The following is a 72089-nucleotide window of genomic DNA, read 5'->3' on the forward strand; positions in this document are numbered from 1 at the left end:
TCATCAGTACCTGTCTATCATAACATTAGATGTCTTGGCCTCAATAGTTAAAGAAAACACTTTGAGAGATTTTCCAGTATGTAAAGAAAATGTATATTTTTTGGTAATGTGTATGCATATCATATGCATATGTTAATTCAGCTGCCTTATTTTACTTGTAATGTATTATTTTCGGTTTTTTTCTCCCTAAATCTCGATACCTATAAAAAAGTTTTGTAAATATTTTTCTCTAATGCCAAAATTATAATATTTTATAATATAAAAAGCAAAGTCATTTTTCAATAGTGACACATTCAATGCTCTAAGCAACTCCTTGCCACGGCTTATTAAAGTTATCATAGATTATCTTTTTTAAAAATCCTTTTCTATTTTTACAATGTTTATCTTTTATTTTCTCTTCTAATTTCTTATCCGCCTATACTTTGCTTTTCTCTATGTACATGATAAAACTCATGAACTACTAAAGTGAACCGAAACTTACAAGGGCTATACCTCTCAGCTCAGCAAGACAACTTTGCAGTGGTATTAATAGATGTTTAAAAGCATAAATCATATATCTGTGAGAAATAAGAAGACACTGTTTACGGAAGAAGAGTTTTTATAAGGCATGGTCCCACTAAGTACGCCTCTTACCCCCTAGCTATATCACTACGGAGATAGTATTTGTCATCTATGGAGACCAAAAACAGTTCCAGGACTGTATAGATGCCTCATCTCTCTCTGTGCCTCTATGTTATTTATCAAAAGCATGGGGACAAGAGACTTCAAAGGGAATTCCTTCCTCAGATCAGCTCAGTGGGAGGCCAAGGGAGACAAGAAACAAGCTCTTGATTGGTATTTATTGAGTGCCAAATGTTTCCTCAACACTGTACAATACACAGGGAAAGACATGGTCCATGCCCCATGGGGTTACCATCTAAATAGGACCGATGAGGTGAGACATAATTGGCTGAATTCTTACTCTGTGTTGATGACTTCTCTATGGGAACCCAAATCGTCCTCTGTGGAGATTGGTGCTATTCACCAAACCTTAACAAGCGCGTTATGTCCTCTGAGAGCCTGGCACCATCAGTCCCATCAGGAGGGAGAGCTCTGTGTTTGTCATAACTGCTTCTCGTATTCAGTCTCTCGCCAGATGCAGTCTTCAATGGCCTCGGCAGCAGTGGGAGGTCAATAGAAGGCTTTGTGGATGATCCAGGAGAAGCAGGAAGACCCTTGTCCTGGAGACAAAAGCTTAGCCTAATGCTTCTAGAATTGCTCTCCTGGCTGCCATTTTTAACATATCGCTTCAATGGTTACAGCTCCCCAGTGGCTCCCCTGTTTCTTCCTCCATTCAACGGAGACCTCTGAACACTGCCGCAGATTTGATCCTATCCTCTTGATGGCCAGATTATGCCCTGTGGCCAGCCTTGCAGTCTCTCCTTCTGCATATCCTAGCCAAGGGGCCTCACAAGCCAAGAAAAAACTATTTCTTCTTCTCCCCAAGACAACATTGATCTCCTTCTATATACATGTCCTGAGAAACTAAAAATTAATCCAGTCTATGTAATTCCATCTACTGTCTCACAACCTACTTTTATAGTTTGAGTCTTCATTTCTAAATCTTGAGCTATTTTTATCTATTTTGACTTCTCAATTTGTCTCATAAATATTATATCTATATCCACAGCTGATGAATGTGTAAATATAATAAAACCTGATATAATCCTCCCATGGTAAAATCAGGAAACTATTTTATTTTCTGAACACTGCTGTTCTGGACTATACTCCTATATAATCCAGAACAGGGTAATTTTTTTTTCATCTCTAACTACTTTAATTCTAAAATTTATGCATTATCCTCTGTGGCTTTTATTAATCTTTAAATTCAACTGAGGTAGGGGTAAGAACTGTGCGTTAGTGCAGGCCAGGGAGGGGAGGAAATCCCAGACTTTTCTAACCCCATTAATCCTAGAGCCTCCAAAGTTGCCTGAACTTGGGTCACTCAGTTGCCACAGCTACCAGAAATGTGGTCAATGAAGCTGTCTTGTGTCTAACAATAGGCTGTATCTTTGACTAACCAATATGTTAAGCAATGAACTGGGTAAAGTCGTAAGCAAAAGGCTTATCTAATCAGTAAAAAACATAAGATTGGAAGGACTCATTCAATCACTCAAAACATACATATTGAGACTCAAACATTTTATAAGCACAATGCCAGGTGCTAGGAATTCAATGATAAGCAAAAATCAGATAAAGTTGCTGCTGTCCTAGGCTACATACTCCAGAAGGAAAATTTAAATTAACCACATAATAAATCTAAAATTCCAAGTCTGTTAGATTCTGTGAATGAGAGGCGTATAGTATCAGGGAAGGGCTTTGACGTCAACTTCGAAGGATGTCATGGAAGATTTCCCTTTGGAAGTGAGGACTGAGCTGAGATCTGAGGGCAACATGGCCTTAACTAGGGAAGGAGTGGAGGGAGGAACCAGCCATGCAAGGAGAGCAGATGTCATGGGCAGAGACCACTATTCTAAGGAAGAAGGAAGTAGATGCTTTTTTATTCTCCATGTGCCAACCCTCAAACAGCATGTCCTGGACCATTCATTCCCCTGCTTCCACTTCATCTGAACTCCTTTTATGGCACTAGAATTTCTACCTTGTATTACAGTGCAATACAATTCTTCTGCTGCATTCCCAAAGGAAAAGATCACTATGTTGTTCTTTAAAGCCTCCACGGTACCTAGAAGAGTACTTGAATACTGCAATCCGGTGGAACAAAGGGAAGAAACCAAGAAGATGGCATTTGAAAGTATACGTAGTCAACTATACTTTAATAAGAAGACATTATTAATGTTAAAAAGTATAGTATATACAAATAGTTATTTCTTAAATAAGTGCTTCTTAAAAAATAAGACTAGGCAGATTTATCTTGAAAACACCTCATATAATAAAGTCACACTGAGTTCAAGTTGAGGAAATAACCAGGGACCAAAACAAACAAGGAAGTAAAATGAGAATGGTCCAGGAAGGATGTAACCACATATGCTCAAGAGGATTTGGCTGATATCAGAAATCTAAAGCCTTGTGGTTTAGTGTCCTATGAGAGGACTTTGGCCTGGGCAAAGTAGAATTAGAATGGAGATTCCCTTATAAAGTCTGGAACTTGTGTGTCCTACTGACAAGGGAAGATGACAAAAACACCTGTTTATATTGGTTTAGACACTGGAAGGAAAAAATATTGACACTGGAATAAAAAGTACTAACCATAGATCTGCCTTCAAATACAATTATACTACTGTTTGGCCTAGAAAACCCACATCAAAAAATTTCTTAATGTAGTCCAAGAGTAGTAGCACTTCAACTTTCTAGGTAGAAAAAAAATACATTGTCTATGAAAGCGTGTGTCCTTAACCTAGACCCATACATAAATTTGAGCTCACAACATAAAATTTAACAATTCATGAGAAAACAAGTTACCATGAGTAAAAAAGAAATCATGGCAATAGACACCTGGGATTCCAAATAGTATAATTATCAAATCCAGAATATAAAGTACCCATGCTTCAAATTTTTAAAGAAATAACAGATGGAATTCAAAATATGAATAAGAAACAAGAGATTATAAAAATATAACTAAGCATATTTTAAAAAATAACTTTTCTAAAATTTAAAAATGTCAGCACTATAGCTAAAATCTCAATATACAGATTAAATAAAAGCTTTAATACAGCTGAAGAAATACTGACACAAAAGATACATCTAAAACTATAGAACTACAGAACACAACAGTGAAAGGCAGATAGGAAATAATGTGAAGAGACAAAGAAATATGGAGGAAAGAATGTTTAAAAATCTAACATGCATCCAATTGGAATTCCAGAAGAAGGAAATAGAAAGGATAAAAGAGAACTAATATTGAAAGGGAGCATAACTGAGAAATTTTAAGAATTGATAATAATATAAAAAATCAGAAAGGGATGCACAAACAATACCCAATAGGTGAAATAAACAGAAATCTCCGAGACACTTATTAATAAATTTGCACAATACCACTAACAAGGAAGTGATTTTTAAAGCAAACAGAAAGAAAAAATGATTGTCTATATAGAAAAAGAAATTAAATAGAAGAATTCTCAATGACAATAATGGAAATGCTGGGAGAGAATAGCTGTAAATGTAAAATTGTGTACCACCTAAATTATTGATTTCACAGCCAGAAAACAAAAACCGTGTAAATGCCAACTAGGTACAGTTTGATTGGGAGTGCTGTTCCAAAATTCTCTATAATACCTATTTTTTTTCACGTCATTCCATCAGTTTAAGAGAAATTGTTGTCAAAATTTCCAACTATGATTATAGATTTTCTCTCTTCTCCCTTTATTGCTTTTTTTACTGGTTAAAAATATTTAGTTTTTTTTTTAATTTTTATTGGAGTACAGTTGATTTACAATGTTGTGTTAGTTTCATGTGTACAGCAAAGTGAATCAGTTATACATTTACATATATCCACTCTTCTTTTAGATTCTTTTCCCATATAGGCCATTGCAGAGTATTGAGTAGAGCTCCCTGTGCTATACAGCAGGTTCTTGTTAGTTATCTATTTTATATATAGTAGTGTATATATGTCAATCACAATCTTCCAATTTATCCCTCCCCCTAACTTATACCCTGGTAACCATAAGTTTGTTTTCTACATCCATGACTCCATTTCTGCTCTGTAAATAAGTTCATTTGTACCCTTTTTTTTGATTCCACATATAAGTGATATCATATGATATTTGTCCTTCTGTGTCTGACTTACTTCACTCAGTATTACAATCTCTAGGTCCATCCATGTTGCTGCAAATGGCAGTATTTTGTTCTTTTTTATGGCTGAGTTATATTCCATTGTATATATGTACCACATCTTCTGTGTGTTTTTTTATAACATCTTTATTAGAGTATAATTGCTTTACAATGGTGTGTCAGTTTCTGCTTTATATCAAAGTAGATCAGTTATACATATACATATGTCCCCATATCTCTTCCCTCTTGCATCTCCCTCCCTCCCACCCTCCCTATCCCACCCCTCTAGGTGGTCACAAAGCACCGACCTGATCTCCCTGTGCTATGTGGCTGCTTCCCACTCACTATCTATTTTACATTTGGTAGTGTATATATGTCCATGCCACTCTCTCACTTTGTCCCAGCTTACCCTTCCCCCTCCCTGTATACTCAAGTCCATTCTCTAGTAGGTCTGCATCTTTATTCCCATCTTGTCCCTAGGTTCTTCTGACCACTTTCTTTTTTTTTTTTTTAGATTCCATATATATGTGTTAGCATATGGTATTTGTTTTTCTCTTTCTGACTTACTTCACTCTGTATGACAGTCTCTAGGTCCATCCACCTCACTACAAATAACTCAGTTTCGTTCCTTTTTATGGCTGAGTAATATTCCATTGTATATATGTACCACATCTTCTTTATCCATTCCTCCATCAATGGGCATTTAGGTTGATTCCATGACCTGGCTATTGTAAATAGTGCTGCAATGAACATTGTGGCGCATGTGTCTTTTTGAATTATGGTTTTCTCAGGGTATATGCCCAGGAGTGGGATTGCTGGGTCATGTTTGTATGGATTTTATACATATTAGTGTATATATGTCAATCCCAATCTCCCAGTTCATACCACCACTACCCCTCCCCTGCTTTCTCCCCTTGGTGTCTATATGTTTGTTCTCTACATCTGTGTCTCTATTTCTGCCTTGCAAACTGGTTCATCTGTGCCATTTTTCTAGATTCCACATATACGTGTTCATATACGATATTTGTTTTTCTTTTTCTCACTTACTTCACTCTGTATGACAGTCTCTAGGTCCATCCACATCTCTACAAATGACCCAATTTTGTTCCTTTTTATGGTTGAGTAATATTCCATTGTATATAAGTATTACATCTTCTTTATCCATTCATCTGTCCATGGGCATTTAGGTTGCTTCCATGACCTGGCTATTGTAAACAGTGCTGCAATGAACATTAGGGTGCATGTGTCATTTTGAATTATGGTTTTCTCTGGGTATGTGCCCAGTAATGGTATTGCTGGGTCATATGGTAATTCTATTTTTAGTTTTTTAAAGAACCTCCATACTGTTCTCCATAGTGGCTGTATCAATCTACATTTCCACCAACAGTACAAGAGGGTTCCCTTTTCTCCAAACCCTCTCCAGCATTTGTTGTTTGTAGATTTTCTGATGATGCCCATTCTAACTGGTGCGAGGTGATACCTCATTGTAGTTTTGATTTGCATTTCTCTAATAATTAGTGATGTTGAGCAAATTTTCATGTGCTTCTTGGCCATCTGTATGTCTTCTTTAGAGAAATGTCTATTTAGGTCTTCTGCCCATTTTTGGATTGGGCTGTTTGTTTTTTTTAATATTGAGCTGCATGAGCTGTTTATATATTTTGGAGATTAATCCCTTGTCCATTGATTCATTTGCAAATATTTTCTCCCATTCTGAGGGTTGTCTTTTTGTCTTGTTTATAGTTTCCTTTGCTGTGAAAAAGGTTTTAAGTGTCCTTAGTTCCCACTTGTTTATTTTAATTTTATTTCCACCCATTTTTTGATTGGGTTGTTTTTTTTTGATATTGAGCTTCATGATCTGTTTGTATATTTTGGAGATTAATCCCTTGTCAGTTGCTTCATTTGTAAATATGTTCTCCCATTCTGAGAGTTATCTTTTTGTTTTATGGTTTCCTTTGCTGTGCAAAAGCTTTTAAGTTTATTTAGGTCCCATTTGTTTATTTTTATTTTCATTACTCTAGGAAGTAAATAAAAAAAGATTATCTTTTCTCCCTTTAGTTCTGTCACTTTTGGCTTCATATACTTTGAAGCTCTGTTATTAGGTGCTCACACCTATAAGTATATACACATTCAGGATTAGAACTTTCATAAAATTTCTTTTTTTTTTACATTTTGCCTTTAATTTTTAGCTATACTTTGTATTAGTTTTAGTAGTGGCTCTAGGGACTCTACATGCAACTATAAATTATCACAATCTACTTAGAACTAATATTATGCTACTTTGTATTAAACACTATAATATTACAACACTGTAATTCCATTAGCCACTCTTTCATTTGTACTTCTGTTGTTATATTTTCTACTTTTACAACCTGTTATAAACCCAGTACAATGTTATAATTTTTCTTTAAACAGTCAATTTCCTTTTAAAGATGTTGAGAGACAAAAATATATACGCTTTTTCATTTTTACCTAAATATTTATGAGTCCAGGTGCTCTTCATTCCTACCTGTAGATTCAAGTTTTTATCTGATACCATTTCCCTTCAGACCAAATCATTTCCACACAGAATAGGTTTGCTGGTGATTAATTCTTATCAGTTTTCATTTATATGAAAAGGCCTTTATATTGTGTTAATTTTTGAAGTATTTTGATTAGAAAGTGAAATTTGGATTGACTTTTTTTTCCTATTATTCAAGGCTTTAAAACATGATTCCATTAAAAAAAAAAAAAAAACATGATTCCACTGACTCCTGGCTTCCATTATTTCTGATGAGAAACCAGTTGTTACTGTGAATGTTCCTGTCTATGTCAACCACTAATTAATAATCCAAATAAAACTAGAATACAAATAAAGTAAGAGTATGTGAGGTTGGTGACTGGAAATATGTGTTCTTGTTGTATTTGAAGAGAGTAAAAGCTAAATCTTTATCTTTAATTGACTCATAATCTATTAACAAATTTTAAAATGCCTAAAATATAAGCATCAAGAAATAAAGAAGCATATTGTTCAGAGTAATGGAAATAAATAACGAAAAATGGAATAATTACCTGTGGCTAGTGGAAAATGGAACAGTGATAGAAAATAACTTTATTTAATAAGAAACCTTATAAAACCACTTAACTCTTTAAAATAAATGCATGCAAATCCTTGACAAATACCATAATTATATTTTTAATGATTCATGGCATTTTACTCAATTCCTGTCCCCCAAAATACGACTCCTATTAACCATGGATATATTTTCTGTTCCTATAATTTTGCCTTTTCTAGAATGTTATATAAATGGAATCATATGATATGTAGCCTTTGGCTCCTGGCTTCTTTCACTTATATAATGCTTTTGAGATTCATTCTTGTTATTGCATATATCAGTAGTTTTTTCCCCTTCTTATTACCGAGACATATTCCATTGTATAAATGTACCACAATTTTTATCTGCATTCACCAGTTGATAAACATTTGGGTTGTTTCCAGTTTGGGATGATTATGAATAAAACTGCTATAAATATTTGCACACAGATTTCCGTGTAGGCGTTAGTATAATTTCTCTTGGGTAGATGTCTAGGAATGCAATTGCTGGGGAATGTAGTAAACATATATTTTACTTGATAAGAAACTGAAAAATTATTTTCCAAAGTGGCTGTACCATTCTATATTCTCACCAGCAGAGTGTGAGAGTTCCAGTTGCTCTTAATCCTCGACTTCATTTGGTATTGTCAGATTTTGTTTCTGTTTTTAGCTATTCTAAGAGGTGTGTCTTCTTTTATTTCTCTCAACAAAGTTTGGGAGTTTTCAGCATACCAATCTTTCACATATTTGTAGGTATATCCCTAAGTGTTACATGTTTTCAGGTATTCTTGCATATGCTGTTGTTTTTACTTCAATCTAGTTGCTCAAAGCTAGTATATAGAAACACAACTTAGTGTTGTACACCGACCTTGTATTCCATGGCATGACTAAACTCACTGATTTGTTCTTCAACCTTGTTTTATGGATTCTCTGAGATATTCTTTGTAGACAATCATGTCGTCTGTATACAAAATGTTTTATTTCTTTATTTCCAATCTGTATGTCTTTTATTTCCTTGTCTTCCCTTATACTGTACAGAATTTAGAAGTAGTGTTATTAATTTAACCTAAATGTGCAGATCCGAGCCACCTCATCTGAGACCTTCTAGGCACTGCTCATGCTTATCATTTCTCCCACTGACACTATTTTACATATAAATACATCTGTGTAATCAAACTCCTAGGCTTCATCTTTCCTTCCAGTAGATATGACTGCAAGGTTAGATCTTTGGACACAATGTGTTTGCCAGAGCTGGGTTGAGGTTACAGAGGTTGCTCAGCCTGGATTCACTGTTCCCTTCTATGGATTAGTGGGATCAAGAGTACCATAGTAATGATTCAAAGGTGCTTTTAACCCTTCATCATGAACTGTCTAGAACTGGGCTCTTTATTGCACACACACATACTCCTCTAGTCATGTTTCTCATCTCAGAAAATAGCATCACCCAGTTGCCCAAGCCAAAAACCTGAAAGATACCCATACTTTTTCTTTTCCTCTCATTTACGTATTCACACTCCAAGTAAATCCTGCTGATGCCACCACTCCATCACTAGGGATACCATCTGTTGTATAAATGAGCCAGAGATGTCCCCCGTGTATTAGCCTAAAATGTCTCATGTTGTTTCCTGCTTCACAACAAGCTGGTATCATTATCTCAAAGCCTGCCAGTGCCAAACTCAAATTCTCACACATCCAAATTGTTTTAAATATAGCTCCCAAACCCCCATATTTTTAGCCATTAAGATCCTACATACTTTTAGGTTGCTTCCATGTCCTGGCTATTGTAAACAGTGCTGCAATGAACATTGAGGTGCATGTATCTTTTTGAACTATGGTTTTCTCTGGGTATATGCCCAGGAGTGGGATTGCTGGGCCATATGTTAGTTCTATTTTTAGTTTTTTGGAAGCAACCTAAATGTCCATCAACAGAGGAATGGATAAAGAAGATGTGGTACATATATACAATGGAATATTACTCAGCCATAAAAAGGAAAGAAATAATGCCATTTGCAGAGACGTGGATAGACCTAGACACTGTCATACAGAGTGAAGTAAGTCAGAAAAACAAATATATAATATCGCTTATATATGGAATCTAGAAAAATGATACAGATGAACTTATTTGCAAAGCAGAAATCAACACACTGACGTAGAGAACAAACGTATGGATACCAAGGCAGGGGAAGAGGGGGGGGGATTAATTGGGAGATTGGGATTGACATATACACACTACTATGTATAAAATAAATAACTAATGAGAACCTACTATACAGCACAGGTGTTCTGTGGTGCTACTCGGTGTTCTGTGGTGACCTAAATGGGAAAGAAATCTAAAAAAGAGGAGATATATGTATATGTATAACTCATTCACTTTTCTGTATAGTAGAAACTAACACAACATTGTAAAGTAACTATATGCTAATAAAAATTAATTGAAAAATAAAATAAATAAAAAAATTATACCCCAATAAAATAAATAAATAAGAGATCCTACATACTTTAAACCCCATTAAGCTGCCCCCAACGTATGCTAACCATAAATAAAACAAGCCCTGTAGCTATAAAATACCCCAAATGGCTGCTGCCCTTTGGAGCTCTCTATCGCAGGAACTCCCCACCTTGCCACTGAGTAAGATCACCTAGACATGTAAGCCCCAAGCTCCCCTCTGCTATTTGCCCACTGGGTGGTGGCCCCATACTGCTGCCTCTAGAAGGTTTCTTGCTGAGAGGGACCCTGTCCAAGTACTGCCCATATAAAGCTTGTGTATTTCTGCCTCTTGTGGTCTTGTTTCTTCCTTAATCAACCCCTAAGTCCCTGAACTTACCATATCTCCTATTCAAGTCATCAAGACAAGACCCATCTTCTGAATTATAAAGGTCTCCCTCCTACCCCTCTTGCCCCATCCCAGCCAATCCATTCTCTACACAATAGCCAGATTGACCTTTCTTAAATGTAAGTTAAAGGATGTCACTTCCCTGCTTAAAAACTACCAATAGCTTCCCACCTCATCTAGAATAAAATAAAAATATCCTAATGTGGTTTTAACTACCCTATGGGATCCACCACTCTGAATCTACCTTGTGCCATTCTTTGTCTTGTTTACCATCCTTCATGCCGTATTTTCCTTCTTCCTCTTATACCAACACACCAAGTTTACACTTGATTTTAGGACCTCTACAGCTACCTCGCCTGCAAAGCTCTTGCCCAGATACAGCATTTGCATGTATGCTTCCTTCTTATTAGTCAGGTTTTAGATTAATGTCACTTCTTCAGACCCATTTTATTATACTTAAAAAATTCTTATTACTTATTTTATAAGTATAATAAGTAAAAATAGTATTTTATAACTTTAATTTTATTATTCTAATTTTTATTCTTTTTCTAGTTATTTACTTATTTTGTCTCTCCACAGTAGATTGTATTCCCATCAGAGCAGAGATCTTATCTATTTCACTCAGGATTATCATCCCAGTGCCTAACATAAAGTGCTAGTTTAGTAAATAATTACTAGACAAATGAATGAGTGAAAAGATCACCCTAAACACAGATGAATAGTACCTTGAACATATAATCATGACACTCAGATTATGAAAAGTGATTAAATCCAATATCCTACTCAACTCCTTTGATCTCATCTTGTTAAGTGACTTATAGTTTCTAGGACTCTGAGCGTAGGTACTTGCTCTTCCTTTTGTTGGTACATTCTTCCCTCTCTTCCCAATTAGCTGGCTAATTCTTCCTCACTTGAGATCTCCACCCCCAAATTGGATTGGGGATCCTCCTCAAAATGCCCATATTCACTTGTATCATAGCAGTTATGACATACTATTGTCATTTCCTAACTTTATCTCCTCCATTAGACTCTACACTTCTTGAAGGCAAAGAACAAGTATGTTTGTTTGCCTTTCTTGAGTATCTGTTATGTGCCTGCCTCTTGTTATGATTGCAATAATTTTTGTAGTTGTTAAACAGATAAATTTTATTCTTGATCTTCTTAAAGCAGTTTTAATCATTCCTAGAATCATGTATTAAATTTCATGAATCCTATTTTAAAAGAAACGTTAATAAAATAGGGGATGAGGGCTCTGGAAGCATGTCATATCAGAAAGTCTTGAAAGAATTAGGGACATTCAATTGGAAGAGAAACAACCCAGAGGAACATCATGTTTCTTTTCTAACATCTTAACTTTCCGTCTGAAAGAGACTGACAGTTGTGGTGGTATGGAGAAAAAACAGGTTATCACAGGCTTTAGTTAAGTCCACATGAAGCTAATCACTGACAGCTTCATTGACCGCGAGATTTTAACAATTATAATTGTCCGAGCCTGTCTTACAAACTAGTTTCACTTTGTTTCTTAAGGAAGCTTTGTTGAAAGAATGAATAAAGAAACGCAAGAATTCTGCAAGTAGTATAATTTAAGTAGAAAGATAATTAGCTGATTACGAATAAATATGACTAAAGATCACTAATAAGAATTTTTCTGAAAAGAAACTATTTCCTATTAATTGAAAGTTAAATTATTGACTAAACCGGAAATAGAAATAAGTTAAACACCAGTGTGAAGCAGTGAGCCAAATGCAGATTGTAGGGTACTCTACAGGAAAAAAGACTCAGTTTCCTCAACAAACCATGACGTGAAAAGGCAAACTGAATGGGGTGTAGGGGAGCATCTTCTGTTATGGAATAAAAGAAACTTAAGACACAAAACAACCAAAGGCAATAAGTAAATCTTGTTTGGATCGTGATTTTTTTAAGAGCTTCTTTGAGACAATTGAGAAAATTTGAATATGAATTATTTGTTCTTAACTATGAAGGAATTAAGGTTAATTTCATTAGGTGTGATCATTGCATTATGGTTATGTAAAAATGATGCCCTTATTAGTTAGAGGTGCATACTGGAGTAATAAATGGAATACTGCCTGCCTTATCAGTAAACAAAGGTCGTGACAGTCAATCACGACGGTGCTTGCAGCCACCACCAGGGAGCTGGTGAGCCCTGAGGGAACTCAGGATGTGAAAACACAGGATACTGGCCCCAGATAGTTGAAGTGCATATTAAAGAAATGATTTCAGACTCTTGTATCCTCCCATACATAGAAAAGTGCTAAATTCCTTAACCTGAGATATCTGGCTTTCCTTAATTAACAATAATCTTTTGATGTTGCAATGACCTGCCCTTTGTTGTAAAACTTCTATGTAACCTGGCTCCCCACTTGCCACCTCAAAGCAGTTCTCTCAGGATTACTTAAGATGCTGCCTCCCAGGCTGGAAGTCCTAAAAATTCCCACTGAATGGAACACAACTCTCAACTTTTATGTTGTGAATAATTTTTTAATCGACAGGAGTATTTATGAGTGAAATGACAGTGTCCTCTATTTGCCTTAAAAAAAAAAGTTTTGCACCAAAAACAGGGAGAGGTGGGCGGATAGATGATATTAGCTTGGTAACATCTTGACGGATGTTGAATCTGAGTAACGGACACAAGGGTATTTGTTCTATCATTCTTTCTAATTTCGTGTTTGTTTTAATTTCCATAATAAACATTTTAAATCTCATATAATATTAAAGAAAATAAAAGTAACTTATATCACACTTATAAAATATGTTCCTAGGCTTAGCTCTGAATGTGGGATGTGAGATGTTTGTATGTGAGTGTGTATGTGTATGCATACGTGAGCACAATGTGTGTATATGTGTGTGTGCGTGCATTTATGTATGTGTGTGCATGTGTATAAGTATTCAGCATGACATCATTATGATGACCATTTCATTTCATACTTACTTTTCATTTTTCACTTGAAATCATTTTTCTCAGAAAATAATAAACATATCTACCTTTAACCAAAGAGAACATAAATTTGTTCCATTTCTGTCATCCATTTTGTCATCTAATTATTTTTAATTCTCAGAAATTAAATACAACCCTAGGAGAAAAAGTAAATTTCCAGTGTAATCTAAAAGACTGAAGAGATTTTGATTCTCTGGATAATGAGGGTTCTGTTTAATGTAGAGTTATATATACCAAAGAGGTTTGGTAGCTATCTGTAGGAGTAACTTTGAAGAATTCCATGTAGAACGGCTTCCAAGTGGACTTAAAAGGCTGATTTTCATTCTGAAAATCTGGGGTAGGGCCAGAGACACTGCATTCCCTATAAATTCCCAAGTGAGTTTATACCAATCTGTGACAATCTACTGCCTATCCATGACATTGACTGGCAAGGCCTTGCTGATTCATAATAAATTTCTACAGGATAAAATATTCTCAATTGAGATTCACTGGAAATAATTTTTTCATCAACTCAAAGGTTTTATCTCTCTGCTTGAACTTGAATAGATGAGGACTGCTTGATTCAGAAGGGTTCTTCCCCCTTAAATTACGTGCTCACAATCCCCCAGTTTACATCTACCCCCAGCAATCTCATGATAGGACTAGCCACCTTCATGGTGATTTCAGTTTTGTAATTTCAGTTTTACAAAGCCCTGAGATTGCTGTATTTTGAAGTAATTCCTAGTTTAGTATACCAACTGAGTAAACATAAATAAATAAGCCCCAACATACAAGTGACCTAGCAAATTTAAAATAGATGACAGGTTTAACTTGAAGACTTTAACTCATACATGCTAATAGTTCTTTTATGATCCATTTCAAGAACATCAGATGTCTTAGGATCACGCAGCAATAAGTCATCAGAGATGATTAGTAAGACTTTTACATGAAATTTTTCCTTCATTAATGAAAGAACAAGTGAAGGCTGTGTCAAACTTTGTACAAAGCGCAGATTCTACTATATAGCCCACCAGATGCTTTTTGGTTCCTGTGTGTGTGTGTGTGTGTGTGTGTGTGTGTGCATATATAGTATGTTTTATGTGTGCATAATACATATGTTTCATATGTGTGTGTGCACATATGTGTGTATATATATTTCATAAAAAATAATTCAGATCCTTTTCCCCAAATCCAGTTTCCTGCACTTTCATCTTTTGTTCTCTGAATACGTGTGAATGGGATGAGTTACCGTAAACAATCGCAGCTATTTTTGGTGCATGACACAGGAGAGCCAAGTGTGTTACTGCATTTAGTTGATTTTAGTAGCCACTCTGCCTTCACCCCCAAGCTGCCCCCAAAAGTCACCCTGCGGGGATTGCAGAGCCATCTGTTTCATATTCGCTCTGCTCGTGGTGTTGTGTTCTATTTCAGCTTTCTGTGCTCTGGATCCAATTGATGACATTCGAGGTAGCTGCGACCCATAGTGATGAGGATCACAGAAGATGATGGGCTCGTTAAGCACATCTCATTTTAGACAAACTGCAAGTGGCATTTTGTTTATATGGTTCATTTCGCCAACAAATTAGATTTCAAATTGATTGCTTTCTAAAATGGCTTTGTTCATCAGTTCTGAAACCAGGCAATTACAATCAGAATCCTAGTAATTAATGGTGTCCTATATTAAAAATGTTTTTTAAACAGAAAGGCATTCATGAATTTCAACAGAATGTAAAATCTGTCCATGACTTTTAATCCCACTCAAGCACTATACAGTGTAGAAATGAAATATCTGTCTTTACACAGGTTTACTATGAAAAAGTAACATGACAGCCCAGAAAAGGGGCATGTAAACCACCAGACCTCTTTATCATGAAGCAACTGAAGGTCCAGCAGAATATAAATAAAAAGTTTAACATCCTGCACCAATGGAGACCAATGGTATTGGATTGTGATTGAATATTATTTGAGCCACTTTACTCAAAAAGCAATTTCTAATATGTGGCTTTAAAAAAAAAATTCATGCACAAGGTGTGTAAGTTGATGGAGTTAGTGCTCATCTTCAATTTCATTTTTAAAAGTAAGATTATTTTTTATGTTGTGTCTCTAAAATCAAATTAGAAATTGAAGAAGGGTGGTAGGAAGCCTCCATGGCTTTTCTTAAACTTTCACTGGCCAAAGTTTATAGGAATTAGCTATAGCTTTTTACTGCCAGCAGTAGCACCATACTTCTGAATCTTTGTAGAATCATTACTGGTTTCCAATTCTACCTACACCACTAACATCCTGATGAATTTGGGATAATTTTCACAATCTTTCTTTTGCAAAATAAAACATAAATTCAGATAACCACATCCATCAAATGTATAGCTAAATTAATTATGATCACCAGCCAGGAAACCACCCCGGGCAAGAAATAGCATTTTACTCCCTATTTGAAAAATCCCTTTCATGGGCTCCATCTCTATCATATCCTCTGCCTCTTCTTCTTCTCCCCTAAATATTATCCTGACATTTATAGACATCACTTCCCTATACAAAAAAAAAAAAAAAAAAAGTTAAATTGCCCAAATGGGTATCACTAGTCTTGGATTCAGCCATGTCTCCAGGAATTGGAAAAGTTATTTCACATCTCCAAATTCTAACCTAGAAATCTGTAAAACAGCTCATATCATTTAGCTCCCAGATGTGTTCATATGTATGTGGACTTAGCACAGAGACAGTCACCATGCTCCTGTTTATCCCATCCCCTTACCTAGAAAGGCAAGATGGCTTGCAGAGAAGACAGTGAGGAGGTCAAAGTTCAGACCCCCAAAGAAAAGGAAAATCTCATGAGTCTTGAATAAAAGAGGAACACAATGAATTCAATCTTAATTGATACATTTTGAAGGAAAAATCATGAAGATCCTCATCACTCTAGCTAGTTGTGTAAATGTCATCTCAGAAATGAAAGACTTTCCTTCTTGAGCATATTCTCTAGACCCTCCAGGCTCCTGACATGTATGGTTTTTATCTCAGCTCTGGCTCTAATGGACACAGTGACATTTGGCACACTACTTTAAAAAATTGGGATTTCTATTCTGGAAAGAATAGAACACCTTTGAACTTAAACCTCTCTATATACTGTAATGACAGAGAAATAAATTTTAAAGAGTAATTTTCTCAAGGTCAAATAATAGAAACTCAGTTCTCCTGATTCCAGTCTCAATTTTTTTGACCAACCCAAGTCGTTTCTCTCTAGTAACATCGCACTTACTCCGTTATTTCCCTGACCCAAAGTCTTTCCATAGTGGTCTCTCATGCCCACTGAATAACACCCAGTCGTCTCAGGCATTCTTATCCAATGTTAGTCCTCTGCCATTTCTTGGCAAGTGAGATCATGCTTTCCTCCATAGGCTTGTTTTTCAGAAGGGAAATATGTTTTAGCAGCCTCCTCTCTATTTTAATGAAAGGAGTTCTTGAGGCAGATTATTTCATTACCAAGCAGAATGGTAAGTATGAGACTACAAATAGGCAGCTCACAGGTGCTCTGGGTTGAGGTGGGATGCTAGAGTCCACCAGGAGGATGGAGGAACCAGCATTAAAAGAGAAGCTGTGGAGGTTAGCCTTGTGAAAGAGTGGAGAGATAAGATGGCTAGCATCAGAAAAGAGATTTGGGGAAGATTATAGAGTGGCCCAAAGAGACATTCATGATATTTGGTCATATGAAATGTCATGAACCCTTCCTTTCCTCTCTCCATGGTATCTTCAGAAAACATCTACTTCTTGATTATATATTATGGGGGATCGAGTGTTTCTGAGATATATCAAAGAATCGAGTGTTGCTGCAAGATTGGCATAAACACAGAAGCTACTCACAGGGATCCCTACAATTATTAACTATGCTTGGACCTTTTCACTTCCTTTATTCATGTTCTTCACTACTTAAAAATATTCTTTCTGTCTCTGTATGTGTATATATGTAAATGTTATATATCATTAATAAATGTCTCCTGTGCAACCCGCACTGTCCAGACTTTACATATATTATGTCATTTAATTTTACAATGCCTTAAGGTACTTTTATTATCCCCATTTTACAGGTGAGTCCCAGTGAGATCACATGGCTTGCCCAAGATGCATACTTAGTAAGAAATGGGGTAGGGACATGAACTCAGGCAGCCTGGCTCCAGAGCCCATGCTCTTAACCACCACACTCTCCTAGCTCTTTGATACCACTTCTTTAGTACATATCAATCAGCTCTCCTTCAATATGAATATATTTTAACTTCTCAACTTAATGGCAAGCTCCCTGCGAATAAGTAGAGTTTGTCTTTTTCTTTGTTTATCCTCTACAGATTTTTTTGAATTGACTATTTTGGTGAGGTGAGTCATTTGATTGGATTAGTAACTCCCAAATATTTAAAATTAGAATAACCCTTTTAACAAATGACGTCTGACCCCAGATGCTAATGTGTGGAACACATAAAAGCAGAGCTTCTCTGATCGAAGTTAAATAATTTGTCCCAGGTCAAAGAACTAGTATACGTATTAAGACATTTTGACCTAAGACCCTCTACTCTATACCCTAATTCTTACCTACTATGCAGCCTTATATTATAAACCCTTCTCAAGCCAATACCCTTAAAACAACAGAGCACAATACTGCATTACCCGATTAGGTAGGACGGCATGTAAGAAGATGAATTTTTATGAATTTAATATTATTCATTCAAAAGTATTTGAAGCAGAGAAATCCAGATAATAACCCTCTGGAAATGATGGGAAGTGTGGATTACATGCTTTGGTCAGAGAACTGGACTACAGGTTCTTTCTATTCCAGCATTAAAATTTATAATTCTATTATTTTAACACAATCTAGGTACATAAAGGACATCTAACAAATGCCATCGGATCATGACAATTATAGACAAAAACACACACACACACACACACACACACACACACACAACCATAGCAGCATATACACAGAACAATGCTAAGAACATTACGCATGTCTTAGTAATCTCATTCATTTAAATTCCCATCTTCCTGAATGGATATAGCAATCCTTCCTATAATTTAAATTCAAATTGACAATATTTGAATTTCTTGTTAGAAACCATAATTTTCTGAAACATGATTCTTCATTTGCCTGAATAGCATAAACTCAAATATTTCTTTCATCAAGAGCAAACATTTATACTTTCTTTCCCAATTAATGCCTCCATTTGTATTCTAAAGACAACTATATTACATGAGAAGACTAAGTGCTCACAACTTTGAATTGGTTTAATGCCCATCATAGATCCCTTTATTGGTCTTTTAAGATTTTAGAAAGGGAATGTAAATTAAATTGTGTGAGGAAGAGATAAATGCCTCTTTTCATTCATAATAAATTGATCTAAAAAGCTTACTGATCATCCAAATGCTACATCTGGACTTGTTATCACATGGAAATTCATTATAGAAAATATACTATGCAGATTGAGTTGGCTAATGCAGCGTGTAAACTATAATTTCTGCTATGATTTAAAATTATACTTTCTCATCTAGTGAAGATTGCTTTGACAGGCATTCATCAGCTGCCTCCCCTTCTTGCATTTGACCTAAAGTATTTGGGATAAATATCTGTATGAAATACCTGTCATGTAAAAGCCATGTTCATGAGGTTATATTATTTGCCTAATTCCTGAAAAACAACACTGCCTTGATCTACGTGACACTATATTATCCAGCTACCAAGTGAAACATTAGTCAGAAACTTGGGGTTTTGATGAATATCAAATGGTGACCTAACTCATAATCCTCCAAGGCAGTGTCATTCCTTGAAAATAAATGTGAGCCACAAATACAGGGCACACATGAAATTTAAAATTCTGTAGAGACATTAAAAACAGTTTTGATACCAAGCAGGACCCTGTGGGGCTCCTGGGCACAAAAGCCTTTCTCTGTCCCCCATTTCTAGATTACGGGAAATAGGCTTCATTCAGCTTCTGTGACTTTCTCTGAGTTCCAAGAGCAGATTCAAACAGTTGTTAATTAGGGAAGGGAGTAGATGTGGAGACAAGGGAGGAACAGTCAAAAGAAACAATAGTGCAGCCTTGGGGCAGAGTACTGCTTCCCCCCCAGGAGATATACGTCACAGTATCTTTGAGCTGTTTTGCAGATACTGAAAACCCCACCAGGTGGGAGAAGCTAAAAGGAATGCTGTCCTCAAGTGGTAGATCCCCAGAAGGGTTGATGATACTGACTCCCACTTACCTCACCACCAACCAATTAGAAGGTTGTCCATGAGCTGATCACGCCCTCTCTGAACCATTACTATAAAACTCCTCACTACCCTCTCCAAGTTGGCACACGGTTTTGAGGCCATTAGCCTGCTGTGGCCCCCTTTGCCTGGCAAAGCAATAAAGCTATTCTTTTCTACTTCACCCAAAACTCTCACTGAGAATTAATTTGGTGTTGGGATAGAGGCCAGATTTGGCTTCAGCTTTCACTGTTAAACTGTTGAGAATAATTTTAATAAAACATTTTATTTAACTGTATATATGCAAAATATCTTTATTTCAACATATAATTGTCGTAAAAATATTAATGACACCTTTTATAAGTCTTTGAAATCTGGTGTACATTTATACTAAGTACATCTCAATTTCAACCAGCCACATTTCAAGTGCTCAATAGCTACATGTGGGTTGTGGCTTCACCATGAATATGGTGATCCTGGCTTCACCATGAATATAAGCAAAGGGAGATAGTGGTACTGTTCCCAACAACACAACTCTAAAAGCTAAGTTTTCCACATTTTATCTTAATAACCAGTCCCTACTTTTCAGTCCTTTTTTCTATTGTAAATAATGATAATAGTCACCTATGTTTCAGCATCATTTAACCCTAGTGACGAACAATTCCAGCAGGATATTAAAATCTCCAAACATAATAATGAATGGATATAAAAGCACTTTGGACTATTACTATCTAAATTCTCATACATCAGGGGAACACAGCAAGAAAGTTTTCTCAGCCTCCCTTACCTTCATGGATGTAGACAGCCTATCCATTAGACTAGTCCTTGTTGATCTTATCTTTGGTACCAAGGATATTTTTTTGTTTGTTTTCTTTATTCATTTTTGTTTTTGATTGTTTTTTTGTTTTGTTTGTTTTCTTTACCCTGCTAACTGTGCTAAAGATTCCTAGTGGAGCCCAGCTCTTTACCACAGAATGCCAGCTGCAGATAAGAAAGATGAGAATCCTTACCTAGTTCTGCCCTCTACCTTCATTCCCTGAATCCTGGTGCCCTTAGACTAAACTGGAAAGAAAAATCTATTCAATCAGAGGACTCGCCGTGGTTCATAGTGATGTATATAGCCTGCTGATGTTCTCCACGCAACCTGCACAGTGTTATTTAATTTGAAATAGTTGACAACACTGAAAAATCAGATTTCAAAAGAATCTGATTCACAATTTTTGTGTGTGAAAAATTCTATCTGATGATTCCACATCTCACTTCTTGCATGAGATCCTGACATTCTAAACCTCCATCCCATTTGACCAATTGAGTACTCTTGTATTGTGTATGCTCCTTGCTGGGTGTGTCTGTGTTATTGGATTGGGACAGCTGAGCACAGCCAGGGACAGGGTCAAGCCTTTCCACCTTATTTATCCAGCTCATGACTCAATGTCAACTTGCCCCTGTCTCTGTTGGAGCCCTGACAGCAATGACACTGATGACTTGTCCTGTGGTAATTATTTCTCCTTGGTCGCTGAAGTGCATGTGGAACAAAGCTATGATTAATCTCTGTTATAGAACTTATTTGAGAATCAATGGCCATGATGTTATTGAATTACGTGTGAAATGAAGCCCTAACTCAACAAAGAAACATATCTCTTGATCAGTATTATGAACAAAATCTTATTGGATTGGACAGTGAATATTCAGCTTGCACCTGGACATTCAATAACGTTGGTCTTTGTAAATTTCCTTGAAAAACTGTGCTTCCTAAACCTCATATTTGGTTTCTAAAACCCCTACTTGTCCTTCCACTTAACTTGTAGAAGAATCTTGATTATTATATTAATGTTCCTGCTTTTGCCAAGCTGTCTACATTAGTTTCCTAGCCCTGCCATAACAAATTACCACAAAGTGGGTAGCTTAAATCTATGACAATTTACAGTTCTGGAGGCCAGAAATCTGAAATCAAGGTGTCAGCAGGGGCACACTCTCTCCAGAAGATCTAGGAGAAACTTCATTCATACCTCTCCCAGCTCATGTATTAAGAGTTTTGCATTTAGGCATTGGAGTGAAAAGACTTGGGTCCAAATCCTGACTTCATCATGTACTAGCTGTGCAGACTTAGGAAGGAAGCCTCAGTTTTTAATTGTGAAGTAAGCTGAATAATGGTATTCACCTCATAGGGTTGTCATTGGTTTAAATGAGATGATGCTTATAAGCCATTTGGAACAGAGACTATATGTAGTAAAAGTTCAAAAAATTTTTCATAATCTTCATCATTGAAGACATAATTTTTAGAGTTATCTTTATAAACCTGAATTGTGAGTTCTTTGGAAACGTGCCTGTAATCTGATCTCTACTACCATGCCATGATGCACAGACAAATGCTAAATTCATTTAATTTACATTTAATTTACATCAAAACATTTACTGAAACCCATATAAGTAGAATTAAATCACAGCTATTCTTTACTCTTTATGCAACTATTAATACTAGTAGTATAACTGTTCTCTGTGGTGTTACCATACGGATATCTAAAAACACCAAGGTCAGAAGGACTAATACACTATCAAACTTGTACATTAGTCTCCCTGGCATACATTGTACTTTCCTTGGTGAAACAATTTTAATTCCTTCTCTTTGGTGAATGTATGTCAGTTTGTATGATTCCATCTACCTATAAATTCCTCTTACACTTAATGTCTTGCCAGGTATTCAAAATTGACCGTATTAAGCTATTTTCAATCCATGGTTTGTGACTTATTAGGGCATGATAAAATCAGTTCAGTTTGAGGCAAAGAGAAGCTTTTTTTTAAATGAAATACAGTAGAATAGAATAGAATGAAATAGAAGACAAGACAATATATGAGTGGGTCAGTCAGAATAAGTGAAAATAAATACTGTTTTTTGAAGTTTTTGTTTCCGTTTTATATGTACATATGCATGAATATACCTATGTGTTCTGGTAGGTAATGTAAAATACATTTCTCACCAGGAGTTTTAGGCATTTGCTAATTAACATACATCCATTGCTGACACTGCATATGGATATTCTGTGTAATCTACTGTAGTAGATCACATTCTTGGCCTCAATTCTTTTTATTTCTTTCCTTTTTCAATTTGTGTTATTTTGAAGACTTACAAACCTACAGAAAAAAATAATATGATGAACACCATATATTCTTTATGTGGATTCATAAATTTTTAAGATTTTAATGCTTTGGGATTTTCTCTCTCTAATTACACACTCCTTATTATTACAATTCTTATTCTTAATCTTATTATTCTTATGGGCCATTGAGAATAAGTTATAGGTATCATGACTTTTCACCACTAAATATTCAGTATATATCCTCTAAAACGAAGACATTCTCTTACCTAACCACAGTACAATTACCAAATTCAAAAAATCTAATATATAAAAAATACTATTATCTGACATAGAGCCCATAATCAAGTTTTGCCAACCACCCCAATAATGTCCTTTTTAGTGACATTTTTGGTTCAGGATCCAATCCAGGATTATGCATTATATTTAGTTGTCTTGCCTTTTTGTTTTCCTTTAATACTAGAGCAGTCCCTCAGGGCTCAGTGTATCACATCACTTTCTGCTGCCAAACAAATTTTCATCTAATAGTTTTGATGATTCTGGCTTGAATCAGTTACTGCTATTATGGAACATAAGTTTTATATACATTTAAAGAGTAGCATGTATGTACACATGTACACATACACATCATATGATTTATATGTTTTATATCTAATCCTTGTGATAATTGTGAAAAGCAATTTTCATTATATAATAAGAAAGCTGGATCTCTCTGAATTTAAGACACTAGTCCAGGGTCATTTAGCTTGGTATGTTGTAGAACTGAAATCTGAACCCAGAACACTTTATATCACTCTGTCTCTGTTAGGCATTGACTTAAACTCTATTTTGTCTAATATTAGTATGGTCACCCCTGCTCTTTTGACTTAAACTCTATTTTGTCTAATATTAGTATTGTCACCCCTGCTCTTTTAGTTACTATTTGCATGAAATATCCTTTTCCATCCTTTCACTTTCAATCTATTTGTTTCTTTGGATCTAAAGTGAGTCTCTTGTAGACAGTGTAGAGTTAGATCATGTTTTTTTTAAACTCATTCTGCCAACCTCTGACTTGATTGGAGAGTTTAATTCATTTACATTTAAAGTAATGACGGATAAGGAGGAACCTACTTCTGTCGTGTTGCTTCTTGTTTCCTATATGACACATAAGCTTTTTAGTCCCTCATTTCCTGCATTACTGTCTTCTTTTGTGTTTAGTTGACTTTTTGTAAACTTCAATAACTTACAAAAACTGCTTCTTTAACAGCTGTATCCCCTCCATTTTTCAGTTGTTAATGTCACAAAATTACATCTTTATACATCATTACTGAGGTAACTGGACTCCCTCAGCTTTTGTTTATCCAGGAAATGCTTAATTTCTCCCTCACATTTGAAGGACAGTTTTGGTGGATATAGATTGACAGGTGGACTCTTGGTTGACAGTTTATTTTCTTTTAGCATTTTAAATATATCAGCTCTGTGATTTCGCACTGAAAACTGGACATTTGAATCTAATAATGTAGTGATTCTGGAAATCAGATTCTCCCCCTTCCCCAAGGGTTGCTATTTTGATTTTGCTCGGTTTTGATTGTTGTAGGCTGTCCCTGTACTGAGGATCCTCCTGAGGTGTAAACTTTAGGTCTCCTCAGGTCTTTTCTGAGCCTGTGCCTTCCCTTGAGCATGTGTGGTCACTTTCTAATTTCCCTCCTATACACAATTACTTTTGAATGTCCTACTCTCAATGTCTGGCTCTCAAGAGGGAAAAAAGAAAAAAATAAAGATGCGGGGTGGAGGAGCGCCATCCCTTTGAAGTCACTTCAGTCAGAGACAGAGGGGCTTGTAACATGGGGAGAGATGCAACAGCAATGGCCACTGCCTCTTTGTTTGCACTTCTGTGATCAGGAACAGCAATCTGAAATAAGAGCACATGTCCTGTATATTTGAAGGACAGGGTTCTTTCTACCCACCCTGTGTGCAAGGTGCTCCAGGAACACATGCACAGCTGCCTGCCACATAGCTGGGGTTGGGGGATGGGTAGCTACTACAGTACTAAGAGCTGAATTAACTGAAATTAATTATAATTTATTGTTCAAACCTTCCTAGAAGTTGCAAGCCTCAACAGGCTCCAGAATTCCAAAATAGTTACATTCGACAGATTCTGTCAGTGAAATTATTGTCTAGGTGGAGACACAGATTCCTGGTGCTTCCTATTCTGCAGGCCTCCCAGAATCCTCCCCTACCTCAATTCTTCACCCTTCCTGTATTCATGTCCTTTGCTATGTGACTTTATAATACCTTCCACTAAAGAGATGAAGTATATTTCCCCACCATGATTTTGGCTTTAGTCATTTGACTTTATTTGATAACTCTAATAAGTCAGAAGTTGTATTGTGCCAGTTCTGAGGCTTGGCCTTAACAAAAGTTGTGAGTTTCTAACCCATTCTCTTGAGCCTCTGCTATCACCATAAGAAGAACATTTCCGAGCTGGTTCTAAAAGAGAAAGATGAGAAAGAGGTGTTGCAAAGCTCAGCTCTATAGCTGCACCCTGCATGATCAGCTAACCTCCTGATGGGTTAATGAACACAACCAAGATCAGCAGAGCGTCTTGGCCAAGCCTAGCCTAAAACAGTCAATCTCCACTCAACCCACAGACATGTGAGCTAAATAAAAGTTTATTATTTTATACCACTAAGGTTTTGCAGTTAGTTATAATACGGTATTATTATAGCATAAAAATAAACATACAAATAGCCTCCAAGGAACGTTAGAAAGTCCTTGCTTTCTAACTTTATATGTATATATTTATTTACAACAACTTATAATATCCTTCTTTTTTTTGTTTCTCTACTGCTATTATTTTCCTCATGAATTCTTCTGGCAGATATAAACATTTGTTCCACTGTGTTTCCATTACACTGATCACATAACTATACTTTCAAGAACAATGCTTTGCAATTTTATGTTTGCTTGTCCATCTCTCTCTCTACTGTTATTGCTTCTCTAGATTCCCACACTAGATTATGAGTCACTCCAGGTGGAGAAATAATGTGATATAGTTTTTAATGGTACAGGTTTTGGACTCAGACAGACCTTGGTTATATGCCTTCTTTAGCTATGGGAAACAGGGTATGTGCTTTCATACCCTGTTTCAGCCTTTTATCTACAAAGCACATAATATAATCACCTTTTAACTTACATGGTTTTTGTGAATGCTAAATGAGTTAAGATGGGTAAAGTGTCCAGAACATGACTGGCATTTAATAGATGCCAGCTATTACTAATTCCTCTTACTGGTCTTTACAACCATAGAATTTTAGCATATTGACTGTATAAGGTTAAAAAAATGTTCAATATATTGAACCACAAAACTGAGAAAGTTGGAAAACAGAGAAGAAACCACCATGTCATCAGGATTCAGATAAAATTTTTTTTAAGAAAAGATAAATTTATGAGAACATAATCCCAAGGAATTTTAAGGTAAAATGGTATCAGAATGGAGTTTTAAGTTTCAATTTTAAATATAATATTAAGTTTTTATTTTTTCTTTGAAAAATAGTGTGATTCTTCCTTTTGTTATGTTTCTTTTTCCTTTTTTTCTAACATGTAAGAAAGATAAAGATACAAGGAAAAGCAAAAATCAGTTGACATAGATTTAATTTTCTACTCTGAATATTATCTAAGCTTTTTAAAAGGAGTAAAATTAAATGAGGAGGAAAAACTCTGTCAATAAAACATTCATTTTCCCTCTTTCTACATAGTGATTTATGCCTAAACTTTAGTAGAAACATGATAACACTAAGACACACTCCAATAGAAAAAGCTTAAGCTCTGAAGTCAAACAAACTGGATGTTGAATCTCAGCTTTGCCAGTTAGTTATTTTGTAAAACAGAAGAAGCTACTCTAACTCTCGAACCTTGGTTTCTTCACCTCTAAATTATGTACACTGATACTTCACAGCTGCTGTGAGCATTAAATGAGGTAAAGCATTTAAGGTGTCCCTATAGCAGATTGAATGATTCACTCCAATGTCCACTCCCTCCCCTATCTACACCTTTGCCACATCCTCATCATGGGTACTTTGATTGGATATAATTAGCTTTGGTCAACTGATATGTGGGTAGATATGATGAATATGCTAGTTCTGAGCCTAGGTTCTCAGAGGCCTTGTGTAGTTGTTTGTTCTCTTGTGTTACTGTCATTATCATGAGGACATGCCTCAGCCAGCTTGCAGGCAAAGGAGGATGAGAGATATATGAAGCAGAGTTGCTCCTGCCACTTCGCTAATTTGCAGCTTGAAGCAGGGCTGCCCAGTAGAGCCCAGCCTAGATCAGCGGAACCACCATAAGTGACCAGCAGATCCAGGAGAATAAATGGCTGTTTTAAGTCACTTGTTATTGGGATAATTTCTTATACAGCTCTACTGTTACAAGAGCTAATCAATGCAGTGCTGAACACTGTGGATGACACATAATAGTTTTTGATAAATATTAGTTCTTTAGTAACATAACAATATGTCATTTGGCATTTCAATTTATTTATGTTAAACTGAAGAGAAAGCCTCTTTTTATTGTACATGATTTGTTTTGAAGGCCAATTACTACTACAAACTTGTGAAATAAAATACTAAATAGAAAATTAAAGATGAATCGCTTGAAATTCTTAGCCTTATCTGTTTAGTGTCAGTATCCTTCTAATAACCCCTAATCATTGTGCTGCTCACTAACCCCTTAGGCTAAAACAATAGTATAAAAATGGTTTGAAGCTAGTATGGGATAAAAATTAATTCATACCAATACTCACTAAGCTGGTGACCACAAGACCCATTAAACTGGTGGTGTATAGTTTCAGGGATTTGGATGCAAGCCCCCAAGATGTTTTATATACACCTTGTCAAACATATCAGTCAACGAAATATATTCTACCTATTTCCCACCCAACTAGAATTTGAACCACAAATGGCAGGTGCTAGGTTCATATTTCACTAATATAATCCCCCACACAGCTCGGTATTTTTAAGAAGAATCCTTATAACTTAAGTGCCTCATACCTGAAGGCTTGAAGTGCATTTGTGTTTGCATCTGGGCTTTCTCCATTCTACCAAGACACACAATGAAAACGCATGCTAAGTCTCAGTTTCCATCTGAGACCCAGCAGAAGATCAATTTCTCATGAACCCTCACTGGAAGCACTCTTCAGTTTGACGTCTAAAAAGGCCTCAGACAAATATTCCCACTTCCAATCTAGACTACAAGTCACTACTTTTGCCTCTGACGATTTCCTTTAGCCATGCAAGTATGTACGCTTTTCCAAATAAGATCTTGTGGGGAAAAAAAGCTGTAGAAAGTGCTCAGGAGTGTTCCATTTATGTATTTGCCTGATTTTCGACCAGAAAACCTAAACAAAAGGGCAGAACTGTGATTTTTCAATGTTCCATGACAACTTTTGCAATAAGACAGTTCTCTACCTAATTCTATCCAACTCTTCCTCTGAAAATTTAGTTCTACGTACATGCATTACTATGTAGTGCATCTATTAAGTTGTAAGGTTCAACTTCTGGATTGATATGTAATATTTAAGGAGTGTTCACTTTCTTTCTAAAATTTAGAAGGATAGCTGAGGTAAAGATCTGTGAGTCATCCATTCAAAACTTTCTCTTTTTACTTACACACTATGATATAATAGTAATTGCATTTATTCATTTGACAAATATTGTGCAAACAGCTATCGTGTGCCATGCATCATGTCAGATGCTAAGGAGTTGACAGTTTCACAGAGGAGTTGGGCATTAATCAAAAATCAGAGAAAAATCAAACATATGATGAGTACTATGTAATAAAAGTGCACGGTATTTCAGGAGTATATAACAGGAGGCCTGACCTAATTTGGGAGTACGGGGAAGGCTTCCATGTGGAAGTGATGTTGGAACTAATACATGAAAAATAAGTAGAAGTTATCTAACTAAAGAGATTGGGCAAAGGGGCCTTTCCAGGTAGAGTGATCAGCATATGGAAAGCAGGGAGATTATTCTAGTAGCTGAATGAAGACGACTAGTGTAGGGGGAACAGAGAGTGTTAGAAAGTAGAATGGCATGAAATTAGGCAGGAGGTGGGGCAGAGAACTGACTGGCAGTTGGGCTGGGAATCTTCATGCTCAATGTGTCCCTCCAGACCTACTCTATACCCTTCTCCACCATACCCTATACCCTAGAAGACAGAACTTTGAAAACTCCATCAACGGGCCCCTTTACCCTCCAGCTCCCAGGTGCATCCAGCCAATGGGGGACACCATCAAGAAACTGGATGGTGAGATGAAGAAAGTGAAAAGAAGTGTGTTCCTCTACTATAGGCATACCCACCGACCGGCAGTCAAAATGTATGCTTCAGGCTTCCCTGGTGGTGCAGTGGTTGGGGGTCTGCCTGCCGGTGCAGGGGATGCGGGTTCGTGCCCCGGTCCGGGAGGATCCCACATGCCGCGGAGTGGCTGGGCCCGTGAGCCACGGCCGCTGGGCTTGCGTGTCCGGAGCCTGTGCTCCGCGGCGGGAGAGGCCACAGCAGTGAGAGGCCCACGTACAGGAAAAAAAAAAAAAAAAAAAAGTATGTTTCTATTCAGATTCACATATTAAAATGATCACTTTGGCTATAAAATCCCCAAATTGGATTGGAAAGGGCAAGAATGGATAGAAACCTAACATTAGCTTGGACAGGAAAATAATGGTGCAAATACAGAGAATTTGATGGATTCAAGATGGGGAAAAAGACCTCCAAAGTGGACTCTTAACATTTTGTCTATGCAACTTGCTGGAAGGCAGTACCATTTATTGAGGAGAGCACCTAAAAAAAAAAGAGGAAACAGGTTTGCAGATGACAATCAAGCATTTGTCTTTGGACGTGTTGAATGTGAGGTTACTTTGAGACATCTAACTGGATATGTGAAAAAGACAGCTGGATACACAGATCCAAAACTCTAACAAAAGGTCAGAAGTTGGGGATTTATGTTTGGGAGTTTTTGACATGTGGTGATGATTAAAACTGTAGTTGTATGTGAGGCTTCCCACAGGGTGAGAATAAGGTAGTGGCCCAGCTCTAAGAAACTTTACCATATACTGGCCAGTTAAAGGAAAACAAACTCAGAAGGATAAAAAAAAAAAAGGAGCAGCAGAGATTCTGTGGGTATGTATGACACCAAGGAAATGTACATCATAGAAGACAAAGAAACAGAGTATATAAAACAGTAAGAATCATATGGTTGACTGAAAATATGTGAAAAAATATTCTTTTTCTGTGTCATTATAGTCCATTGCTTTTATAGGGAATAAACATTATATCTTAAAGGAAGCTGTTTTCTATGCCAGAGAACAATTTTATTGCACTTAGGTTTTCCCTTTGATTTTGACCCCTTCTTGTGTCTGCCCTTTTCTGCAATAGAAGATAGTTTTCATAGTTCTCACCTGTAATAAAGTTCAGTGTTCTACCCTGCTGCTTCTAGTTATTACTGCTTACCCCAATCAGAACTGATACATTGGATCCAATGCTAGGAAATTGGATTCCAGTTAACCAAGGTTTTATTCTAGCAAACTTCTGCTTGCACAGAAAGAAAAAGAAACACACAGAGGTTAACTTTCCCAAGGACACATACTTGGAAAATATCAGAGTCAGATTCAAACTAATACTTTCACTAATACTTTTCAAACTAATGCTAATTCCCTGTTGTATGACACATGAAGGCATCACCATAACCACTCAATGTACTCTTTCCCTAACCTCGATATTGCAAGCAAGATGTAATAAAAACAAAAACTCATTAATCAGGAGAGAGAACACACAAATTGTAAAGCTCAAAAACTGGAAATTCTAAAATCATGAATTCAATAGTGCCAGCAACTTCAGCCTCATCCTTTGAAAAATATGCCTTTGTCTCAGCCAGCTAGGACTGCTATGTAACAAAAATACCACAGACTGGGTGCCTTAAACCACAGATATTTATTTCTCACAGTTTGGGAAGCTGGGAAGTCCAAGATAGCAGATCCAGTGCCTGGTGAGATCCTGCTTCCTGACTTGTAGATGGCTGTCTTCTCCTTGTACCCACACACAGTAGAGAGTAGAGAGCTACAGCAAGCTCATCCTTCTCTTCTTATAAGGGCACAATTCCATTCATGAGGGAGGCCCTGTCCTCATGACCTAAACCTCTTAAAGGCCACACCTCCTAATCCCATCACCTGAGGGTTAGGATTGCAACATACGAACTTTGGGAGACACATTCCGTCCATGATAGCCTTTTTAAAAAAATTTTTCCAAGAAGAATTTATTTTTCTTTGATTTAAAGAAAAATTACAATCTCAGTGCAACTATATTCACTAGTTTGTTGTATTTTTTATATTCCACATATAAGTGATATCATACAGTATTTGTCTTCCTCTAACTTATTTCACTTAGCATAACACCCTCTAAGTCCATCCATGTTGCTGCAAATGGCAGAATTTCATTCTTTTTATGGCTAATATTCATCGTGTGTGTGTGTGTGTGTGTGTGTGTGTGTGTGTGTGTGTGTCTATATACACACACCACATCTTCTTTATCCATTCATCTGTTGATGGATACTAAGGTTGCTTCCATATCTTGGCAATGCTGCTATGGACATTGAGGTGCACGTATCTTTTTGTTTGTTTGGGTTTTTCACTTTTTAATTTACTTCAGCATTTTAGGGGAAAGGAGAGACACAATCCCAAAGGGGGTGTTCAAAGCCTGCCTTGCTTACTGAGGCAGAGAAATATTTTAAATATATATATTTAAAAAGGCTATCATATATATATGATAGCCTTTAACACCCTTGGAGATAGTTCTCAAATTTTTTCCAAACTCATGAAAACCACCTCTCATTATCAACAGTGCAGACTATTTCAGAGAGCTGTAACATGACCACATGGTCAGCTTGCCTGCAGTTTAAGGTACCAAAAGAAATCTCATTCTGCTCTTAATTCTCTTGTTTTGTGGATAAACTGTTCACCTGCCAAAACTAAGCAAGAAACAAACCTGTGGCCTTGGTACCCAACATATTTGAATAAGCTTGTTTTAGTGTCTGTGTTTCACTTGCTTCTTTACAGTTCATGTGAGTTTTTTTTTATAGCAGCTGGTTTTGCTCTAAGGACAAGTGGGTGCTACATCAGAATATTCCTCTGACAGTGTAGAAAGTTTGGGCCACTTCAACATTAGGCCAGTGGATTTGGTGTCACAATTTAATTGAGCCAAGCAATGTTATCATGAGTGTCGTGTGAGGGCTATAGTTCTCTACAGCTTTGGAGAACTTAATTATTAAATCCACCCCACTGGCTGAAAGAAAATATTGTACTTAAGGAGGAATGCATGGTGCTCGTTTCACTGCAAACAAACATTATCAGATTGGTGGTAAATGGAGGTCTATCTCAGTTTTTAGACTGTCATTATCTAAATTAAACTGAAATGGAAAATTTTTATCTAGCAAAATATAGCAAGTTAACCATAGAGGGGCTGTCTAGTTGGAAATTAGATGAAGCCAGCAACAAGACAAAATTTAACACAAATTAGAAGTCAAATTAATACATGTGATTGGTGGAGCTGCTGGGGTATTAGTGCTAAAGATAGGTATCCTTGAACCTTATGACAATCTATTGGCTGTCATTATTTTACTAGTCCAATGCTACTGCCAAGTCAAGCTAACACAGATAATTGTCTCTAGTTTTGCTTTGGAAAATGGTCAAATACAAGGGTTTCTCCATGCCTTCTAGAATTTAGTGCCCATCTGCTCTCAATCAGTAGGAAGACTGAGAAACAGAACGTGCCATAAACCCTAAGACAAACCCACCTGAGAGGCTGAGACCTTGGCCACTTGTCATGAGATTGCTTTTCCTTCACCTACGGACATATGGTCTTGACAAACTGTCATGAGGACAGCATGATAGAGAAGACCTACAATATCAATAATCCCAGGAGCTAGTTCACAGATATTATAATTAATAAAAGATATGCTACAGCCATTATGCTTTATATGACATCGTGAGAATTTTTGAGTGCTTTCTTTTTTGGAACATTTCTGTATGAGAACAGAAGCCATCTTTCAGTGCTCCAAATGTGAAAAGAGAAATTTTAATTAGATGTCTAACCTGTCAAACATCCTATAAAAAAAGGAAGGGGCAGTTCATGTCAGGTGAAACAAACAGGGACCAGTCATATCCATGTAGCTCAAGATCACCTTCCCAAGTTTGGGTTTGTGGAGGGAAGGAATTTGCAGTCCTGCTCAGGCCATTTATCTTAATTCCCTAGAGCTACCATAACAAAGTACCATAACCTAGGTGCCTTAAAACAACATAAATTTATTGGCTGACAAATCTGGAGGATATAAGCTCAAAATCAAGGTGCCAGGAAGGTTAATTCCTTCTGAGGGCTCTGAGTGACACTGTTTCATACCTCTTTCCTGGCTTCTGGTGAGGGCTAGCAATCCTTGGACCTTCCTTGGCTTATGGACACATCATTTCAATCTCTGCCTCTGTCTTTACATGGATTTCTCCCTGTGTTTCTCTCCTCCTTCTATAAGTACAATAGTCCTTTTGGATTAGGGCCCACCCTACCCTAGTATGACCTCATCTTAATTAATTAAAACTGCTACAGCCCTATTTCCAAATAAAGTCACATTCTGAGGTTCTGGGGGTTAAGACTTTAACATATCTTTTGGGGGGGTTACAACTCAACCCACAATATCATTTAAGCAATTCTCAAAGAGGATCTCACCAGAAAATGACTGAGGCACTAGTGGGGATAAAAATCTCATCTTTACTCTCTATTTGCTTAAATAGAAGACAAATGAAATTTGTTTAAAAAAATTTTTTTATCTAACATCTAACTTAAAGAATTGAAACTTTTATTCACTGCATTTTATAAGGAAATACTAAGTAATTTATGGCCTGACAAGGAAGGAGTCTCCCCTGATCTTTGGTGAAAATATTCCCTGAAAAAAATAATTCATCCCATGAAAATGTCTTGTGTCACTCATCTTCCCTGGTGGATCAGGGTGCTACTATACAGAAGTATATCAATAAATGTGTATTAAATATCCTAACCCAATAAGGGTTCCCTTTATTAGGTGCTATGGAATTGCCAAAGGTGATTTCTGCAGCTGTATGTGGCATTCTTGGGAACTCAGAGAGAGCCAATTTAAAGTAATATATAGTGCCTGACCTGTATTTAATCATCCAGATTATTGTGTCTGACTGAGTCTCGCTGAGAGATTAACAAACACTAGTTTTAGTCAAGCCACAGAAATACTAGAAAGTGTATCCTCTCATAAAACAAGCTTGGCTCAGTAAAACAAGCCTAGAAGTGGATTACCATATCTGTACCTAATACTGAATTACCAGGATACCCTGATGGGCTATTTCACCTTATAGTGTCTGGTGCCTAAAGAACCTTGGCAAGCAACGGAGGCCTAACACCTTCTGGAGAGCTATTCCCTATAGGCAGAGGGATTTCTGCTTTGCCAAACTCAGTACCACATGCCCAGGCCTCCCTAATTGCAGTCTTGATTCTCTGTAAGTCAAAGTTTATGACTCCCCTGACAGTCTTCAAGGCCCTGTCTCCCCTCCGCAAAAACCAAAGGTCAAAGTGAGGTCCATTAGCAGCTCTGGTTGCATTCCGGCACCAAGAACAGCAGGGTTTTCCTGATTAGAAACATGGGGCAGCCTGAATAACATGCTCAGAGATGCAGCCAAATGTGCTGGAAAGAGAAGAGGTACAGCAAACAAGGCCCCCTGCTAATATCTGCAGCCTGATCTCTCATCACTTTGTGCTTCTCCATCTATGCTCCAGTAAGATTGAATTTCATCCAGGTCGCCAGAGATGACATGTTCACTCCTTCTGTTTCTCGTTTGCATTCCTTCTCACCTCTGGGTCCTGGCACGCACTCTCTGCTGCTTTTAATGCCTTTATGAATCTTACTGTACTTAGAAAATATCAATATGTCCTTCAGAACTTGGGTAACTGTAGTTTCCCTCAAAAGTGGTCACTGGTCCCCAAATCCGTGCCAGGCCCTGCTTCTCTATGCTCCCAGTGGCTTCCCGTACATGGATCGCCCACAGCACTCAGCACACTGTATGTTGCAATTGCTTGTAATATTTTACTGTATCCCCTGATGAGATCCTTGAAAACAGGGACCATGTCTTATTTAGCTTTTTAGCCTCAGGATAGTGACTGTCATACAATAAATAGCTAATGAACGCTGATTGAATGAATTACAGAATGAATACAAGTTTGGTGTCCAGAAACCCACTGATGTAGTTCTAGCTTTGCTACCAACAAGCTCTGATTTTTCAGGAAATTGTGATAATTGTCACATTCATGACCTTGACACCCTCAGTCATGATGGAAAAATCTTTGCTTTTCATATTTCCACTTTTATGAACTTCTACTTCTTTTTTTCTTCATAATTGTAAGGTAGGGATGACTCCACCTACATGGTGGCTGGTATGAAAGGTTATCATAATGTATATGAAGTTTTACAAAGTGCAAAATTCTATACAAATTCAAATTATTATTGATCCTTGGTAGAAAATGAAGAGTGGCTGAGAGTCTGCAAATGTAACTTTATTGTGGAAAGTGTATTGTATCAGTATAACATGGCACATTCACTACATGTCCTCCCCTTCCTTTGCTTTCTACCAAGTAAGTGGAGCATCGTGTAGGGTAACACACTCAGGGACTGACCGTTTGGTCTGGGCACCAACAAGTCTCTTGGTCACTTGCAGTGTTTTTGATAGAGTCAATATTCTGTCAGTTTCTATAATTGGGATTTTCCTGACTGAAATTTGCATAAGGTTTATTTACTTATAGCTCAAGTTCAAGGGGGAAAAAAAAAACTATTACATGACTGTACTAAACAGTTAAATTGAACATTACAACACACACATGTAGGTTTCACTTTTCAGCACTTGCCTTACAATGGTAGTCTAATGCTTGGACTACTCAGTTTTTTGAGATGGAATGTGAACTTAGATAAATTTGGTTGAAATCTGAGTAGTTTGTTTAGTCCTGTTGTCTTATGCCAGAATCCCAGCCTGTATCATGTAACTATTTGAATTTGTGACTCCCGATTTAAATTATCTGAGTCTAAATTTCTTCATTGTAAAATGCTGTGGGTGAGGGCTTAGATAATTCCTAAGTGACCTTTTAGTCCTAGAATTATTTAGAGACACATACAAAGCATGACCATTTTGACATGTTCTGGGAAAAGAAAAATTATACAATTGTAATACAATATCCCAGTCTCTAGGACAACTAGAAAATATAAAGAGAATAAAGGTAAACTTTTACATCCTATTTCCAGTTCATCAATTTTGTGATATGCCCATTTTGTAAAGTGGGAAGGAAGTCACTGAAAGAAAAAAATTTGAAATGAAAATGACAAGGTAATAAACAGCCCCACTGCAACTGCATAACCAAAACTTGAAATACAAGTTGTGCCGTTACTACAAATCAATAAATAGTGATGTCAAACGGAACACTGGCATCAGCTCCAAAAGGGAGGAATATATAAAAAACCAGACACAGATCTACGTGGGGATGGACGTGAGCACTGTGTTGGGAGCCAATATTAGGGAAACCATTTCCTTCTCTGCATCTCGTCTCTCTTTGTAACGTGAGGAATTTGGTTACATGATCTTAAATTCTGGCTCTAACAATCTGTAAGAGACTACAGCCGGCATTAGTTTCCTTTACCCTGTGTCTTATTAATCATGCTTCATGGAATTCGTCTAGATGCAATCCATGCTTGATTTTCATTCATAAGGAGCTCCATGGTCTATGTAGACTCTAATTGGAAAATTAGTATTGTTTCAAAAACACCAGCTAAGTCTCAAAATCAGATGCCCTCAGTATGACATGCATATCTAATTTCTTCCACGGCTGCATAAAGTAAGCAAGAAAGGCATTCTCAACCACTCCTGACAGCTTTTATCACAGGCTATTCAACAAATGTTTTCTGTCTACTCGTCTGAGAAAGCTGATTAGACAAAACAGCTGGTGGAGACACAAAGAAGAACATTCATTACTCACCAAGGGAATATAAAAGATATTTAAAATGAGTGAATAGCAGACACAAAAATGACCCTTGGAAGAATTGCATACACATTTTTGAATTGTGAAATTGTCAGGAGTGTGGTATACTACAACATTAGAGGCTGAGTTTCCATTACTTTTCAAGGATAGGTGTGATTTTTTTGTTTTAAATTAAATGGACACAATACAGGCTCCTACTGAACACAAAATTCTTTTCAGTGTAATCCTTAGGTCACTGCTCCAGAGATGATTTCTCAGAAAACCTAGGTGACTTGGAATGTCTAGAGGATTTACTAGCCTCAATTCAGAAAATGTATCTTGAAGCCCTGGATCCTTTACTACTTCTTATGATCAAATTGTTCCTTTCAAATGCAGTGAAGGGATATTGGTGAATGATACAGAGAACGGAGATTCAGCTGTCTGCCTCCTTCCCTCCAACAAACAAGGGAAGGAAGATTTGTGCTCATCACAAAATCTCAAATCCCCACGCTTTCATCTCCTAGAGTATTCCTTCACTATAGTCAAACATACACACGCCATATGTTCTCCATTAGAAAATAATAAAAGTAAAACTTAACTTTGCTTTGTTTTCTAAGGGTAGACTTTGATTATTTTCTCTAAATAATTTACCATAACAATTTCTTCTAAAAGAAGAAAGTATAGGAGAAAGTGCATTGGCCTGGGCTAAGAGGAGACAGTTATGTTGTTCTATGTTGTTCTCTGACTAGCAGACCATGTTTACTTGGAACCATCTTCCCTCAGGGCCTCAGTTTCTTCATCTATAAATGATGCGATTTCATCTTTGGAATGGATTAAGGTATAAATGAATACAGTACACTAATCAAAAGGTTGAGGTCAATCCACATAATCTCTGCACTCCCCTCTTACCCCACTTTCCTTCTCTTGACACTCTAATCCTATCCAGGAAAACAAAACAAAACAAAAAACAACAACAACAAAAGGATTGCATATCCCTGTATAAAAGCATTCCATATACATCATCTCATTCGCTCCTCATGGTGAATAGAAGGGAATTAAATTAAACTAATAACTATGGCCGACCCACTATGTACCGGCTCCTCTACTATTTTTATATTAATTATCATCTTTTACCTTCAAAACAAACTGTACAGAATGGGAGAGTATCTTCCCCTTTCTCAGTGGAGGTTGCTGATGATGCTGATTATTTGCTATAGCTCACACAAACTGTTAGAGTCACTGGCTGTGTAATGTTGGACAGGCCTGGGCCTCATGCTCTCCCCCAGTTCCAGAGGGTAAAGTCATTCCCACCTGAATCGGGTCCAAGAAAAATAGTAGAAAGATGGTTCTTCAGATAGAAGAAATGTACCATTTTACCTAGAGATACGTAAACATACTAGATACACAGACAAAATTGCATGCTCACTCTAGTTATTATGAATACATAGCCTCCTTCTCTTCCACATCCTCTATTCTACTGCCAAGTAAATTTTCTAAAGAATCATTCACTAAAATGAATTTTCAGTGAATTAGAGTACAGAGTCGAATGGCCCTTTCTAATCTGGCCCTATCGATCTTTCCTGCCTCATACCCTCTCCCTCCCTCTAGGGCCCGCTGAGCCAGTATCACCAAAGGCATGTGCCACTTCATGCCTCCACACCTCTTTCTTCTATAATTCTTTCCCTCTTTCTCTGTGTGGTAAAGACATACTCTTCCTTTATGCCTCTGTCCATGTGTCATTTTCTTGGCATCTTCCTCCCTGGAGTATTTAGCTCACCCCCTCTTTGCTCCCACATCATCTTTCCAAACACAGTGAGTCTGACCAGTGTTTGCAGGGTCCTAACCCTTTCCCTCATACCCGGGTATACTGTGACTGTCTTAAAAGAATGTTTTTTCTCATTCATTTTGGAAGACTGAGAGCTAACACAGAGTCTATAGTAAAGTGAGTGCCCAGTAAATAGTTTCAGAGTTTATGATGAACTGAGTGAATGAATGAATGAATAAATGTGTGTATTTGATCTGAATTGATTCCTAACTTGGGCTAATCCTCCTCCTCGGATTTCTTGGTTGAAAGGAAATACTTTGAGACCAATTCAAAATGGATATTAATATCAAATATTTTAGGAACAGTCAAAGGCCTTATGAACTTGGGGGCATTTTCCAACCATGTGCTTTTCATCTCCTGGTTCTGCTGATAGAGTATGGAAATAATTGAATGGCCACTCTTTTCTAGGATGTCAACATACATTTATCAAGGTTTCTGGGCAGTTAGTTTCTCCTTTGAAATTTTAAAAGATGTGACTCTTGGCAATACTGTATAAACATTAGGTTTATTTTCCTGATTTTTGCTTAAGAACGATCATTTGATTCATCTGCCAAGATAACTTCATTATATCCTTGAGGCAATTCAATACACGAGCTATTTGTGTCTCCATTTTTCAAATTCACCAAGCAAAAACTCCGAGTCTTAAAAGAAGCCAGCACAAACCTTTAGGAGGTGGGGTTAGTGCAGAGGGAGAGCATTAACTATTGTGGGTACAAGATGCGATATGTGCATTGATTGCATTACTTTCTCTCAGTTTTTATTCATCTTCCCATCAGTGAGATTTGGATTAATCTATATTTTACACCAACTGAATTTTTAAGACATTAATTATAGTTCTTTAATCACATTGTTCCTTGTATGATAGTTAGTGGTATACACAGGTCATCTCTGACCATAACAAATGTTCTGTCCCAGCCAAGTTCCACTTCAGTTGCAAGGCATAGAATCTTAAGCCTGGGTTGGCAAGAGAAAGAGTCCTGGAAGCTGGCGTATAGGGACTAAGAGAAAGCCCATATCACAATGTCTCCAGGAAGAATGAACACTTAGCCAAATCAGGACTGTATTTCTTAGGAGGCTGAGTTGCGGAGACATGTGACCACAGCCCTGTCTGAACAGAATGAGCTTCATCGGTGGGTGTATCTTTGCAGTTCCCGAGAGATTCATCTCAGTTGAAGCAGACTTGCACTCATTAGCCAGGAGTTGAAGAAAGTGGCTCCAGTCATGGGGGGGGGGGGGGGGGGAACTGGCTAGAGATATGAGGCCAATAAAAGGTCCCCAATAAAAGAACTCTAACACTGGGGAGAAGTTTGCGTAATAAAGACAGTAACTGAAACCTATTAAGGAAACCCAAACTAGCTCAGCAAAAGTACAAATACGTTCTCAGAAGATTCACGAAGACTTTCCCCAGGCTGCCACAGGGAGGTAATGCCAGGAAGTGTTTAGAACTGGTCAAATGGATCTGACTTTGAAGCTGGTTCTTTTACTCACCGTGAGTATGACTTTGGAAAAATCACTTAACCTCTTTTATGCCTCAGGTTCGTGTCAGTAAGGATGCTTTCAGCAGCAACTAACAAATCAAACAAAAACTATTCCCCAAATTGACATTAAAGAGAGTAAATGCATTAGCTCATCAAACCTGAAGTCCTCCCTAGTTGTGTCATGGTGGCAAAATGCTTATAGCAGTTTCTGACTTCATATGTGTTCACTATTAATTTGAGAAGAAATGAGAGATTTGCTTCCAGGATCTCTCTCTTCAGAGTGAAGGATTTACTTTCTTAGGAGCCTCTAGCAAGCTTTCAGCCTGAATTGGGTCATTTGCCTATTCCTAAAACAGTGCCTCTGTCCAGGCAGTGCCATGGGTTCAACACCTTAGGCCTGAGCTCCTGAACAAATCATTGGCAAGGGATGCAGTTAGCATTAAATCAATGGGGACCTCTCCTAGACCTGGGGATGCCATCAATTTTCCAGGAGGTATTTCCTCTGTGTTGGGAAAGGGTGGATATCTGAACCAAATCAAAGTACTGATAGACAGGAAAACATAGGAAACAGAATTCAGGTAGGCCACTACAATAGCATCTACAGGGTCCCTCATCTGTGAAAGGGGGGCAGTGATATTGATGCCCACCTTGGAACTTGTTGGGAGGATTAAATGCGTTAATTCATAGGATGTACATAGCTCAAAAATGTGGTGGTGTTTTTTCCTACTATTATTGTTTCCCTCACTCTTTATCTTCCCTGCTAAACCCACTTCCTCCATTTTGTTGCTCCTCCCCCTGCTTTCTTCCTGGCACGTGAGTGTCAGTCCACACCCTTTTAATCAGCTCATCTGTTTGGTTCTTGCCACTGGGTTTGCACGCTTGCAGTTACTCAAGAAAGAAGTACTCCAGCATCATCCTTTAAAGATGAAAGTTCTAATCTCATCAAAGTCAATGAACACATTGATGTGTCATGATGCTAAGAAAAATGGGAGATAAACAACTGAACAAGACTAAACTACTGACTCTGCAAAGTTCACAATACCAACATTCAGTAGTGTGGCTAGCACATATTGGTGTCCAGTACACTTTGTGGAATTAAATTGATATCTAATGGGAATACCACATATGTACAAATAATCAATGTAAATCAAGTTGTGGTAAGTACAACAGTAGATATATGAATAAGGCATTGTAGAAGTTGGTAACAGTTGAGGCACAACTATTAATTCAAATTGGGACATGATTTGGAAAGATTTCTTGGTCAAGTTGAAATCTAAGCCAGAGAGCAAAGAATTGTAGCACAAGTTTAGGCCAGTGAATGGAGGTGCTCAATTTCCAACCAGCAGATGTATTCTTGTATCCCATCTGTTGATTCTACACATGAAATAAATTTAGACAGTTAAACTTTATCAATTGCTTATCTTGGAAGGTTTTCTGAGTTTAGTTGGATAAAAACTGATGTTCAGGGAAATTTTCACTAGGTATCACATATTCTGCCTATTAAGTAATACGTTCTAAAACAGAATACCAGATGAAAGGCATTTGAGAACCAGGTTCAAAATTGCTTTCCACCGCATGTATGTGTAATTTCATGATGAGGCAAGGCAATGTTTGACATAGTTTCCTGCGGTCCTCAGAATTTGCTTTTTCAGCCCACACCATCCTGCTATTTATTATTTCACGTTTAGTTTGCCTTCGGTAATGAAAAAGATTTAAAGATAACAAGATGAATACTTGGGGGTTACAGAAACCTGGCTTCATTTTCAAACCAGAAATAACTTGTAACACAAGTTAGACACTCAAAATAACAGAATTAATAAGGAGAAAATAAGCACAGACTTGTGGTTTTAACTAAGTGACCGTTGCTGTGAAAACAACATTGCCACCAACTGGTATAATTTTTTATCATTGATTATCATGCCTAGCGGAAGGCGTGTTGTGTGAATACAGACAATGTAGGAAGAAGTCCAACTGGCAATTTTTGTATCTCAACATATTATGCATGGCAGTGAAAAAGCAAAATGGATTTCAACTCTCCAGACACTCCATCTTTGTAATATATTTTAACAACAAAAGACAAAGCCTCTAGTTCCAAGCATACCAAGTGTGTTTTCATAATTTTTGTCTCAGTGTGCAGTTCTCATTTTTTTAAATAAAGCAGGTGGTTAAAAAAACCTCTAACATAGACTGATCCCATAATGTTTTGACAACATTTGTCATAAGTCTTATTCCTATCACATGAGATATTTAAAATATTATTCTCACTCTGTCGTAGAAGTGAAAGCCTTTTTAAAAACAGGAAATAAGAAATATGGTTAAATTCAGGAAAATTTTCCAATGTGACATAATTTTACTGAGATATCAAATTTGATATTTTCCCTTGGAAATCCAAAACCAAAGCTGAGTTTGTGAGTAATAAAGACAACATTGTCAACACTGACTATTGACAATGACATTAACAACACAGGTCTCCATATTTTCACTGTATAAAATAAGCTAAACACGAATGTGTAATTAGAAAGAAAAGACTAGGAGGTTAAGTATCTGCGAGGTCCCCTTTGTTAGAGGCTCTAATGTGGAGAATATAAAGTCACAATGCTTTTGAGTTTTTTAATAGTTTCCATGGTAATCACTCCTCAAAATATGTAAAGGGACATTGAGATTTACTGGAAAGGAAGACATAAAAGGTTGCCGTGAATAGCATTCTGAGCCTTCTGTTCCCTGACACGTCTGCAGAGGTGTGTGTACACTCTCCTCCTCCTCTTCCACTTCCAGCTGTGACACACACATCCACATACAGTATATGTGTGCACAGACATACCACTGCTGGACTTGAATTCACAATACCTGAAGATCATAGGAGAAGAAGCATTGGAATCCATTAACAAAGAAAGCTGCTTGTGAGACCTTGAGTTTAGAATATTAAATATATTATTGCATAGATTCCATCCAGAGAGTCTTTACTACAAAAACAAACTGAAATTAAATAGACTAAGACCAAGATCTCTCAAGCAGTTAGATTTTGTTTCAGAGTCCAAGCTGCCCTGTCCCCCTCCATGAACAATCAGGGACCAGAGAGATCTTGAGCCAGAGTATAGCATCTCAGAATCTTGGTTGGGACATAGGACATAATGCCAACAGTTTATAGATTGGAGAGTTAAAGGCATTTACTCAATAAATAGTTACTGAGCACATACATATGCTAGGCATTGTTCTAGGTACTATCAGTTAAGAAAACAGAATATAAAAGATTTCTTATCCTCACAAAGCTTATAGTCTAAAGAACAGACAGGTAATAAACAATAAACATAATGGGTATGTGGTATGATATGTTAGAAGGTGATACAATCCTACTGAAAAAACTAGAGTAAGGGGAATTAGGAGTACAGATATATTAACAATGTTACTAGTTTCTGTAAATTTGATGCTGTAACATCTGCCCTACATGCATGTTCTGAACAACCCAATAACATGCCTGAGTCACCGTGCTTGGTCTCCTACCTCCCTCATTGCCTTCTACACCTCCTTGGGCAGAATACTCCTCCCAAGGGCATGCTTTTCAAATACAAACCAACCAATCCATAGCCTACACCCTCAGCCAGTTCCCTTACTGGGTTCTCAGACTCCAGGCCACTATCCACCTGCCCTAATCACTCCAGGGCCAGGTGCCAGACAACTAGGGACAGTCCCTATGTCCCAGAGCCTGTTGAAATTATTCAAACTGACTAATCCTAAACATGCTTGCTTTGCCTCATCCATTTCTTCACTTGGAAACCACAGTAAAGGCTCTTGCGCACAGTTTCCCCGTCCCTCTGTCTAGTAACTGACCCTGATGCTGGCCTGCAGGTCTCCTCCACGACGTGCCATGCCCCCTCCCCTTGGGAACTGTGACAATGAGCTTTATTTTCAATGGCAATTGTTTCCTGATCTGTTGGCCTTATTGTACAGCAAATTTTCTATTAACACACTATATTTTAGGTTTTTTTTTTTTTTTTTTTTTTTGCGGTACGCGGGCCTCTCACTGCTGGGGCCTCTCCCGTTGCAAAGCACAGGCTCCAGACGCGCAGGCTCAGCGGCCATGGCTCACGGGCCCAGCCGCTCCGCGGCATGTGGGATCTTCCCAGACCGGGGCACGAACCCGTGTCCCCTGCATTGGCAGGCGGACTCTCAACCACTGCGCCACCAGGGAAGCCCAACACACTATATTTTAAAACAATAGGCATGGAGTAGTGGGCTAGGTGATCCCTGTAGGACTCAGCTCAAAACTGACATTTGATTAAAGGCTCCAAAGAAGAGGAGGGACTCCTCTGGACAACTGAGGGAAGAACAGTCCAGGAAGAGGGACCGGCCAGTTCAAAGGCTCCTAGTGGTTTGTGCTTGGTGAGTTTGAAGAACAGTGAGTATCTCTGAGGCTGAGTAAGCAGAATAGCAAAAGGTAAGGGAGACTAGGGAGGTAAACTGTGGCTAGACAAGATGGAAACTTGTACCTAATTAGAAAGACTTTAGCTGTTACTTCTCGTGAGAGAAAGGAAGAGTTACTCAAAATGACATTTCAAGGAAGTTTCATATGAGGGAAAGAAGGTTCTAAAGAGCTGGTATACAAGAAAATACAATGGAGAAAGGAAGTTTTCTGTAGTTTTTTAGGAAAGTCATCCTCCTATCAATACTTAGCTTGGAAGCTGCACCATCAGTCAAACCTGTGGAGACAGAACATGAAACTCCTCTTCACAGAGAGGAGAGATGAGAATAAGTCAAGGCTTGAAGTCAAACAAAATGGCAGCCCTGGAGAAGGGTAAGTGGACAGTAGAGAGAAGACCCTGGAGTAATCCTGAGAAGAAAAATAAACCACTGAGAAGGTGTTTTTATTTTTTAATTTTTTTTTTTTGCTCAGGAGCATAAACATACTGGAAATTGAATGTTGAGTGATAGATAAAGATTTTTTGAGGGGGCTTCCCTGGTGGTGCAGTGGTTGAGAGTCCGCCTGCCAATGCAGGGGACACGGGTTCATGCCCCGGTCCGGGAGGATCCCACATGCCACGGAGCGGCTGGGCCCGTGAGCCATGGCCACTGAGCCTGCACGTCCAGAGCCTGTGCTCCGCAAGAGGAGAGGCCACAACAGTGAGAGGCCCGCGTACCGCAAAAAAAAAAAAAAAAAAAAAAAAAAAAAAAAAAGATTTGTTGACAAAGGCACAATAGTTTGCAGCAGAAAACTGAGAATGTTACTACCTCTTCAAATGAATGTAAATGTATCAGAGAAGGAGGACAGTTAAAAGGACATTATAGGACACTTTGAGGAAATAGTGGAAATTGAAATTCAAGAGAAGCAGGAATTCTTAAAGAGGAGGAGGAAGAGAAGGTTAAGTGTGGCAAAGGCTGCAGAAAAGTCACAACAGAAAATAGGCCATTGGATGAGCAGCGAGAAAACCAACGATGACCTTGCTAAAAGCATTGGCAGGGAGGAGTAGTGACTGAGCAAAATCCAGACCAAAGGAATTAGAAACACAGAGGTTTAGGGCAAATGTAGACTATTCAAAAATACACACATTTTTTTTTTCCTCCCCTTCATTTTCCAGGTTCCTAAGCATTCCCCTAAGGAATCTCCCCTAGACCTCAGTATCAGTAGACTTCAGTATCAGTCTTAAAGCCCTCACTCAGAAAGAATTCTTGACTCTGCCTAGGGGATTAGATGATAGTGGCTTGTTCTTCTTAGGTACTGCATGGAGTTTTATGCTTTAATAAGAAAATCAGAGGAAAAAAAACCCATAATCCAAAATAATTAGTTGTTTTTTTGTTTTTGTTTTTTGCTGTATGCAGGCCTCTCACTGTTGTGGCCTCTCCCATTGCAGAGCACAGGCTCCGGACACGCAGGCTCAGCGGCCATGGCTCACGGGCCCAGCCGCTCCGCGGCGTGTGGGATCTTCCCGGACCGGGGCACGAACCCGTGTCCCCTGCATCGGCAGGCGGACTCTCAACCACTGCGCCACCAGGGAAGCCCAATTAGTTGTATTTTTATCTTTTAAATATTGATTCTACTTATGATCAGGCCTCCTTTATTCATTCCAAATATTGTTTATTTGTGCCTTCTCTCCTTTTGTTTTTAGATTAATTATTGTCCAGGTTTTATTCTTTTGTTAACTGCTTCAGAGAAAGAATTTTTGATGTTATTTCTTACTACTGTACATATTTCCTATTTCATTAGTTTCTCTTATTTTTTACTAATTTCTTATTTTTCCTTTGATTTTCTTCTGTATTTCTTCTCCTAACTTACTAGGTTGGACACTTAGCTCATTAATTTTCAGACTTTTTTCTTTTCTTTTAATTCTATGTATTTCTCTTCATGTAATTGTCAAAGTATACACACATTTGTATATGTAGTATTTTCCTTATTGTTAAGTTTTAAAGATTATCAAATAAGTACAAGAATTTTTTATTAATTATACAGGAGATTTTTTTTCAGTTTTCTAAATGAATGGGAGTATGCTATCCTCTTTTACTGATTTCTAACTCAGTGTCTTTGTAGTGAATGCAACATGGTCTGAATATTTCCAAGTCTGAAATTTATTGGGACTTGCTCTGCAATCTAGTGCATGGTTAACAATTGTAAATAATATTATTTAAAATTATTGTAAATAATCTGTGTGAATAATATGTATTCTCTGATTCTTTAATGCAGGACCCTATGTATATTCCTTAGAAAAAACGTGTTAACTGTGTTGATTGAATGATTTATTTTTATCAATTACTGAGAGAGATATGTTAAAAATCAGTCTTATGAGGAATTGCTCCATTTCTCTCTGTTAATTTTTGCTTTATACATCTCAGTGTCAGCATATCATCTGCCCATCCAATATGTGAACTGAGCACATAAAATACTTTCTGTTAATTAAACCTCTTCTTACAACTTTGTGCTTAAAATAATTTCCAAGGATGCAAGAGATGAGGAAGCATGTTCCATAAAATAGCAAACCCTAGCTAATCCTAGGAAAATCCTGCCTCTAGGATTGTTATTAAACCCCTCTCTTTTCCATCGTGGAAAAGGCAAGGACAACAGCTGAGATGCGAGATGGAACTTTTTGCTCTACTCCCCAAACACAAATTCTTCAGCACCATGGCTTTGCTAACTAGAGAGGGTCCTCCCAGTGGATAGACGATCTCTTCTTGTCTCAATTAAGAAAAATGATTGTGAGCCTAGCTGAGAGCACACAAGCATGACATAAACATGAAAGAGATGCTCCTCAACTGAAGTCCCAGCCACACCCTTACTCACTGTGTGACACTGGCCTAGTCAATCAACTTTGCTCCATAAGCTTTACTCTGCACAACTCAAAATAGAGGGGGAAAATGCCTACATTAATTGGGTATTGCAATTATTGGACATAATCTGCAAATAGCCTCTAGCAGAGCACCTGGAAAAACACAGGCACTAAATAGACCTTAGGTGCTATTTATTTGTTTCCCTGTCATTTCTTTTTTTTTTAATTAATTTTTATTGGGGTATAGTTGCTTTATAATGTTGTGTTAGTTTCTCCTATACAGCAAAATGAATCAGCTATACATATACATATATCCCCTCTTTTTTGGATTTCCTTCCCATTTAGGTTACCACAGTGCATTAAGTAGAGTTCCCTGTGCTACACAGTATGTTCTCATTAGTTATCTATTTTATGCATAGTATCAATATGTCATTTCCTTTAGTTTAGAGACTGAAGTTTGGAGGACGGGAGAAGAAAAACAAACTCCTGAATCTGTCCATGAGCTGTAAGAAATCAGCATCTTCTTTCAGTGGAGTCCTTCTGAGTCCTAGGTCACAGCTCCTTGGAGCTGGCTTAAGGCCACTATAAAGTGAAACCATCTTACTCCAGCCATGGGGACAGCATCCATCACTTGCATGACACACCAAGTCACCCATTTGTTCAGACAAACAGGGCAGCGGTATGAAAAGCAGCAGTATTTGCCATGAATCTCCCTGGAAAGCAACTCAACCACAGAATTCTATACTCTATTTTCAAATTTGAAATTTAAAATATATACATGAAGGGAAAATGTGACTATATTAGTCAGCTCAGGCTGCCATAACAAAATTCCAGAGACTGGGTGGCTGAAAAAATAAAAAAACTTATGTTCTCACAGTTCTGGAGGCTGGAAGTCTGAGATCAGGGTGCCAGCATGGTCAGTTCTGGTGAGGGCCCTCGTCCTGGTTTTCAGATGCCGCCTTCTCACTACACCCTCAAGTGGCAGAGAGAGAGGACGTGCAAACTCTCTGGTGTATTTTCATATGAGGGTACTAATTCCATCATGAAGGTCCCACCTTCACGACCTCACCTAAAACTAACTATCTCCCAAAGCTTATCAACAAATATGATCACCATGATGGTTAGGGAGGTCTTCAGCATATGAATTTGGTGGGGACACAATTCAGTCCATAACAGGGACCAAGTAGTGACTTTATTTGACCTCTGATCCAAAGAAGTCTTAAATCTATATTTGCCATGTTATGTTACAGGCCTGTCAAAAAACCCATTTTAACCTATTTTAATTTTTTTCCTTTGAGCAAACAATACAGACAAGCTAAGCAAGCAGGTTAATTTGAAATTCTGGTTAACTTAAAATGAGGGATGCCTTGGCATGTGTGCAGTCAACCAATGTTCAATTAGAATGTTTTTAAAGAATTCAGAAAATATTTGCATTTAAGACGTATTTTTTTCTACCAGAAAACCATGGAGAAAGGTATTTGCGGTCCCATTCTAAACACACTTGTCTTTAAATCAAACACTTGTAAAAAATGACAATTTGTAAAAGTGATATCACTTCAGATCTACAGTGTTATTCACAATTTTTCTATGACCTTGCTCCAACTTACACTCCAACTCGTGAGAAAGCTTATGTTTCCAGAACCCTGGGTAGCAAGGGTTTAGGGAAAAGTGTACAAGGAAAGCAAAGAGGCTGCTGCAGGTACCTTCTTTGTCTCTGAATTCCTGTAGGAATATGTCCATCAGCTCTCCTCAGGCACGTATATCACTTTAGCTCTGATATTAAATGTTATTTGTATGTGGCTGACAATTTCATTTCCCAGTAGGTAGAGGAAATGACAATCGAAAGGAGCTTATATTTGACCAAGGAGGAGGAATTGGCTGGTGAAGTGGATGTGACAGGAACCTGGGAAGAAAATGACCCTCTTATATATATTCTGTTCTCATTTCTATGACAATCAATTTCAAACAGACTATCTCAGCACCCTTCAAAGCACATGGGTATTTGTCAGGTCATATTTCCTGATCTGAGTTTCAGAAAGCTTGAAAATGTGATCTCAAACTGTGTTCATTCCCCTTCTCAGTGTATTGGGCAGACTTCTTATACTAAACAATCTAACCCAATAACTTTAACAGAGTAGATACTCAGTGAATTTGTTTTATTAAATAGATAATGAAAATTTAGAGCTCGGAAGGGGAGTGTGAATAGAAAAAGATCAACCCATCCTGTTTTATCCTCTCAGGCAAGTGCAATATGAAAGAAGATGGCAGCGTTTCAGCCTAACTTTATCATCTCCCTCTGCTTTGGACTAACACCTAAGGCAAAACAATCAACAAATATCTAATGAGCAATTATTCTGAGTAAACTAAAGAAGAGAGATAACATTTTCTGGCACCTAAGTGCCAGGCAATTTATTTAGCCCTTTTTGCACATTACTTCACACAATCTTCAAAAAACTCTACATAAGAGGGAGAATTTATATTTTTCATGTAACAAATGAAAAGGCTAAAGTTGACGAAATTTGAACAGAGCTAGGGTTGGGAACTAAGATTTTCTGACTTCCAAGCACACACTCCAATGATAAAAAGCACTAAGCTGGAAGCTGGAATTGCGGTGTCTCCACAGCACTTCTGTGAGCTGAGGTATTGGGTGTAGCTTTTCGCTTGAGGATCTTTGGTTTGAAGCCGAGGGCAAGACCTCTGTACACGGCACCCTGTGAGCAAGTGAAACTGGATTAAGCAAACAGGAGAAGAAAAAAAAGAAGCTCATATTCTCTTCTTCCTGCTGGTGTCTGTCAGTGGTACTGCAGTACATAGTGCTACAGTCGCTGAGCTCTCATTGGCTATCAGCAGCCAAAGTACCAGGTTACCCATCAGCACTATAAATCAGCCGTGTGGCTGACAGGGTCTTGGTGCTCCGGCCAGGTGTCAGGCCTGTGCCTCTCAGGTGGGAGAGCCGAGTTCAGGACATTGGACCACCAGAGACTTCCAGGACACATGTAATATCAATTGGCGAGAGCTCTCCCAGAGATCTCTGTCTCAACACTAAGAACCAGCTCCACTCAACAACCAGCAAACTCCAGTGCTGGACACCCCATGTCAAACAACTAGCAAGACAGGAACACAACCCCACCCACTGGAAAAGAGGCTGCCTAAAATCATAATAAGTTCAGAGACACCCCAAAACACACCATTGGATGCAGTCTGGCCAACCAGAAAGACAAGATCCAGTCCCATCCACCAAAACACAGGCACTAGTCCCCTCCACCAGGAAGCCTACAGAACCCACTGAACCAACCTAACCCACTGGGGGCAGACACCAAAAACAACAGGAACTACAAACCTGTAGCCTGCAAAAAGGAGACCCCAAACACAGTAAGTTAAGCAAAATGAGAAGACAGAGAAACATGGAGCAGATGAAGGAGCAAGATAAAAACCCACCAGACCTAACAAATGAAGAGGAAATAAGCAGTCTACCTGAAAAAGAATTCAGAGTAAGGATAGTAAAGATGATCCAAAATCTTGGAAATAGAATGGAGAAAATACAATAAAAGTTTAACAAGAAGAACTAAAGAACAAACAAACAATGATGAACAACACAATAAATAAAATTAAAAATTCTTTAGAAGGAATCAATAGCAGAAAAACTGAATCAGAAGGACAGATAAGTGACCTGGAAGATAAAATAGTGGAAATAACTACTGCAGAGCAGAATAAAGAAAAAAGAACGAAAAGAATTGAGGACAGTCTCAGAGACCTCTGGGACAACATTAAAAGCACCAACATTCGAATAATAGGGGTACCAGAAGAAGAGAAAAAGAAAGGGACTGAGAAAATATATGAAGAGATTATAGCTGAAAAACTTCCCTAATATGGGAAAGGAAATAGTCAATCAAGTCCAGGAAGCACAGAGAGTCCCATACAGGATAAATCCAAGGAGAAACATGCCAAGACACATATTAATCAAACTATCAAAAATTAAACACAAAGAAAAAATATTACAAGCAGCAAGGGAAAAGCAACAAATAACATACAAGGGAATCCCCATAAGGTTAACAGCTGATCATTCAGCAGAAACTTGGCACGACAGAAGGGAGTGGCAGGACATATTTAAAGTGATGAAAGGGAAAAACCTACAACTAAGATTACTCTACCCACCAAGGGTCTCATTAAGATTCAACGGAGAAATTTTACAGACAAGCAAAAGCTAGAATTCAACACCACCAAACCAGCTTTACAACAAATGCTAAAGGAACTTCTCTGCAGGAAACACAAGAGAGGGAGACGACCTACAATAACAAACCCAAAACCATTAAGAAAATGGTAATAGGAACACATATATCGATAAATACCTCAAAGGTAAATGGATTAAATGTTCCGACCAAAAGATATAGACTGGCTGAATGGATATAAAAACAAAACCCATATATATGCTGTCTACAAGAGACCCACTACAGACCTAGGAACACATACAGACTGAAAATGAGGGGATGGAAAAAGATATTCCATGCAAATGGAAATCAAAAGAAAGCTGCAGTAGCAATTCTCGTATCAGACAAAATAGACTTTAAAATAAAGACTATTAGAAGAGACAAAGAAGGACACTACATAATGATCAAGTGATCAATCCAAGAAGAAGATATAACAATTGTAAATATTTATGCACCCAACATAGGAGCACCTCAATACATAAGGCAAATGCTAACAGCCATAAAAGGGGAAATTGACAGTAACACAGTAATAGTAGGGGACTTTAATACCCCACTTTCACCAATGGACAGATCAACCAAAATGAAAATAAATAAGGAAACACAAGCTTTAAATAACACATTAAACAAGATGGACTTAATTGATATTTATAGGACATTCCAACAAAAAACAACGGAATACACTTTATTCTCAAGTGCTCATGGAATATTCTCCAGGAGAGATAATATCTTGGGACACAAATCAAGCCTTGGTAGGTTTAAGAAAATTGATATTGTATCAAGTATCGTTTCCATCCACAATGCTATGAGACTAGATATCAATTACAGGAAATAAACTGTAAAAAATACAAACACATGAAGGATAAACAATATGCTACTAAATAACCAAGAGATTACTGAGGAAATCAAAGAGGAAATCAAAAAATACCTAGAAACAAATGACAATGAAAACACAATGGCCCAAAAGCTATGGGATGCAGCAAAAGCAGTTCTAAGAGGAAAGTTTATACCAATACAATCCTACCTCAAGAAACAAGAAACATCTCAAAGAAACAATCTAACCTTACACCTAAAGCAATTAGAGAAAGAAGAACCAAAAAAACCAAAGTTAGCAGAAGGAAAGAAATCATAAAAGCAGATCAGAAATAAGTGAAAAAGAAATGAAGGAAACGGTAGCAAAGATCAATAAAACTAAAAGGTGGTTCTTTGAGAGGATAAACAAAATTGATAAACCATTATCCAGACTCACCAAGAAAAAAAGGGAGAAGACTCAAATCAACAGAATTAGAAATGAAAAAGGAGAAGTAACAACTGACTCTGCGGAAATACAATGGATCATGAGAGAGTCCTACAAGCAACTCTATGCCAATAAAATGGACAAGCTGGAAGAAATGGACAAATTCTTAGAAAAGCACAACCTTCCAAGACTGAACGAGGAAGAAATAGAAAATATAAACAGATCAATCACAAGCACTGAAATTGAAATTGTGATTAAAAATCTTCCAACAAACAAAAGCCCAGGACCAGATGGATCCACAGGTGAATTCTGTTAAACATTTAGAGAGAGCTAACAACTGTCCTTCTCAAACTCTTCCAAAATATAGCAGAGGGAGGAACACTCCCAAACTCATTCTATGAAGCCACCATCACCCTGATACCAAAACCAGACAAGATGTCACAAAGGAAGAAAACTACAGGTCAATATCACTGATGAACATAGATGGAAAAATCCTTAACAAAATACTAGCAAACAGAATACAGCAGAACATTAAAAGGATCATACACCATGATCAAGTGGGGTTTATCCCAGGGATGCAAGTATTCTTTAATACATGCAAATCAATCAATGTGATACACAATATTAACTAACTGAAGAATAAATACAATATGATCATCTCAACAGATGCTGAAAAAGCTTTGTACAAAATTCAACACCCATTTATGATAAAAACTCTCCAGAAAGTAGGCATAGAGGGAACTTACAATATAATAAATGCCATATATGACAAACCCATAGCCAACATCATTCTCAATGGTGAAAAACTGAAACCATTTCGACTAAGATCAGGAACAAGACAAGGTTGCCCACTCTCACCATTATTATTCAACATAGTTTTGGAAGTTTTAGCCACAGCAATCAGAAACAAAAAAGAAATAAAAGGAATGCAAATCAGAAAAGAAGAATTAAAACTGTCACTGTGTGCAGATTACATGATACTGTACATAGGAAATCCTAAAGATGCTACCAGAAAACTACTAGAGCTAGTCAATGAATTTGGTAAAGTAGCAAGATACAAAATTAATGCACAGAAACCTCTTGCATTCCTATACACTAATGATGAAAAATCTGAAAGAGAAATTAAGGAAACACTTCCATTTACCATTGCAACAAAAAGAATAAAATACCTAGGAATAAACCTACCTAAGGAGACGAAAGACTTGTATGCAGAAAACTGTAAGACACTGATGAAAAAAATTAAAGATGATACAAATAGATGGAGAGATATACCATGTTCTTGGATTGGAAGAATCAACATTGTGGAAATGACTATACTACCCAAAGCAATCTACAGATTCAATGCAATCCCTATCAAACTACCAATGGCATTTTTCACAGAAATAGAGCAAAAAATTTCACAATTTTTATGGAAACACAAAAGACCTCGAATAGCCAAAGCAATCTTGAGAAAGAAAAACGGAGCTGGAGGAATCAGGCTCCCAGACTTCAGACTAAACTACAAAACTACAGTGATCAAGACAGTATGGTACTGGCACAAAAACAGAAATATAGATAAATGGAACAGGATAGAAAGCCCAGAGATAAATCCACACACATCTGCTCACCTTATCTTTGATAAAGGAAGCAAGAATATCCAAGGGAGAAAAGCTAGCCACTTCAATAAGCCATGCTGGGAAAACTGGACAGATATAGGTAAAAGAATGAAATTAGAACACTCCCTAACACCATACACAAAAATAAACTCAAAATGGATTAAAGACCTAAATGTAAGGCCAGACACTATCAAACTCTTAGAGGAAAACATATGCAGGACACTCTATGACATAAATCACAGCAAGAACGTTTTTGACCCACCTCCTAGAGAAATGGAAATAAAAACAAAAATAAACAAATGGGACCTAATGAAACCTAAAAGCTTTTGCACAGCAAAGGAAACCATAAACAAGATGAAAAGACAACCATCAGAATGGGAGAGAATATTTACAAATGGAGCAGCTGACAAAGGATTAATCTCCAAAATATACAATATTTTGTATTGAGCTCATGCAGCTCAATATCAAAAAAACAGATAATCCAATCCAAAAATGGGCAGAAAACCTAAACAGACATTTCTCTAAAGCAGATATACAGATTGCCAACAAACACATGAAAGGATGGTCAACATCACTAATTATTAGAGAAGTGCAAATCAAAACTACAATGAGGTATCATCTCACACCAGTCAGAATGGCCATCATCAAAAAATCTACAAACAATAAATGCTGGAGAGGGTGTGGAGAAAAGGGAACACTCTTGCACTGTTGGTGGGAATGTAAATTGATACAGCCACTATGGAGAGCAGTATGGAGGTTCCTTAAAAAACTAAAAATAGAACTACCATATGACCCAGCAATCCCACTACTGGGCATATACCCTGAGAAAACCATAATTCAAAAAGAGTCATGTACCAAAATGTTCATTGCAGCTCTATTTACAATAGCCCAGAGATGGAAACAACCTAAGTGTCCATCATCGGATGAATGGATAAAGAAGATGTGGCACATATATACAATGGAATATTACTCAGCCATAAAAAGAGACGAAATTGAGCTATTTGTAATGAGGTGGATAGACCTAGAGTCTGTCATACAGAGTGAAGTAAGTCAGAAAGAGAGAGACAAATACCGTATGCTAACACATATATATGGAATTTAAAAAAAAAATGTCATGAAAAACCTAGGGGTGAAACAGGAATAAAGACACAGACTTCCTAGAGAATGGACTTGAGGCTATGGGGAGGGGGAAGTGTAAACGGTGACAAAGCGATAAAGAGGCATGGACATATATACACTACCAAACGTAAGGTAGATAGCTAGTGGGAAGCAGCCGCATAGCACAGGGAGATCAGCTCGGTGCTTTGTGACCGCCTGGAGGGGTGGGATAGGGAGGGTGGGAGGGAGGGAGACGCAAGCGGGAAGAGATATGGGAATATATGTATATATATAACTGATTCATTTTGTTGTGAAGCTGAAACTAACATACCATTGTAAAGCAATTATACTCCAATAAAGATGTTTAAAAAAAAAAAAAAAAAGAGTCATGTACCACAACGTTCATTGCAGCACTATTTACAATAGCCAGGTCATGGAAGCAATAAAGATGTTTAAAAAAAAAAAAAAAAAGAGTCATGTACCACAACGTTCATTGCAGCACTATTTACAATAGCCAGGTCATGGAAGCAACCTAGCAATCCATCAACAGATGAATGGATAAAGAAGATGTGGCACATATATACAATGGAATATTACTCAGCCATAAAAAGAAATGCAATTGAGTTATTTGTAGTGAGGTGGATGGACCCAGAGTCTGTCATACAGAGTGAAGTAAGTCAGGAAGAGAAAAAGAAATACCGTATGCTAACACATATATGTGGAATCTTAAAAAACAAAAAAAAGGTTCTGAAGAACCTAAGGACAGGATAGGAATAAAGACGCAGACGTAGAGAATGGACTTGAGGACACAGGGAGGGGGAAGGGTAAGCTGGGACGAAATGAGAGAGTGGCATGGACATATATCCTACCAAATATAAAATAGATAGCTAGTGGGAAGCATCCACATAGCACAGGGAGATCAGCTCGGTGCTTTGTGACCACCTAGAGTTGTGTGATAGGGAGTGTGGGAGAGAGACACAAGACGGAGGGGATGTGGGGATATATGTATACGTGTAGCTGATTCACTTTGTTATAAAGCAGAAACTAACACAACAATGTAAAGCAATTATACTTCAATAAAGATGTTAAAAAAAAAAAAAAAGCATTAAGCTAAGTGCCCTGAAAGGATTTAAAAGCAATATTCATTTCTGAACCTCACTGAAGCTCTACAGCCTAATTAGGGAGAATCACAGGCTCATCCAAACTTAGATTCAAGGATCTTAGAGAGCATCTAATCTAATGTATTTGCTCTACACAAGAGGAAGCCAAAGCGTGAATTCACATAGTGCCTTGCCAGAAGCAACACAGCTATCGAGGAGCAGTCAGTCTAGAAATAGGATCTTCTGGCTCGTATTCAACAAGGTGACATGCATTCTTAACCTTTCCATGGCATTTAGATGTACATTTGTCATGAATTAAAAGCATTATGGGATACAAAGATGGTGACACACGGCCTCTGCCTCTTCACCCTTTAGTCGGGAAGAAAACAACATAACAAGTAATCATAATACAATGCAAGACTAGAAGAAGGAAAGGGGGAGCTGGATTAGTGAGAGCATTTTTTAGGATTCTTGGCTGCTAGTGGGCTTAACTCAACCTGATCTACTTAGGCCAAAAGGAGCTGTAAATCTTTGAACGCGCCAGGTAATTTTCATGTTCAAATGCATTGTCTTGGAATGCTTTCTCCCGTTCAATATTTCTGGCCAAGTCTTCCCAGAGCAGCAGTCATCTACCCCACAAAGGCTTCTCTTTATCTCTCCCCACTTCCCAAAGGCAAGGGGCTGAGCCCTTCTGTTGCCATTTTTCAGTCCTCAGTCTTCCATAATTGATAGATTTTCTTTCTCCTCCACCAGTTTATGAGTTCTTCCAGAACAGAAACAGTCTTGTGTATCTCTGAAATCCGGCACCTAACACTTAGCAGACAAAATAAACTTTCATCAGATGCATTGTAAATAAGTGGTAGATGAATAATTTTTGTTAAATGTTGGCAGGGCCTTCTTTTTTTTTAAATTGAGGTATAGTTGATTTACAATGTTGTGTTAGTTTCAGGTATACAGCAAACTGATTCAGTTATATATATACATATACATATACATATATATATATACACACACATACATATATATATATATATATATATATATTCTTTTTCAGATTCCTTTCCCTTATAGGTTACTACAAAATATTGAGTATAGTTCCCTGTGCTAAACAGTGGGTCCTTGTTGGTTATCTATTTTATATATAGTAGTGTGCATATGTTCATCCCAAACTCCTAATTTATCCCTTCCCCCACCTTTCTCCTTTGGTAACCATAAGTTTGTTTTCTATGTCTGTGGGTCTATTTCTGTCTTGTATGTAAGTTCATTTGTATCTTTTTTTAATTCCACATATAAGCAATATCATATGATATTTGTCTTTCTCTGTGTGAATTCACTTAGTATGATAATCTCTAAGTCCATCCATGTTGCTGCATTCTTTTTTAACGGCTGAGTAATATTCTGTTGTATAAATATATCACATCTTTATTGGAAAAAAGAATAAGGGGAGAGGAATACTTAGAAGGTATATTAAACTTTTAATTCTATGAAAATAAGATTACTAATTTCTAGTTTGTAACAGATACACATTATCTAAAATTACATAACTCAAAACACTGACCACCAATAGTTGATTAATTCATTTAAATACTTCTTTTTTCTACTATTTTGCAAAGTTTCTTACACACTTCTAGGAATTATGTAAGGCTAGCATTAAAAACTGTATTTTGAAAACTTCCAAAACGCAAAATACTGTAAAATAATATAAGGCTTTTCATGTCACTCCCCTTCCAAAAAAGAACTTCTTTGAACATTTTTTACATTTGTTGTTATAATAATGTACGTTTTCGTTATGTGGAATTTTAAAAACATAGGAAGCCTCAATAGGTATTTTATATTTCCATGATGCAAAAACTTTTAAATAGCAGTGGGAGCTGTCTAAATATTTACTGAAGAATAAATTTGCTGATTAAAAAATAATTGTTTCCTTTCATTTTTATTATTTTCTTTAGGATAAAGGATCAAAGATTTATTCAATCAACTGGAAACATGCTAAGATTTTTATTAAAAATTTTAAATACATTCTTTTCCACCTTCTTGATTTCCCTTTAACTAGACTCATGAGGACAAAATGTTACCAAGTTGACTAATCACTTGGATTGTTACTGACTGGAGTCACTGTTAATTTCTAAAGTTGAAACTAAAATTATGGAAAATATGATTTTCTTCACGCACCCAGCAGTTTGACATATAAGGCAAGTTACCACATTTTCATTATTCCAAGGTTTATGAACATGGACAATATTAATTATAAATACCAAACCAATTATTTTGGAAACATTTTCGGTTATATACTAGCTGAAGACTCTTTACTTCCTTCACACATATCTTCTAAGAAGCTGCTTAATAAATAAAGGGGCAATATAGAACCAAAGATTTTAGAAAACAAAACCAGCAAAACTAGAAGCTTCTTGTTCCTGCACTGTTTGTTTCATTGGTTATTACACCTAATTTTAGAAGTTTAAGTCTCATGAAGCATGCTATTTTTTGTAAAGTACCAAAAAACGGAATAACAGTTTTTCTCTTAATTTTGCAAGACTGCAATAAAAAAAACAAGGGAAACCCATTAGCTCAGCAAATAGAAGCATCATTCTCTGTATTTAGCATCTTTGGTGATGGTGGGAATATATGCCTCTCAGAGTAGAAAGAAATATTTAATGAGATAATCTATTTTCTTTCTTATTGGAAAACCAATCTTTCAGGCTGGAACAGGTTTTACTTGTTAACCTGCTTTGTTTTTTAAACAAACCAGCATAGTGTATTTTTATATTCATATTTGGACAGCCTTTTAAAATTTGAAATTTTTGATGCATAAATTCAGCACAAATAATACCTCATTTGAGTGGTCGGAGATGGAAACTGGAAGTCAAATAATTTGGATTGAATTAATTTTCTTTTATCGATCATCAGGATGATTGCTATTCACATCACAAGAAAAGTATTATCTAACTAGCACTTCTAAACTAGTATCTAAGCAAGGCATCAGTCTAAGAAGGTTAGAGGCTCTTAGTGGTAGAAGAAATCCTAGAGATTAGCAAATACAGCCTCCACCACTAACGTTTCTCTGTGCACGATGCATGCACCACTTGGATCAGAATCCACGGAGGTGCATAGTAAAAAGGCACACCCCGTACCAGACCTGCTGAAGTACAGTCTACTCTATCAGCATGCTCTCTAACATTTGAGAACAAATCTAAATATTTTTCACATGTTAGCTCTTCAAATATTAAAGAATGATACTGTCTTGCTGCTGAAGTATTTTTTTCCTAAATATCCTGTGTCCAAGTATAGTTAAATATCTGACAGAAAATATGCAGATGACCACTATTTCTCAAATCAGATTTAAAATGGAAGAAAGAGATTAGTCTCAGCAGTTATTAGTCAGAATTTACCAATCCTTGTTTCTAAGGAGACTAAATCTAAAATTAGATACTGCATTCAAAACACTTAGCCCAGTGTCTGATGCACAAGTCCAAGCAGTAGTGATGGTGGCGGGTGAAAAGGTGGCAGTGGTCGTGGAGGTGATGCTGTTACTGTAGTGCTCTGCAGACTCACTGCTGCCTGCCTGCCTTCCTCCTTCCCTCCCTCCCTCCCTCCCTCCCTTCCTTTCTTCTCCCTTTACATATATTTTTTTGTAATTTATTTTTGTGTTTATCAAAGTCATATATGCACATGGTAACAAATCAAACAATAGCTTTAATTTTTTTAAAAAAGCAAAACTCCTTTTGCATATTCCACCGAACAAAGCCTAGTTACACAATGGCATTATCTTTTAGTAGTTTTAACCCTTCTGATAGTTTTCTTTCCGCTACTAAGTAACACGTTAATAACTATATTTCTTGACTTATCAAGTTAGGACCACAACTAATGACTCTATAATAGGATGAATTAGCTCCCTAAACTTCCACTTTCTCCATTCCCTTCTTCCCACAGGTTATCACTTACACTATTTTTCCAGTTCTTCAAGTGATCCTCTCTGTAACATGAGATAATTAACCTCTACCTCTACTTCTTGTTCCGCCAACTTCTGACAGTGTCTCTTGGTTTTTCAACTGTATGAAATGAGGATATTTAGCAGCAGTCTCTTTGTTCCTCTACTTTCATGCCCCCTTTATCTCCATCACACTTTCACTTGTGCATCGTCCTTAAATTGATCATAAAGTGTGAAAAGCAATGAACAGTGTTTAGTAAGTATGGCATGTTAAGATTATGTTTGCTTTTCTAGAGGTCCCATACTGGGCTGTTGGGCCTAATGAGGGGGATATTCTGTATTATTTAACTTGTTACCACATGCATATGACTTGGATAAATGTTTAAAATAAATTGTGAAAAATTCAGTATGCAGAGAAGTGGGAGGGCAAGAAGTCTATGAGTACAACTAAGGCCATCGTCTCTCCCTCCACTGCCACTGCTGCTTGGGCCTCCACAACCAAAACTAATGCCACAGTGAAAATTCTCTTTTCTTGTACTCCATAAACTGCTGAATATCATTACACATGTCAGTTTACTTCCTATTTGTAATTTTTTTATTAGTTGGACTTTTTAAAATATAGTTACTTTCTTTTATCCTTGTTTTACTTGCCTTAATTAAATCTCCCTGAAAGTTTTAGACTATGAGACTTTGTTTTCTAGCAACAAGTGTTTCTTGAAGCTTCTATGATCTGTATTATTCTTGATATTCTGAAATTTTACAGTGATGTTTCCAGATATAAGTCATTTTTCCCCCATTCATTGCTCTGGACACTTAGTATGTCCTTTTAATATAAAAATTTGTGTCCTTCCTTTATGCTTAAGAAATTCTCTTCTTTTACCTTTTAATAATTTTCTCTTTTCCATTTAATCCAAATTCTGTTTCTGAGGTTTAATTGGCCAAAGGTTGGAGCCCCTGTACTGCTCCAGTAGGCTCCTCTTATTTTCTCATATTTTCCCTATCTTTATCTTTTCTGTTTTAGCTTCTAAGACATTACTTCAAATTTACATATGTCTGTGAATAGAAATTTTTACTCTTTCAATCATATTTTTAGTCTTTATTGTTTTCTGATTTTCTTTTTTAGAGAATACTATTTTCATTTTACTGACATGATATCTAATTGAGTCTGGGTATATTAACTTTCCTTCTGTTCCTTGAATTATCTCTGTTTCCTCTGCGATGAGTTTCTCTGTTTGCAGTGGCTTTTTTCTTTCATACTTCCAGTCCTCTTTAAATCACTGGTGATTCATGGTATCTCTACATGTTTAAAACAAAGGATTTGCCAGCTCATGTGGATGGCCTCTGCTTTCTATGAAGAGGGCTCTTTCTAACCAGGTCTTGGGGTGGGAATTTTAATGAGGTTTCTGGGTGGGAAAGATATGTTCCTCGCGGGGAAGATATGTCAAATGATTGGCAAGTGTCACAGTAGGAGGAGCAGGCAGTAACTGGCTCAGGCAAGTCCAAAAGTAGTTTTTTGCTGGAAAAGGATCTAGCCAGGTTCCCTAGATCTAGACAAATGCTAGTGTAAGAGGGTTTTGTTCAGAGGTATTGAAATTCACACTAGAATAGTTAGCTTTCCCCAAATACTTGCTTCCATTTTGTTAGAGAAAACTCCCCTGCTCTACTTCCTTAATCTTTGATGCCAACCTGGGCTTACCTTGTTCCTGGTAATGCAGCTGATAAGTTTTGAACACTGGCAATCAACACCAACATCTGCTCTTCTCACCACTGCACTATGCCATCTTTCCAAAGACTCAAACATATATGAAAAATATTTTATGAGGTATTAATATTTGTGATTGGAAACAAAATGAAATTTTCAATATTCCTGGTTATGTCGTGGCCTAGAACTTTAGCATTTGTACAGATCCACCTTAAAAAAGAAAGACATGTGAGTGGTCCAAATTTTGTCCAAGTATCTTTCTAACTCCACCACAGTTTTCAGAAGCATGAAAATCTCTGAAGACGAGAGGACAGTAGTGCCACCAGGTTGATGCAATTTTCCCATTAATGGATCATCAATGTATTTTGCCAATTTCAGCCTACTTGTCTTGGCGGTAATCCTTAACATTTAGCTAAGATTTGCTGGGAGCTGCACCAGACAGACTGGTCCTCACTTCTGAAAGCCTCTTCTGATATGTGTTTATGCTGCAATGACTCCCTTGTCTGTCTACATTCTGTCTCCCCCAAATCTGTGGAAAACCCCTGTTCACTAGTCTTACCCACATCTATTCATTTTTCCTAATTTCCTTTGAAATTAGGGGGAGGGACTCAAAAGGAATGAGGGACTCATTTCTGAATAGTTTAAAGTATATAACATTTTTCTTGGGATATTTGAATATGCTTTCAGAGTTTGATCCAGTTCTAAGAAATGCTGACATTCTGCCAATACCACCATTATTAAATGAATCCCTTTCTTGGATTTTTTCTCCCCTTTCTAAAATCCTGGAAAATAAATCTCTCTTTGGACAACAAATTCTCATCTAGCCTTTGTACTCTTGTCACCGTAAACAGTCGTTGTAACTAGATATTTAAAAGAAGAAAAGATTCTGTTTTTATAGCAAAAAATCTTTTCTAATATCCATATATGGATTCCTTGACTGCTAGACAAATCTCACCTAAATTTCATTCCAGACTCAAAATGAGCTGCAAATTGAAGTTTACTAGTGATATTTCACTCATAGCCACTCCACTACTATTTTTTACAAAGACATCTATCTGCATAAAAATACTCCTAAAGTAGGTGCTGCTATAGCAACTGAGTATTTCTTTCAGTTCAGGATGCCTAAGGGTGCAAACTGCAAAATTGACAATTCTCTTGGTAGTTCCTGACTGTATCAAAGCTGAAAAATACATTTTTTTTCTTAAAAGGATGTTTCTTCTCAAGGTCACAGATCCCAGAGTCAAATTTGAATCCTGCATCATGCTCTGAATTAAGCAAATATCATCTCAAATAACACTTGCATTTTCAGTTTCAATGCTGCCTTTGAATTTGCATAATTAAGTTCTTATTTCACTTCTCATCCTCCTAAAGCTGACTTTACAACAGTTTTTCCTATAAGCACTTTATCCAAGGGAATCATGGAGAAAGGCCAGAAATCAGACTGTTGTTAAGAATTATGATACCAGCTATTATTTATTGAGTGCCTGACAGACAGTCAGGCAGATTGCTAAGCTCTCTGCATAAATTATCTCATTGTATCTTTATGAAAACCTTATCAATTGGATGAGAAAAAAAGATCCCTGAAGTCAATTTAGCCTAACTTCCCAAACCATGAGGTGAAAACCTACATCATAGTGTGACATATTTCACTCCCAGATATTTCAGCTGCAGAATCAGTAGCTGCAAAGCTCAGAGGCTAGAAGAGCTTGGAGAAAATGGAGCTAATAAACTCGTTTTCCCAACTTTGGACATTCATTCAATTGGGAACTATCCAATTCAGATATGTTCATTGTATATGCAGATGTATATGTATATATATGTACATATATATGTGTGTATATGTGTATATATATATATTTTTTTTTCTTTATCCACTCATCCATCGATGGACACCTAGGCTGCTTCCATACCTCAGCTACTGTGACTAATACTAAACATGGGACTGCAGATATGTCTCCAAGATATTGATTTAATTTCCTTTGGATATATACCCAGAAGTGGGATTACTGGTTCATATGGTAGTTCTATTTTTAATTTCTTAAGAAACTTCCATACTGTTTTCCATATTGGCTGCACCAATTTATATTCCCACCAACAGTTTATTTTTCTTTTATTGTACATCCTCACCAACATTTTTTATCTCTTGTCTTTTTGGTAACAGCCATTCTAACAGGTATGAGGTGATATCTCATTCTGGTTTTGACTTGCATTTCCTTGATGATTAGTGCTGTCAAGCACCTCTTTACGTGCCTGTTGGCCATTTGTATGACTTCTTTGGGAAAATGTCTATTCAGGTCCTTTGCCCATCTTTTAATTAGGTTATTTTTTTTATTTATTTATCTTTGCTATTGAGCTTTATGAGTTCCTTGTATATTTTAGACAGTAATCTCTTATCAGATATGTGGTTTACAAATATTTTATTCCATTCCATATGTTGCCTTTTCATTTTGCTGACTGTTTCCGTTACTGTGCAGAAGCTTTTTAGTTTGATGTAGTCCCACTTGTTTATTTTTGCTTTTGTTGCCTATGCTTTTTTACATGCTAGCAATGAATTGTCTGAAAAATAAATAAAACAATCCCATTTACAATAGATCAAAAACAATAAAATATTTAGGAATAAATTTAATCAGTGAGGTGAAATATCCATACCCTGAAAACTGTAAGATATTGAGGAAAGAAACTGAAGAAGACACAAATAAATGGAAAGGTGTCCCATATTCTTGAATTAATATTGTTAAAATATCCATAATACCCAAAGCAATCTAAAGATTCAATAAAATTCCTATCAGAACTACAACGTCGGGTTTCCCTGGTGGCGCAGTGGTTGAGAGTCCACCTGCCAATGCAGGGGACACGGGTTCATGCCCTGGTCCGGGAAGATCCCACATGCTGCGGAGTGGCTGGGCCTGTGAGCCATGGCCACTGAGCCTGCGAGTCCAGAGCCTATGCTCTGCAACAGGAGAGGCCACAACAGTGAGAGGCCCACGTACCGCAAAAAAAAAAAAAAAAAAAAAAAAAAACTATAACATCATTTTTTTTACAAAAATAGAAAAACCACCCTAAAATTCTTATGAAACCACAAAAGACCCCATAACCAAAGCATTCTTGAGAAAGAACAAAGCTGGAGGCATAACACATCCTGATTTCAAAATATATTACAAAGCTATAGTAATCAAAACAGTGTGATACCAGCATAAAAATAGACACATAGACCAGTGGGTCAGGATATAGAACCCAGAAATAAACCTGCAGATTTTGAATCTTTGACAAAGATGCCAAGAATGGAAAATCAGAAAAAGATAGGTTGTTCAATAAATGGTCATGTTGGGAGAACTGAATATACACATGCAAAAGAATGAAACTATACTACACCACCCACAAAAATTAACTCAAGATGGATTAACGACTTGAATGTAAAATATAAAATTGTGAAAATCCTAGAAGAAAACATAGGAAGAAAGCTTCTTAATATTAGTCACAGCAATGATTTTTTTGGAAATAAAGTTTACTGTATATATTATATACAGGTAATCATGAAGGACAACCCACAGAACAAGTAGGTTATCAGTCTCCAGTTCCTTCACACATGATGAGTAGAAATACCCCTTAATTGGGTATGTTTGGGAAGGAGAGTTTTTTCATTTTCTGTAAAGATTGTGTCCTCTTATAAGGGTCTCATATCATGTTTTCCTTGGTCAGGCAATGTACTTTCTGTATAAAGGCTTATTAGTAAGTTGCAATCCATGTTATGCATTTGCTCAAAATATTTTCTTTTTTAAAAAATTTTACTGGAGTATAATTGATTTACAATGTTGTGTTAGTTTCAGGTGTACAGCTAAGTGAATCAGCTATACATATACACATATCCACTCATTTTTAGATTCTTTTCCCATATAGGTCATTACAGAGTATGGAGTAGAGTTCCCTGTGCTATACAGTAGGTCCTTATTAGTTACCTATTTTATATATAGTAGTCTGTATATGTCAATACCAGTCTCCCAATTTATCCCTCCCCTTGCCTTATCCCCTTGTAACCATAAGTTTGTTTTCTACATCTGTGACTCTATTCCTGTTTTGTAAATAAGTTCATTTGTACCATTTTTTAGATTCCACATATAAGCAATATCATATGATATTTGTCTTTCCCTGTCTTACTTCACTCAGTATGACAATTTCTAGGTCCATCCATCTTGCTGCAAATGACATTATTTCATTCCTTTTTATGGCTGCATAATATTCCATTGTATATATGTACCACATCTTCCTTATCCATTTCTCTATTGATGGACATTTAGGTTGCTTCCATGTCATGTCTATTGTAAACAGCACTGCAATGAACATCGGGGTGTATGTAGCCTTTCAAACCATGTTTTTCTCTGGATATATGCCCAGGAGTGGGATTGCTGGGTCATATGGTAATTCTCTTTTTAGTTTTTAAAGAACCTCCACACTGTTCTCCATAGTGGCTGTACCAATTTACGTTCCCACCAACAGTGTAGGAGGGAGGGTTCCCTTTTCTCCACACCCTCTCCAGCATTTATTGTTTGTATTGATTTCTACCAAAGTTGTAGCTCTTCACCATATTTTTATGGTATCTATTTATTCATTTAATACCTATTTAATGAATATTTATGAAATATCTGTCATGTATTACATATTGAACTAGGAAATTAGAGTAAATAAGGGAAACATGTCTTATCCTTTATGAGTGAGACATACAAGTGACTAGCAAATTATGATAAGCTGGATAATTATGAGCAAATTCGAAGGTATCCCTTATCCAGGCTGAAGAAGGGGGAGGGTGGAGAAGTTAGAAGAGGTGCTATATAAGCTAAAATAAATAAAAATTTGTCAAGATGTGATAAAGAATGCTCTAGTGGAAGGAATAGTATACACAAGCCCCAGAGGCCAGAAGGAGCATGGTGTTGTTACAAAACTCAAGTGTCTGGGCCTGGCTGGCATGTTCTGTGGAGGAAGTGTCTAGAGATCTAACCCTAAGTGGTAAGTTAGGCAGGGTCATGAGCTTAGAGGATCCTGTAAACCATTATACAAAGTTTGGAAACATTACTAATTTGATAATAGGTTTTAAGGAGAGAAATGACATGATCGTATGTGTTTTAGAAAGACGGCACTGGCAGCAAAGTCCCACATGAATGGGAGGGGAAGTATTAAATGCACGTGGGCCATTTATAAGGTTCCTTGTAGGACTCTAGTGTCTTCTGCTCACAGTGTGATTCTCACACCAGCAGCATGGGCATCACCTGGAAGGGCCTCAGAAATGCAGAATCTCCAGTCCCACCCCAGAATCACCAAATCCGAATCCACATTTTCAGAAGTTCCCCGGGTGATGCGTTTATACATTGAACTTTGAAATGTGCTGCATGACAGCAGTGGTTCTCAAACTTGGGGGCACGTGGTATTATCTGGGAAACATTAGCAAAGTAGCAATGTCTGGGCCTTAACCTCAGAGATTCTTATTTATTTGGAAACCAGTGGTTCTCAAACTTTGCCATATGTTAGAATCACCTTGAGGGGATTTTAAAGCTGCTGATACCAAAGCTGTACCCCAGACCAATTAAAAGTAGACCAGAGAGATATTTCTACACCAGAAAGATATGCAGGAGGGAGAAGACTGACAAAACTTGTGATTAATGGGATGTGGAGGGTGACAGAGAGAAGTCAAGAATGACACCCAAATTTCCAGCTTGAGAAACTGGGAGAAGCGTGATATCCATCAGTCTTCCTCCTGATCTCGCTGTGCCTCTAATATGCACCATTGGCAGCTGTATTCTCGCATGAAATGCACATTCTTTGAACCCTGCTGGGAGAGGGCCTTTGAATATATATTGATCGGGGGAGTCCTCACAAAGAATTGGAACTCTAGACTAAAAACCATATTTCCCCAATATGCAGAAACATTAATTTCTGAAATTTACTGTCAAAACTTTTATCTCCTGCAGAATCAGCTCAGCTGTGCCAAAGGCGGCAGCACCGAGTCCTCTTGTAGATCATAAGAGAACTGATCACACTGCATGCTTATCGTTTTTTTCCTTATCTGATTCCACCTTCAGACTAGGAGCTCCTTAAGGGATACATCATCTTTGTATCCCCAGAGCTCCTAGTACATTGTAGATGTTCTTGAATGCGATTTAAATGAAGGCACAAATGGTCAATGAATAGAACATAGTTTACACAAAGAGATAATAAATTCTCTTTGATGTGGCTGCTTCATAAAGACACTGTTTTCCCCCTAAACTGCTTGAGTTTTCTTTTCTGTCCACATCTTCCCATAGACAGCTTCCAGGAAGCCACTGCCAATTAATGCTAAACACATTCCTTGGTCCAAGGGGATATTATTTCTGATTAAGAATTAACACAGTTTGGCATGAAGCTGTCAATGTCTATCGGTTTAAATCGAACTGAAATGTCAAACCACTTAGCATATGGCTTATCCATATCTAATGCTGAAAGCAAGGGTGACATTCTCCCAGAAAGAAAACAACCCTAGTACACAGTGAGCTGCAGAGTCTTTAAAGGGCCAAATTCCAACTGAGAACGCATGAAGTCTTGTACTTAAAATTTTCAATATACACCCTTTCAAAAGCACGTAAATGTAAATCATAAGGGATCCGGGACCAGTCTGCCCTGTTCTTCATGTCATTCGCAAGACTACACAGTGCCTGGTAGAAGGAGAACACACCATAAATATCAGCTAAAGGAAGAGATATGAACAGTTATCTGTCAACGCAAAAGCATCACCTCTGCCCACCACCACAGATGCCATTAGCAGTCATGTATTGTTGCTGATGTTTGTTTTAAAATGCAGTACAACTGCTTAAACAACAAGTCCTGAAATGCTGATAGTAAGGGAAGAGGACATTTAAACAATAGGTGGGGGCTTCCCTGATGGCGCAGTGGTTGAGAGTCCGCCTGCCGATGCAGGGGACATGGGTTCATGCCCTGGTCTGGGAAGATCCCACATGCCGCGGGGCGGTTAGGCCCGTGAGTCATGGCCACTGGGCCTGCGTGTCCGGAGCCTGTGCTCCGCAACGGGAGAGGCCACAACAGTGAGAGGCCCGCGTACCGCAAGAAAAAAAACAATAAATAAACAATAGGTGGTAAGAAAATTATGAATATTATCTGTGCAAATGGGATTATCAAAACCGATACCACCAACCTGCTCAGTTCTCTTGTGAAACCAAACACTGCACCAATACATTCAGATTAGACCTTGTAGAGTGTTACTTTGGACTTACAAATAACTCATGAAGAGCCTTTCAAAAACCAGACGGTCATAAGTTAAGGAGCCTCTTTGCCATATAAAAGATAACCAACATTTATTGAATGTTTACTATATGCCGGGCAATGTTTGACATTATCATTATCTATTCATTCACTCATAATTCAAAAGAAACCTATCAGCTTGCTACTCCCATTAGCCCCATTTTACAGATGAGGAAGTTGAGGCTGGGAAAAGTTAAGCAACTTGCCCAAAGTCTCACAAGCTAAAAGGTAGCAGAGATAAGAATCACACTCAGCACTCAAGCAAAATACAGAATAGGTTTTGTTTTGTTTTGTTTTGGCTGCATTAGGTCTTCGTTGTTGCACGCGGGCTTCCTCTAGTTGTGGCAAGCAGGGTCTACTCTTCGTTGCAGTTCGTGGGCTTCTCATTGTGGTGGCTTCTCTTGTTGCAAAGCACAGGCTCTAGGGTGCACGGGCTTCAGCAGTTGTGGCACGTGGGCTCAGTAGTTGTGGCTCACGGGCTCTAGAGTGTAGGCTCAGTAGTTGTGGCACAGGAGCTTAGCTGCTCCGCAGCATGTGGGATCTTCCTGGACCAGGGCTCGAACCCGTTTCCCCGGAATTGGCAGTCAGATTCTTAACCACTCCACCACCAGGGAAGTCCTCAAAATTGTTGTGTTTTTTTTTTTTTGCGGTACGCGGGCCTCTCACTATTGTGGCCTCTCCCGTTGCAGAGCACAGGCTCCGGACGCGCAGGCTCAGCAGGCATGGCTCACGGGCCCAGCCACCCCGCGGCACGTGGGATCTTTCTGGACTGGGGCACGAACCCGTGTCCCCTGAATCGGCAGGCGGACTCTCAACCACTGCACCACCAGGGAAGCCCTCAAAATTGGTTTTAATACAATGTAAACACAGTTAAAACTAGTCTAATAAATCTCTGGGCAAGTTTCAAGTAAAATAGTTAAATATTATGAGTCTATTGTCAAATGATCTCTCAAAATTGCAAAACTGATCATTCATTAAGAACAAAACCAATCAACAGAGTATCTTCCTTGTGCCTGGCATAGTTTGGGGGGAGAGGAATGCAGTGGAAGTAAGTCAGGGAATACCACTGCTTTCATGGAGCTTACATTCTAGTGAGGAAAAGTAGATAATATGCATAAAAATACATAAAGACAGTATTTTCAGATTATGGCAAGTGCTATGGAGAAACAAAAGCAGAATAGTGTAACAGAGTGACTTTGTGACTTATAAGTTACTTTAAGTTGGGTGGCTGAAAGAGTTTCCCTGAGATAGTGATATCTGGGCTGAGCCCCATGTTGACAGGAAGAGGCAGTCTCTTGAAGATGCAGGAAAAGAGAAATTCAGCATAAGGAACAGCTGATGCAGAAGGGCCGAGCCTGGAGAGAGCCTGGAGCTCGAAGAGCAGAAATAATGCCAGTGTGGGAAGGGAAGGGAAGGGAAGGGAAGAAGGGGATGGAAGGGAAGGAAGCAATACCACTGGAAGTTTCACTGTAATTGCAACAAATGTATAAAGTCATTTGTGGATAATTAACATCACTTCAATGTCGTGTATTCCCACCCACTAAATGGAATGTCTCTTTGTTCCAGGCCTCTTTCCTGTCCTTTAGTAAATTCTCATGGTTTTCTTTATATACATCCTACACAATTCTTAACTTTATTCTCATACATTAAATTTATAAATTATTATAAATGGGATTCTAATCGTTTCCTCTTGTATATATCAAAAAATTCCCCAGAGCTAATTAATCTCTTTTAAAATCTCTGTGTATTGGGGTGTGTGTGTGTGTGTGTGTGTGTGTGCGTGCGTGAATATTTTTTCCATTCTCTTAAAGTCAAGCTGCTCTCAGGGATGCATCAGGACACAGACACCCCACTTCTGCTGTGCTGATCCTCCCCTCTGGGAAGAGCTGTGAGTGAGGTGTATAGAGGTGGGTTGGCTATTCATCACAATAGACTAGAAGAAGGTTCTGTTCAACACACAGTGTGACCTCAGTAAAGGCCAGTTGGAAAAGAATTGCATTTTCTGATGTGAAACATTCTTTTAGTGGGGAAATGGGCTAAAGGAAAACAGACATGCTCTTATTGCTACTGTTGGAGGGGGGATGGAGAGTTTTGTTTGTAAATTATTCACTCTCTTAAGCCAAGTTATTCAGAAAATGCATTTTAATAGGGCACAGGAAAGCCAAAAGGATCCACAGGTAGAGCATCTATTCAAATTGCCACCTGCCACAAAGCAACTAATACTGTATCCTCTAACTAATGACATTCACCTTTACATGCTGCAGGGTTACCAATGATTCTAGCTCCTGGCTCCATGATAATTTATAGTAAATGAGGCATGACTTTGTAGGAATTATTTATCTACTTTGAAGTGAATCTGTGATCTGTGAATGACCCTATTACTTGTTAATAGGAGGAAAGAAGTACTTGTTACTGTATGA

The sequence above is a fragment of the Delphinus delphis genome, chromosome 5 (genome assembly GCF_949987515.2).
Source record: "Delphinus delphis chromosome 5, mDelDel1.2, whole genome shotgun sequence".
Classification (NCBI taxonomy): Eukaryota; Metazoa; Chordata; class Mammalia; order Artiodactyla; family Delphinidae; genus Delphinus; species Delphinus delphis.